The following is a 51,043-nucleotide window of genomic DNA, read 5'->3' as shown; positions in this document are numbered from 1 at the left end:
GGCTAGCAACATCTGTGTCTCAAAATGGAAGCAAATTGAGAAAATCCAAAAACGCTTGATCATTAGCAAGTTCAAAATAAAAATTTTGGTTCCTTATGAGATAATGCTGAGTAAAATAGGTGCATCTCCCATCGAAGCAACTGCTATTGTGCATATCATAAGGCACCTAAAAGGAATTGAGGAAATGGGAGTAAGTAGATAGCCTAAAGTTATCTTCAATGAAGGCATGAGTGAAACAAAGAAATCATGGATGAGACAAAACAACAAATGGACACAAAAGTGGAATATTTACCTCAATGCCTGTCTCACAAATAGCAAGGAGTTAAAGAAATTTTCTATCGAAAAGTTCCGTAAGCGGGTAGAAAGAAGAAGGAATATGTACAGGGATTCAATCCCACTTTTGATATCCACCAAAAAGAGTACATTGGAGCTAGCATTTGATGGAGAGAAAATATTCTTATTGCTCAATTAAGAACTAACCGCATCTACTTCGGTGTGAAACAAGTCGATGGGAAAGAACTAAATAAGCTTGGGAAGAACGAATATGTACTTTTTGCACTTCTGAGGTAGTGGAATCAGAAACACATTTCATTTTGGAATGTGATTCTTTTAGAGACATCATAGACAGTTACGATAGTATATTAACATTGGTTTTTGGACATTGTCTTTTCAGTGACAACACTGTTAGAAGGTTGGTGAAATCATCATTAATTTAAATAAGAAAATGATCAAATTGCAAAAAGAAAAATGGAAAGAGACTACAAATCACATAGACTATTTTTAATTACATAGATGTTAAAATTTATTTCATTCATTCATAAAGACACTTTCCTCTCTATTGAACTTTGATTTACCATAAATATTGAACTTTGATTTACCATAAATACCCTTTCTTCCGTATCTAACCTTTTGACTTTTCAATTTTGATGGATTGAAACTTGGACCAATACCATGAAAGCGTTTTATTCATTAAATGCCATTAAAAAGATTCTCTCATGCCATTATATTTAATATTGCAATCAATGCATAACGATTGATAATAACTCACAAGTATACAATTTGACCTTTTAAAGCGAGGTGAAACATTTAATAGCAATATCATTCCATGTTTAGAACGAATATTGAATGAAGAGGTCCTAATGGATGGTATTGGAATTCAGAGATCTCAACATTATTTCAATCCATACATTTTTATTGTTCAAATAGTAATTTAGATCATCTAAATGGATCAAGAATCTTATTTTGTTTTAGAATTTATCATAAAAATATTTATGATAGTATTTAATAAAAAAATGATAACATCCCTGAATCATATTTTTATATTGACTAAATCATAGTTTGAACGGATCTACATATCCTAGTTCATATTACATTACTATTTATAATAAAAAACTTATATTTTGTTGTTATTATGATTTTCACGGACTAATTCGAGAAGGAAGTGTAAATGTGTTAGAAAACCTGCATAGATGAATCTAGCTAGTAAAGGTTGAACACACAGCTTTGCAGAGCAAAAACACTAAAAGAAAATCGAAAGAACAAAAGAATGATTCATTAGAAAATAGGTTACAATGCTCATGATATAGAATTACTGGGTGAAGATCCCAAGGTAATGCACTACAATGGTGATCAATGAGAAGAATCAAAACCTACAAGTAGTTCTGGAGAGAACTAGCCAATTGCGGAGTGAAAGGAGCAAATCAGGGAGTAAATCATGCAGAAGAAGTAACCAGTTGCGGAGTTAAAGAAGGAGTAAATCAGGGAGTAAATCATGCACAAGAAATAACCAGTTGCGGAGTTAAAGAAGGAGCAAATCAAGGAGTAAATCATACAGAAGGAATCTTTCATGTAGTCCCATGCTCTAACTAAGAGTCCGCATGTAGGTGTGTAGTACTTCCAACACCCCCCCTAAACACCACTATGGGGAAAAGTAAAGAATAGGCCCTGGAAACTAAGGCCAAAGGTCACCCAAAATATAGTGCAATTTGTATTAAAATTGAGGAAAGAGGGAAAACCTCGTGGGAAAACCCGCCCCTCAAAATACAATGTAATCAAAAGACAAGAGGAAGAAAAGACAGTTGCTAAGCAACTATGTCCTTCACTACAAGACGATCGCGCAGAGAGCGAAACCTCTGCTTAGTGAATGTCTTGGTGAAGATGTATGCAGTTTGTTCTGCTAAAGGATAGAACTACAAATCAATGACCCAATCATGTACTAAGTCTCTGATGTAGTGCATATGGATCTCTATTTGCTTCGTCCGCTGCCTCTGTACTGGATCCCTACAAAATTTGAGAGTGCTCTGGTTGTCACAGCAGATGACAATGGGCTGGTGGAACTGGACGCCCAACTCAGTGAGGAAGTACTATAGCCATAGAGCTTGAATGGTGATGTTGACTACTCCTCTGTACCCAGCCTCAGCTGAAGAGAGAAAAATAGTAGCTTGCTTCTTGCTCGACCAATAGATAGGGCCAGATCCTAGACTGAGTGAATATCCGGAGGTGGACTTGCGATCAATGCTGTCTCCCGCCCAATCAGAATCTGTGAAGCCAAGGAGATTCAATGCAGTGCCTGTTGCATAGTGAATCCCGAAGGTGATGGTGCCCTGCACATATCGAACGATGCGCTTGGCAGCATTCCAGTGTAGATCATGCGGCTCCTGCATGTATCTGGAAACTACCCCTACTGTATATGAGAGATCTGGTCTAGAGTGGGTCGGGTACAATAAAATCCCCACTAGCTGTCGATAGAGAGTGTTGTCAACTAATGGAGTGGCACCTCCATCCTCAAGGCGGACCCCAGATAGAAAAGGAGTCGGTGCTGGCTTGCAGTCAATCATGCGAAATCTCTCAAGGAGATCCCGTGCATACTTAGCCTGAGAGAGTTTGATGCATGTGGCATCCTGGATGATCTCAAGACCAAGAAGGAACTGTAATGGACCCATGTCCATCATCAAGAACCTATAATGCAAGGCCATCTTGACTGTAGCAATGGCTAAAGCCGAGCTGCCGGTGATTAGGAGATCATCCACATACAAAGCTAAGATAAGAAGAGAATCATGTGTCTTGAGCATGTAAACATTTGGATCAGACTTGCATCTTTCAAAGTTTTCTGATAAGAGAAAAGAATCCATCTTCACATACCAAGCTCTCGAGGCCTGCTTAAGGCTGTAGAGAGATTTCTTCAGTCTACAAACCAAAGATGAATCTTGAATGAAACCATGTGGCTGCTCCATGTAGATCTCCTCAGATAGGTCTCCATGAATAAAGGCATTCTTCACATCCATCTGATGTACTTCCCACCCTTGGGTAGCCGCAATGGCAAGTGTAAGGCATATGGAATCCATATTTGCTACTGGAGCAAAGTTCTCGTCATAATCAATGCCATGCACTTGTTGGAAGCCTTTAGCTACTAGCCTTGCTTTCCGTCTCGTGATTTGCCCATCTGCAGCACTCTTGGTCCTGTAGACCCATTTGCATCAGACAAGTTTCCTTCCTGAAGGAAGGGGGACGAGATCCCAGGTTTGTTTCTCGAGGAGGGAGTTATACTCCTCCTCCATCGCAGACTCCCAAGATGGATGCCCAGCAGCCTCAGCATAAGACTGTGGTTCAGAACACTGAACCAAATGACAATGCTAGGATGGCGATGGTTCAATGGCATTGAGGACAAGAGGAGGCTCAATAAACTCTGAGCTAGTCCTCTACAGATCAGAATTATCCCCCACAAGACCATTTCTAGCAGCTGGGTGTTCTTGTGCATATGTCTCACGTAAGCTCCTTGTTTTCTGATTTATGACAGGAGAATTTGATTCACTGCTGGAAGCCCGATCTGGGCTTAAATGTGGATCATCATATGCATGTACTGGATTTGTATCTGAAGAATGTCTCGTCATCTACATGCTCTACCGTGGAATCTGCATGCTCTGTATCTGCATCTGAGTGTACTGAGTCATCATCTCGAACATGAGGTAGATAAAAGGTGTTTGCATGCGGCAATTGAGGTGCATGCGAGAGACTTTCCTCAAATTTGACACTTCGCTCAATGATGAGCTTGTCCGTAGAGGAAATCAGGAGTCAGTATCCCTTCACGCCATCACGGCATCCAACAAAGATGCACTCAATGCTCTGTGGATCAAGAGTTTTCCTCTTTTCGGAGGGGATCCTGGCCCATGCTTGGGAGCCGAAAACACGGAAGTGGGTGACCTCTGGTTTAGTGCCACTCCAAGCCTCAAAGGGGGTCTGATCCTTGACAGACCTATGAGGATATGTTTGCCTGGATGTAGTTAGCACAATTAAGTGCTTCAACCCATAGCCTATGAGGCAGTGACTTGAAGCCATTTATTTGAGAGATCGATTCTTTCTCTCGGCAACTTCGTTCTGCTGCGGAGTGTATGGAACTGTGTACTCCAACTGTATCCTGGACTGAAGACAAAGGTTCTTAAGTGCTGCGTTAACATATTCCCCCCCATTGTTTGTACGGGGGCTTTGATCTTTCTCTCTGACTGTGTCTCAACTAATGCTTTGAAATCTTCAAAGTGCGCAAAATGTTTAGATTTGTTCTGGAGAAGATACACCCAAGTATACGTGAGAAATCATCAATAAATGTAAGCACATACCTTGCTTTGTTGATGGAAGGATGAGGAAAAGGCCCCATGAGATCACTATGGATCAGATCTAGAGGAGAGGATGCTTTGTGAGTCTTGCCAGTGTCAAACTTTTCTCTAGGATGTTTGCTAAGGACACACCCTTCACAAACTCCTTTGGAGAAACTTATATTTGGCAAGCCTTCCACCAACTCATGCTTGCTTAGCTGCTACATATACCTATAATTTAAGTGACCAAACCTCTTGTGCCAAAGCATACTACTATCATCAGCATGTGTAAGAAATAAGGAGGATTCGGATTCAATAAATTCAGAAAATGTAGACAGTCTAGGTCCATTGTTTACCTCACCGGTTGCAATTTTGGAGCTGCTATGTAGGTCATATATGTTCACTGCATCTAGAGTGAATTCCACTCTCTTTCCGGTGCCGGAATGAGTGATCTGATAAACTGAAAGCAGGTTTACCAAAAGTTTTATAACATGAAGCACATCTTCAAAGCTTCCATGTAAAAGTTCCACTCTACCTTTTCCGGTGACCTCAATAGGTGAGTCATCTCCCATGAGGATGGGAGGTCCTTTGCATGCATCCAAAGAGGAATAGAATTCCTTTGCAACAGCCATATGATGTGATGCACCAGCATCTATAATCCATGCATCAGGGAAAGAAATAATTGCAACTAAAGCATGAAAATTGTTACCTTTCCTATGTGGCAGATCCTCAATTTTCTTCTTGGCGCCCTGAGGGATGTGGTCCCCAAGGTTGTGCTTCTGAAGGATTTCTACCATTTGGTCAATTTATTTCTTCATGCAAGAGGATTCTAGATGGAATCCTCTTTGACAGTAGGTGCATCTGTTTCCTTTCTTCACTTTCTCATTTCTCGAGCCGGAGGAGTCATTGAAAGGCTTGGTCTACCCTTCCTTCTTTGGATGGGAATGCACTTTTCCCTTGTCTTTTTGCTGCTGATTTTTCTAATTTGAATCAAATCTGTGATTTTTATTGTGGCTGCCATCATGCACAGCAAGTGCATGCGCTTTTGGAGGTTTGATTTTCCCCATGCCAATGAGTTTATCTTGCTCAAAAGTAAGGGACTCCATGAACTCCTTGAGAGAAGGCATAGTGTAGGATTTACCTGTTGTGAGCCTTATTGAATGAAATGTAGATACAAAGACGAAGTATTTGGTCCAAGCTTTGACATAATAGAGAGAATTTGGCGACTCTCCTTCTTGGATTTGTCAATTCCACAACCCTTGAGTTGTAGCAATAGATCATTATATTTGGTGAAGAAGTCTTGAATTCTGTCATAGTTTCGTGGATCCAATGATAGCAGCTCCACTTCAAGTAGATGTCCTTTTATTTCATCCTGTTTCCCGTAGAGTTCTTGAACTTTTTTCCAAATCTCATTGGGAGTATTGCAGGCAGATAGATGAAACTGCAACTCTAGAGAGATGCACATGCATATGGATCTGTGGGCCTCATCCATACAAATGAGGTACTTGGATTTCTCTATGGCTGAAGTGGGTTCCACTTCTACAGCCATGGTAATCTTGTACAACCCTTTTTGACGAAGGTATCGAGCCATTTGGCCCTTCCATTCATGATATTTGTACGGTGTTAGGATCGATGCTTGGGAAACTCCATTTTTATGTCGATCTTCGATCTCCAAGCTATAATACCTACAATATGAAGTACTGGTGCACTTTTTATCTAGCAACATGTGGGCTTTGATACCATGTAAATGTGTTAGAAAACGTGCACAGATGAATCTGGCTAGTAAATGTTGAACACACAACATTGCAGAACAAAAACACTAAAAGAAAATCGAAATTACAAAAGAACGATTCATTAGAAAATAGGTTACAATGCTCATGATATAGCATTACTGGGTGAAGATCCCAAGGTAATGCAGCATAGTGGTGATCAATGAGAAGACTCAACACCTACAACAAGTTCTGGAGAGAACTAGCCATTTGCGGAGTGAAAGAAGGAGCAAAGCATGGAGTAAATGATGCAGAAGAACTAACCAGTTGCGGAGTTAAAGAAGGAGCAAATCAGCGAGTAAATCATGCAGAAGAACTAACTAGTTGCGGGGTTAAAGGAGTAAATCATGTAGAAGTAATCTTGCATGTAGTCCCATGCTCTAACTAAAAGTCCACATGTAGGTGTGTTGTACTTCCAACAGGAAGGCCGAGTGAATGACTATTATCTTACGCAGTGAATATCTACGCGGGGAATATCTGCAAACGAAGAATGTTCTTAGCCCACTAGAGTGGTTGAACGTTAATGGTTAGGCTTTCGCGGGCTCTGCAACCCTGGCTCAATCCCAACTCAAAAAGTGGAAATATTTTTGTTAATATGCGAAGACTTTGAGACCTGGAGGAAGAAACGAACAAAGAAATTGTTTTGGATTGCAGGTTTCTGTGGAGAGGTTTTTGAGAGATTGTATTCGGATAATCCACAGTATTCATCATTTTCTTTTTGTCGACGTTTCGAGCCTAGAGCAAGACTCATCATCAGGACTTTGATATACAGAGAAGAGAAAAAGATCTGACATAAATAAGGATAGGGTTGACCGTTTAGGGTTTTTTTAGGCCGACCTAGAGATTATATTAATAAACTAATATTTTATTTATTATTTTTAATAATTCAATTAACCCTAAAAACCTAGCCTAAAATTTTTACAGAGAGCAAAGGATTTAGTTTTTAAAGATTCTTTTAATTTTAATAGCTATTGTTTCTTTTTAATATTAAGGTTTTATTTTTAATGCATTAATTTTAAATGTATTATTTTTAAATGTATTATTTTTTATTCTTTTTAAAATAATGTATTAGTTTTATTTAGATTTAAATGGTTAAATTCTTTTTAGATTTAAATGTATTAGTTTTATTGAGATTTAGATTTAAATTCTTTTTAATAATAATGTATTATTTTTAATGTATTAATATTAAATGTATTATTTTTAAATGTATTATTTTTTATTCTTTTTAAATTAATGTATTAGTTTTATTTAGATCTAAATGGTTAAATACTTTTTAGATTTAAATGTATTAGTTTTATTGAGATTTAGATTTAAATTCATTTTTAATAATAATGTATTATTTTTTATTCTTTTTAAATTAATGTATTAGTTTTATGTGGATTTCAATTGTTAAATTGATTAGTTATATTTCTCTTTAAATTTTTATTGAAATTAATGTATTATTATTAAAAATAATAATGTATTATTTTTAAATGTATTATTTTTTATTCTTTTTAATATAATGTATTAGTTTTATTTAGATTTAATGGTTAAATTCTTTTTAGATTTAAATGTATTAGTTTTATTGAGATTTAGATTTAAATTCTTTTTAATAATAATGTATTATTTTTAATGTATTAATATTAAATGTATTATTTTTGATTCTTTTTAAATCAATGTATTAGTTTTATGTGGATTTCAATTGTTAAGTTGATTAGTTATATTTCTCTTTAAATTTTTATTGATAAGAATTAGGTTTATTTATGAGCTCAATATTTTTTATTTTATATATACTCAGATTCATGTATTGTTAATTTTTAACTTAGATTTATATGCTTTATTAATTAATAAGATTTCTTTTAAAGTTTTATTGTTGAGATAAACTGGTTAGTTTTGACGTAGTCCAACTATTCACCAAAATCCCCCTAGATGAAGCAATTCAAGTGGTTAAGGAAGTGGCTGACCCCCAAACTTCAAAATTAGCTGAAATTCGTCTCCGCTCAACATTCTTCTCTTTCCAAGGGGAAATCTTTGAACAAACTTCGGGTGTGGCTATGGGATCGCCTCTTTCACCCATTGTGGCCAATCTCTTCATGGAAAAATTTGAAACCAAGGCTCTTGATTCTTACCCATTAAAACCTAAGTTTTGGGTCAAGTTTGTAGACGACACTAGTGTAAATTGGCCTCATGGTGATATAGAACTTAAAAAATTTTTGAACCACCTCAACAGCATATCTAAAGACATAAAGTTTACAATGGAAACCGAAGAAAATAACTGCATCCCTTTCCTTGACATTCTCCTCATTAGAAACAATGATGGCTCCATAGGCCATAAAGTTTTCAGAAAGAAAGCTCACACGGACAACTACCTCCATGCTGATTCACATCACCACCCAGCGCAAAAGACCGGGGTACTGCAAACACTCTTCACTAGAGCTTGTAGAATCTCAGATGACAACCACGCTGATGAAGAAATTGCTTACCTGAAAAGAACTTTTGCCAGCTTAGGATACAATAGTAAGAGCATCCTCAAAGCCATTAAAAAGGCAAAATCTGGAAACAATATAAACAAAACAAAAGACCCCTCAACTTCTAATGCATACCTTCCATACATTCAAGGTATCACTGACAAAATTGCCAAAATTCTCAGGAAAAAAGACATCAAAACTTCATTCAAACCCTTGTCAACTATCAAGCAAGGTATGAAGTCTGTTAAAGACAGTCAGGATCAACTTCAGCAGAAAGGAGTTTATATCATAAACTGCTCTTGTGGAAAACAATATATAGGGGAAACTGGCAGGTCTGTAAGGATAAGACTCAAAGAGCATAGCGCTGATATCCGTAAAGAAAGAACTCGCTCTTCAGCTCTTGCTGAGCATGTAGGTAAAACAAACCATCACATATGCCTTGAAGAAACCAGAATCATTGCCAGAGAAGAACACCATTTCAAGCGTAAAATTCGTGAAGCAATTGAAATCATAAAACATCCTGGTAACCTTAATAGGGATGGGGGATGGGACATTAGTAAAAACTGGAACTGCCTGCTTAAAAATAAAAATAAATCTAATTCTCAACAATAAAACTTTAAAAGGAAATCTTATTAATTAATAAAGCATATAAATCTAAGTTAAAAATTAACAATACATGAATCTGAGTATATATAAAATAAAAAATATTGAGCTCATAAATAAACCTAATTCTTATCAATAAAAATTTAAAGAGAAATATAACTAATCAGTTTAACAATTGAAATCCACATAAAACTAATACATTAATTTAAAAAGAATAAAAAATAAAACATTTAAAAATAATACATTTAATATTAATACATTAAAAATAATACATTATTATTAAAAATAATTTAAATCTAAATCTCAATAAAACTAATACATTTAAATCTAAAAAGAATTTAACCATTTAAATCTAAATAAAACTAATAGATTATATTAAAAAGAATAAAAAATAATACATTTAAAAATAATACAGTTAAAATTAATACATTAAAAATAATACATTATTATTTTTAATAATAATATATTATTTTCAATAAAAATTTAAAGAGAAATATAACTAATCAATTTAACAATTGAAATCCACATAAAACTAATACATTAATTTAAAACGAATAAAAAAAAATACATTTAAAATAATACATTATTATTAAAAATGAATTTAAATCTAAATCTCAATAAAACTAATACATTTAAATCTAAAAAGAATTTAACCATTTAGATCTAAATAAAACTAGTACATTAATTTAAAAAGAATAAAAAATAATACATTTAATATTAATACATTAAAAATAATACATTATTATTAAAAAGAATTTAAATCTAAATCTCAATAAAACTAATACATTTAAATCTAAAAAGAATTTAACCATTTAAATCTAAATAAAACTAATACATTATTTTAAAAAGAATAAAAAATAATACATTTAAAAATAATACATTTAAAATTAATACATTAAAAATAATACATTATTATTAAAAAGAAACAATAGCTATTAAAATTAAAAGAATCTTTAAAAACTAAATCCTTTGCTCTCTGTAAAAATTTTAGGCTAGGTTTTTAGGGTTAATTGAATTATTAAAAATAATAAATAAAATATTAGTTTATTAATATAATCTCTAGGTCGGCCTAAAAAAACCCTAAACGGTCAACCCTATCCTTATTTATGTCAGATCTTTTTCTCTTCTTTGTATATCAAAGTCCTGATGATGAGTCTTGCTCTAGGCTCGAAACGTCGACAAAAAGAAAATGATGAATATTGTGGATTATCCGAATACAATCTCTCAAAGAAATTGTTGACAGTGCGCATTTACGTGGAATAAGAGTGCCCGTGCCTGTACGTCTTCTAGACATGTGATGAAAGCTGAAACAGACATTGCAAGTAAAGTGCCTTCATCCATTCATTTTGATAACCAAAGACTTTGACTGGGGACGGACGGCTAGAAAGTTGAGGACAAAACCAGAAATTGTTGAAAGTCTGCATTGAGAAGGAATGGAAAAAAAAGACAAATTACGAGGAAAGCGCCTTAATCAATTCAGCCAACCCATTCTTGCACGGTGCAGCCAGTCGCATGCGGCGGCGCATTCACTTGACCCATCACAATAGAACTTCTTATAAATTGGACTTCTGCCTGTAGATTTTTCATGTCTCTCAATTCCTCTGAGAAAAATGGCAGCCATGAAGATCGCGCTGATTGGGTGTATTGCAATCTTGTGTTCAATTCTCGCGGGTAAGTTGAGCATTACCCAACATTTTTCCAATTCTTTTCTTTTTCGTAGTTAGAATGTAAAATTGGATACATTCTCATTGTTATGTTTATAGGTTTCCTTAAGAAAAAATTAAAATAAATGGTAAAATGTATATACTTGCAACAAAGGGATCCTTTGTCCCATGAACAATACGCTTCGGACAATTCATAACATCAATTTGATTCATTGTGCAGACGCTACTCAAATAGGAGTCAACAACGGCATGGTCGGAAACAATTTGCCACATGCAGACGAGGTAGTAACCTTGCTGAAGGAGCACAACATTGGAAAATATAGGATTTTCCAAGGGAGCCCATGTGTACTGAAAGCTTTTGAGAATTCTGGGATCGAGGTAATCGTCAGAATCGAAACCAACAGATTGCAGCAAATATCGTCTAGCCAAGACGCAACAAACGGTTAGGTTAAGGACAACATTGTGCCCTTCTATCCTGTTGAAATTATAATTTCAACTGCAGTGAACAGAACAGCAGCAGACTACTTTATTCATTTGTCGTGATCCGGCACCCCACATTTTCTCCTGATCTTTTATGTCACCGCCATTACCATCTTTTCACTCTTTAATTATTTTTGAGTTTCCAGGAGGAAGAAGATCAGATCCAGCGCCACACCGTTACTTTTCAGCAACCATATTAATGAGCAGAACGACTGAAAGAGAAAAGAACCGGCCTCGAGCCGACGTAGCATTTATCAGCTATAGATTTCATCACCACCGACTCAAGAAATACAGCAAAAGATCAAATCTGTTAATCATGAGCAGCATAAACTTTATGAGCAAGTTAAAGCGGTGAAGACCCTTTTCTGCACTATAAATAGAAACAGAAACAGAAGTAGAAAATAGAGGGGAAATAGATTGAAAGTCCTTTTGTAACGCACAACAGTGTAGAACAAGAGAGTTTTTTTTTGTATTGTACAGCAGTGCTGAAATTTTCTGAGATAGTTGTTTTGTGGAACTGAAGCATTCCTGTTGTAATCCCTCTGTCAAGAGGAAGATGCTCTTTAGCATAATATTTTGTGAAGATCCCTCTACGTGAAGAAGACTTAGTTTTATCTATTGGTTTATTTTCATAAATAGAAATTTCTTTCTGTGCGTTGCTGTTACACCAAAAGTTATCTTGTCAAAAATTTCCTGTTGCTGTTACACCGTAAGTCGAAAAATACTTGACGTCAAAAGTTACGTTGTTGCAACACCACGAACAGCAACTGAAAACATTTGCGTTGCTGCAACACAAGTTACAGCAACTGAAAAAAAAACTGTGTTGCTGCAACACCGTTTCAAGAGAACGAATTTTTCTGTTTTTCTGAGTTAAAAACAGAGTATTTTTCTGTGTCAAAGACAAAGTATAATTTTGATCAGTTTTTGATCCTGAGGCAAAGTAGAGTATTATTTTATGCTCTGTTCTTGTGTTTTTGAATTATTAGAAAACAGAGTATTACTCTTTGTTCATATTTTTGTTGTTTCAGAATTTATCAGAAAATTCTCAACAGTGGAAACAAAGGATTTTTCCACTGTATTTTGTTTGGAATAACCAGAAATTCCCGACATGGTATCAGAGCGTGTCCAGGCTCTTTGAAGACATCAAAGAAGCTGAAAGAAGATTTGTTGCTGCAGCAAATTGCGAAAACGCTGTCAGGGTATTTTTCAGATTAGTTTTTTGTGTAGCTGCTAAAGACAATTAAGTGATTTTTTTTTACAGTCAAGTATTGCAAGAATGGCCAGCACCAGCGTGGGTATGTTTAATACCCAGCTCCCACAGTTCAATGGGAAAAATTATGACTACTGGGAAATAACCATGAAAGTCGTGTTTGCCTCACATGATTTATGGGAACTTGTTGAATATGGATTTGAAGAGCCAGCAAATGAAGAAGAGTTTATTGGATTAACTCAGGCAGAGAAAGAGCTGTTGAAAAGCAATAAGAAGAAGGACTCAAAAGCCCTTGTATTCTTATATCAAGAAGTGCATGAGAGTGTGTTTCCGAGGATAGCAGCAGCCAATACATCCAGAGAAGCGTGGCAAACTCTCAAGACAGCCTATCAAGGCATGGAGAAAGTGAAGACAGCAAAACTACAGTTGCTGAGGAAAGATTTTGAGAACCTGCGTATGAAGGAGTCAGACAATATTGACTCATTCTTCACAGAAGAAATTGGTTTGGTCACACAGATAAGGTCTCATGGAGAAACTCTTGAAGAAAGAAGGATTGTGGAGAAACTATTGAGGCGCCTACCCTCAAAGTTTGATGTGATTGTCACCACCATAGAAGAGACAAAGGATCTCTCAAATTTTTCAGTTGATGAACTTCATGCATCACTGATAACACATGAGCAGAGGTTGAGTAAAAATGAAAACTCATCTCTAGAGCAAGCATTCAAGACCCATATGTCATTTGGAAGAGGAAGAGGTCAAGGCAGAGGAAACAAGAGAGGAAGAGGCAGAACCCAATACAGAGGTGGAAGAAACAGTCCAGCAAATGTTCAAGGAAGAGGCAGCAAACCAAATCAGAACCAAGGCCATGGCAGCAGCCAGCAAAGTGGACAACATCATGCTCAAGGACAAAGGTATGAAAAATCCAATGTCCAATGTTATTATTGTAAAAAATATGGGCACTATGCAAATGAATGTAGGAAGAAGCAACATGATATGAGTAATAGATCTAGTGCAAATATCACTAGAGAAAATATCAGTCAAGATAATGTGTTTGTAATATGGCTGAAACAAACAATGAGGATATATGGTTTCTAGATTCTAGTTGCAGCAACCATATGACAGGAAACATAGCCCTGTTTTTTGCTTTAGATCAGAGTGTGCAGTCATAAGTCACACTTGGGACTGATAGTAAAATTTCTGTTATGGGAAAAGGAGAAGTTAAAATATTTACAAAGAAATGTGAAAAGAAAAACATAGCAGATGTCTATTATGTTCCTGGAATGAAGTGTAATCTCTTGAGTATTGGACAACTTGTTCAGAAGGGTTACAATGTTTTCTCTGAGAATGATGTATGCACCATCATGGACAGATTACGGAGCAAACGTTGTATTGCTGAAGTGAAGATGACAAGGAACAGGATGTTCCCTCTCAGAATAAGGGCAGATCTGAAAAATAAAGAAGTAATTGCAGCAGTGACACAAGAGGCTCTCCAAAGCGTACCAAAGGATGAAAATTGGTTGTGGCATTTGAGATTTGGACATCTCAACTTTGGAGGTCTTAATTTGTTGAGTAGAAAATGAATGGTAAGAGGATTACCATTGATAGAAAAGCCAGACAGCCTTTGTGAAGGTTGTATATTAGGAAAACAACACAGAGAGTTTTCCAACTGAGAAAAGCATAAGGGCAAAAGCACCTTTAGAAATTGTCCACTCAGATTTATGTGGAGCGATGCAAGCTCCATCACTTGCAGGCAGCCAATATTTTCTAACATTTATTGATGACTTTACCAGAAAGACTTGGGTTTATTTTCTGAAGAATAAGAGTGAAGTGTTTGAAAATTTCCAAAATTTCAAAGAACTTGTAGAAAATCAAAGTGGGCTACGTATCAAGGTTTTGAGAACTGACAGAGGAGGTGAGTATATCTCCAAAGAATTTTTACGATTTTGCAGAGAAAATGGAATTCATAAGCAATTTACAGCAAGGTACACCCCGCAGTAAAATGGAGTTGCTGAAAGGAAAAACAGAACAATCATGGATATGGCGAGGAGCATGTTGAAGGCAAAGCATTTGCCAAATGATTATTGGGCTGAAGCTGTACACTGTGCAGTATATATTTTGAATAGATGTCCTACAAAAGCAGTGATGAAGAAAGTGCCAGAAGAAGCATGGAGTACAAGGAGTCACCCACATGAAAGTTTTTGGTTGTGTGGCTTATGCACACATCCCAGATCAGCTAAGGAAGAAATTGGACAACAAAGGGGAGAAATGTATTTTCATTGGATACAATGAAGAATCCAAAGCTTACAGGTTATATATCTCATCCACCAAGAAGTTTTTTGTGAGCAGAGATGTTCAATTTATTGAAGAGGAAGCTTGGGATGGAAGCATAGAGAAAACAGTTAATATTGAAAATTGTTTGTCTCATGATGATGATGAGGAGGAGTTGGCTGAAACACATCCCCAAACAGCAGCACCAACAACAGAACAGCAAAAGACACCCTTGAGGAGAAATGAGAGTGCTTCTCCAAGCACACCACAAGGAGGAAATTCAAGTGCATCTACAAGCACTTGCACACCGAATGAAAGAGGTAAGAAATTCAGAAATCTAAGTGATATTTATGATGAAGGAATGAATTCCCTGTTTGCTTTGTATTGTCATGTTGATGACCTTGTTCATTTCGAAGATGCAATTAAAGATAAGAAATGGATAGAAGCTATGGATGAGGAGATGAATGCCATAAAAAGAAATAAGACATGGGATTTAGTTGATTTACCAAAAGGTAAAGAAGTCATTGGAGTTAAATGGGTCAACAAGACCAAGAGTAATGCTGAAGTCAAGATAGAAAGGCATAAGGCAAGACTTGTTGTCAAGGGATACAAGCAGCAATATGAGAGAGATTATGAGGAGACTTTCGCACCAGTTGCAAGAATGGAAACAGTAAGAGCAGTGCTGTCCATAGTAGCACAAAACAAATGGAAAGTTTACCAAATGGACATGAAGTCAACATTCTTGAATGGAGTATTAATGGAAGAGGTTTACATCGAGCAACCTCTAGGCTATGAGAAGAAAGGTCAAGAGCACAAAGTCTGCAGATTGAAGAAAGCTCTTTATGGGCTGAAGCAAGCACCAAGAGCGTGGTACAGTAGGATAGATTCCTATCTACTGGAGAACGGATTTGAGAAGTGTGAGGGAGAACCCACTGTTTACATCAAAGAAAAAGACTGTAAAATTTTAATTGTTGTGTTATATGTTGATGATGTGACCTTTACAGGACAGCAAGGCAGCAATCACTCCCACAGTGATGGGATTAAAACTCATCAAAGAGGACAGCAACAAAGATTTTGACCCTAGTGTGTACAAGAGCATAGTTGGCAGCCTCATGTATTTGACTGCAACTAGGCCAGACATAATGTATGCTGTTAGTTTAATTTCCAGATTCATGGAGAATTCTGAGGTATGTTAAAGGTACAAAAAGGTATGGCATATTTTATACTGTTTCAGAATGTTCAGATTTAGTTGGATACACAGATAGTGATTGGGCTGGAAGTGTAGATGACCGGAAAAGCACATCTGGTTACATTTTTCACATAGGTTCAGGAGCCATTTCATGGGCTTCCAAGAAGCCAATAATGGCATTGTCTACAGCAGAAGCAGAGTATGTGGCAGCTACAGCAGCAGCATGTCAAGCGGTTTGGATGAGGAGAATGTTGAGAAGTCTATGCCAGGAGCAGGCAACAGCAATAGTTATTTTTTGTGACAACAGCTCAGCTATTGCATTATCCAAGAACACTGTATTCCATAAGAGAACAAAACACATAGACACAAAGTTTCACTACATCAGAGAATTGGTGAACAATGGAGAAATCATTTTACAACATTGCAGGACTCAGGAACAGGTTGGAGATATTCTGACAAAGCCATTGGATCAGAAAAGCTTTGAGTTTTTAAGGAAACTTCTGGGTATGACTGATAACCCAGCAGTTGAAATTAAAGGGGAGTGTTGAAATTATAATTTCAACTGCAATGAACAGAACAGCAGCAGACTACTTTATTCATTTGTCGTGATCCGGCGCCCCACATTTTCTCCTGATCTTTTATGTCACCGCCATTACCATCTTTTCACTCTTTAATTATTTTTGAGTTTCCAGAAGGAAGAAGATCATATCCAGCGCCACACCGTTACTTTTCATCAACCATATTAATGAGCAGAACGATTGAAAGAGAAAAGAACCAGCCTCGAGCCGACGTAGCATTTATCAACTATAGATTTCATCACCACCGACTCAAGAAATACAGCAAAAGATCAAATCTGTTAATCATGAGCAGCATAAACTTTATCAGCAAGTTAAAGCGGTGAAGACCCTTTCCCGCACTATAAATAGAAACAGAAACAGAAGTAGAAAATAGAGGGGAAATAGATTGAAAGTCCTTTTGTAACACACAGCAGTGTAGAACAAGAGAGTTTTTTTTTGTATTGTACAACAGTGCTGAAATTTTCTAAGATAGTTGTTTTGTGGAACTGAAGCGTTCCTGTTGTAATCCCTCTGTCAAGAGGAAGATGCTCTTTAGCATAATATTTTGTGAAGATCCCTCTACGTGAGGAAGACTTAGTTTTATCTGTTGGTTTATCTGTTGGTTTATTTTCATAAATAGAAATTTCTTTCTGTGCGTTACTGTTACACCAAAAGTTATCTTGTCAAAAATTTCCTGTTGTTGTTACACCGTAAGTCAAAAAATACTTTACGTCAAAAGTTACGTTGCTGTAACACCACGAACAGAAACTGAAAATTTTACGTTGCTGCAACACCACGAACAGCGTTGCTGCAACACAAGTTACAACAACTGAAAAAAAACTGTGTTGCTGCAACACCGTTTCCAGAGAACGAATTTTTCTGTTTTTCTGAGTTAAAAACAGAGTATTTTTCTGTGTCAAAGACAAAGTATAATTTTGATCAGTTTTTGATCCTGAGGCAAAGTAGAGTATTATTTTATGCTCTGTTCTTGTGTTTTTGAATTATCAGAAAACAGAGTATTACTCTCTGTTCATATTTTTGTTGTTTCAGAATTTATCAGAAAATTCTCAACAGTGGAAACAGAGGATTTTTCCACTGTATTTTGTTTGGAATAACCAGAAATTCCCGACATATCCCGCCACCAATATAAAATACATTGCAGTGGGCAACGAGGTTTTTAAGAGCAAGGAGAACGTTCAGTATCTTGTTCCTGCCATGAAGAACATTCAAACTGCGCTTAACATGGCCAATCTGCAGAATAAGATCAAGGTATCCACCACCCACGCCTCAGAATATGTGATAGGCAACTCCTACCCACCTTCTAAGGGAGCATTCACAGACGAGGTGAAGGACACCATGATTTCTGTGCTGCAATTTCTGTTAGATAACGAGGCTCCTTTCATGGCTAACGTCTATCCATTTTTCAGCTACGTCAACAACTAGAAAAACATTAAGCTGGAATACGCTCTTTTTGAGTCCACGTCTCCGGTGGTAGAGAGCTACACCAACTTGTTCCATGCCATTGTTGATACTATTATCTCCGCCATGGAAAATTTGGGATATCACAACATCCCACTCATCGTTACTGAAAGCGGATGGCCTTCGGGTGGCAACATTAATGTGGCCACCGTTGAGAATGCTCAGACTTATAACAACAATCTCATCCGCCATGTATTATCTAATGCAGGGACGCCCAAGAGGCCGGGAAGGAGCATCGAGACCTATATCTTCGCCCTTTTCAACTAGGACAAGCCAAGTCAAGATGACACAGAACGTCACTATGGGCTCTTCTACCCTAATATATCGCCTGTATATGCAGTCAACTTTTCTCCGTGATTGACTTGCAAGCAAAACCCTCGCACCACGTCAATAAAGTCGATGTCCACAAACCATAGTCATCTGCATGGAAAATGCAGTGAGTTATGTTATGTAGGATGCTACTTATATAATCGTCCTCCTAAATAAATTCTAATAAAGTTTGGAAGCTGTCATTTGAATAATCTACCTGGAAATGGAAGTTAAACTAAGGTGCAAACGATAATGGCCACGGAATAGAAAAGTGAAAAGCGCTATTTAAGCCATTGCAAGCCTTATTTGAATGACATATCATGATATAATTTTTTTGGCAGTGCAAACAATCTTAAAATTCCTCGAATTTAGAACATTCCTCAACAGTGCCCGTTAAATCTCACAGAGAAAAAAAGATTAATTAACAGTAATCATAAAAAAATTTAAGTTGAAATGCTTACATGCCATAATAGGATCCTCATATTGAAGTATCTCATGCGGAGGGGTTTCCAAGGACCGGGGAGACGCTCTATGTGGGGATCAGCAAATGAGGAGGTAGTTCTTACTTGGTTGCCCCTTTGATATAACCCTTTGGCAGGAAGTATTACATTTGACCTGCGGAATTTTATTAATAACAACAATTTTGTTTCTAAAAAGAGAGTAATTAATTTTTTTTATACCATTCGCCAATAATCATGTTCTGTTATCATTTTTCCACCCATCATCTATCTTTTAAGCAGCATCAAATTCTAAATAAAAGATGTAGCAGTATAACATTATCAAAATTCGAGGACAATTATTACTTCTATTGTCACCGAGGCATCTCCACGTTAATTGTTTGTCGGTTTCATGCAAAAATATTTGATCAAAGTTTCATAGTTCAGTTGGTTTCTTTGTTTATTCATGTCCTTCTAATCTTCTTAGTAGGTCACCTACGCCAAAAGCACAAGGCCATATGGAAAGAAACCAATGTGACAATCCAAAGAAACAAACCGGTATTGGTATGGGCATGGTTAAATTCACCAAAAAAAACACGAAAACTGTCACCAGATCTTACAACCATTCTTTTTTAACACGCCTCACCTGCCAGTTTCTCATAATTCTGTTCTTGGGGTTGCATCCCCTTTATTCTACGAATTATTGACTAAGAAGTATAGGGTTACATGTGCCTCTCTGTTTTTTCATTTAGGTGCACTAGCTAAAGGGTTCTTCTCTCTTGCATTTTCAAACCTAATATTCTACGAATTATTGACTAAGAAGTGTAGGGTTACATGTGCCCCTCTTCTCTCTTGGATTTTCAAAACTAATATTCTACGCATTATTGACTAAGAAGTGTAGAGTTACATGTGCCCCTCTTTTTTTCATATAGGTGCACTCGCTAAAGGGTTCTTCCCTATTGCATTTTCATACCTAATAGCCTAATAGTCTTATTAGTGATTTTGTAAACCAATGCTAATTATAAACAATAGTTTAATAAAAATTCATTTATGTCTATAAAAGTCATATTCACCATCAGTCCTTCAATTCAAATTAGGACAACAGCCTCTTTAAAATATTTAATAAATACATCTCTGGTGATGTGTATCTTAGCATAAGTAAATGTACATATTTTCCTATGTTGTCCTTATCCAAAATATACTATTTTCTCAAAACTCTAAAAAAGAGCTTCGGAGCAACAACGATCAAATTGCAAATCTTTTCTTGTAGTTTATAATTGTATCATTTGGTGCATGGGCGCGTGTATATATATATATATATATATATATATATATATACTCATGGGTGCATCTTTTCTTGCTTATCCTATGAGATCTTACAATTAACCCTCTTATCAATCAATCAAAATTCTCTTATCCTCTTGATCTGAGAAAAGCTTAACCCGTTCAATCGCAAGGAATTTATAAGTATATTAGTAAACCATTCTATTATCTCGTGTTATGAGTTTGCAACTCACAATAATTTTGATCTCTCTTCTTTCATGAGTACAAGGAATCCAAGAATTCGTTTAGATTCCTTTTCTATATTTTAGGAGCCAATGCATTTTTTTTATTAATAAATTTCCATGTTTTTAAAATTGACTCTAATCTTGCTCATTTATGCTTACTACATTTAATGTAGAGTTGATACCTCTAAGTATGAGCAACACTATTTCCTTAGTGATTTGAAGTAACCTAGATACCACTATCATGTTACCTTAAAACTTAAAACTTTCAACTGCCACTATTCCCGAGACTTTCCTTCCATCACAAATTGTTATAGATATCCATCACAACTTTCCTCAACTTTGTTGATTCTTAATCATAGATGTTATCCAACAATTTAGCTCCAGGTCTAAATTGCTTTATACCATCCTTGACAATTTATTTACTTAGGTTTTGATTGTCTTAGAAAAGATAACTTATGGATCATGTTCCGTGCTTCATTTCTTGAAGCTTGTGTAACTTATGGGGAAGGAAATTCCTTTTCTTTTGGTTACCCACACTAAAGTTTTAATTATCAAAATATTGATTTTTACCGATCAAAAAAATTTCTTCTCGAAAATATGATAATTATCCAATGCTATAATATCTTACTGTACAGAAACCCTTACAATTTTAAAGAATTATGAAATGTCATTAATTTATATGCGATTATCCATACTGATGTCCTAACTCGCCATTAAAGAAAATGCATTAATTCCTTAAATATACACACATATATAAAATATAATATAATATGAAATCCAAACTTACTCATTCTAGCCGATTATTACTGTAGTAAACTTATTTATGCTTGAGTTATGTTATTGATATGTAGGTCGTATTATTGTTATCATCACTATAGATATTTATTTACCATGTCACTTACTGGAGCTTATTTTGGTGAAAAGGATGTTGCCATTTTCCCATGATAAAGCTAATGGCCTAAGATTATGTTTTATATTCTCCATTCGGATTTGACAAACTTATAATTAAATATGTCCAAAATGCTATTTTTTTATGTTTTTATTTGTCTTTTTGTTTTTCTATGTACACTTAGTCTGTGTATATTCCTTTCTGTAAATGTATAATGAATTTATTATTTTAAATGTTTCACCATGTTGCTATAATCCTTTTTTGCTTTCAACCCACTGTATTTAAAGCAATAATTGGCACCAATAATACGTTTCATTCATTTTATGTAAATTAACAAAGGGGGTCACAACTATTAGCAGAGAGTTATCAAGTTGGCAATCCTTTATTTTCACGGTGACATAAGATCCAACACCTTGCATTCTTTTTTTAAACATATCTATTTGCTGTTTCATAATTGTTTAACAATGTAAGAATTGTTTCCTTATTAGTCCATGCCCTCAGGCATGGACTATAGTAATCGTTCGTGACCCAGAGAGCATTAGTTGACCTACTTTTAGTCCCCGGTCATCAACTATATACCAAGTTTTTTAAAGACATATTGATAAATCATGTTATTTGGCCTCTTCCCGAGGACCTAAGGTAATCCGAAGCTAATCCGAAGCTGACCTAAGGTAATCCGAAGCTAATCCGAAGCTAAAGCATATGTTATATATTTTGTGTTCGCTTCATATTTTCAAACTGGTAAAAATACTAATCTAATGCTGGCATTAGTGTTGTAGGGAAAAGTATCCGACTCGGATGACCCTAACCCACTCTAAGGGTGACAGTTTCTTAGCAACAACTGTAAGACAAACTACTGAAAGTTTACTTCTTTATGAAAGCAAAAGAGAGTGGAGAAAGTACTAACCATTGCCTTGCGCTTAGTATCGAATCCAAACTCTTCTCTTTGGCCACCTGCTCCTAGCTCTTTGTCCTTCTGCTCACCCAGCTACAGAGAGATCCTGCAAAACAACAAAGACGGAGACTACAAGAGGCATGCAATCATAACTGGTTCATGGATTAGTGTAAACCAAATATGCAATCATCACAATACATAAATGAAACAAGAGCACATAGAAGAACCTTAATAGCTTTTATTAATGTAGAAGAAAAGGTTCTGAGAGGATTACAACCATAGCAGGCTCCAACCCAGCAACACCTCCCAGCAGAAAGAGTTGCTCTTCTTCACCTCTCTCAAACAATCACCCAATAACTCAAGAATGAAACCAACAGCATATCATTACTTTGCACAAAATTCCAGCCTCCTGAGCTCATAGGAGAGAGCTCAATATATAGATGAATTGAGAAAGGATGAGTCAGCTTGCAACTGATGTGTAGCTGCCTTGTGTCCTCTCTCTCTTCAGTTAATCTTTAGTTGATCTTCAGTTCATGAGTCCACTTGGTGAACCTTGCTTCCACTTGGAGAAACAAAGCCTTTGACTCATCACAAGGCGAAATACCTGATCCAAGTGTCATTTTTGGAAGTTTCCAAGGCAATGACTCACTGTTCCACATGTCCAAACTCGCCCAACGCAGGTGGGCTTTGTTATGCCTGCTTTGCAATGCAGGTACACCATGGAGCACTTGTGTTTCAGCGCAGAAGCCTAGTGGAGCACCTGCTTTGATTTCAGGATTGCTTGTTTTTGAGTGTTTTCAAGTGGAGAACTGATCTGAGAGCTGTTGGCTTGCTGACCTTGTTCCTCTAGGGGTAGGAACATCATGTTTAGGGAACTTTGGATCCCTTGGGTTATTGACAATTCATGCTTGTTGCTGTAAGGCACAAAATTGTCTATAACAGATGCCCCCTAAAGTATGAGGTCGTTTATCGGGTGAAATTCTTTATTGAGAGGATCCGAAGTTCGCTCAATCTGCTGAGAAGTGTCCTGTAATAAGATACAATACAATACATTATTTTTCATACATTTTTCATGATCTGGCTAAGGCGGGCATTCCCATGCTCAGCTTTATAAATACATTTTGGTACATAGAACAGACGATCGTCTGATATAGATTGATAATTCTCTGCCGAATTTATCATCTTTTTCTAGACTGATAATCCTCTACCGAATTTATAATCCTTCCAAAAGGGCGATCATCTGCTGCAATGATGTACATATCAAATGTCTTTATGTCCTGAATATATATCGCAGCTCGGATGGATGAAACTAGATCCGGGGTCTTCAATCTCTTCCGATCTTCACTCGATGTACAAGTCGATCCATGTGAGAATTTCTTGAAGTCGAACATGGAAAGACATCGCTTGATTACCGGTCAATTTTGTAAACCGTTAACAAGCGCGAGAGGAATCACCGATAAGGATGATGACCCTCAAGGTACGGCAGTACAATCTACATGGTGGGAATAAAGGACTTGGCGTCGACCACCATGCAAAATCTTCTGGTCGAAGGTCATTGATGTATACCTGTCGCCGGAAGTGAGAAACTTGCCATTGAGGCATGCAAGCTTCAAAGTACTGAGGGGGGTGTTCCTAGATCAACTCCTTGGATAATGAGCTGATGTCGACAAGGAGCGATCCGTCAAAGGAGGGCCTTAATGAATCCCACATCAGTGACACGGAACGGAGCTAGTGATTGTGATGAGGTGAAAACAAATTGTGATGTATGATTCAGGGTCGCGGTCATGAAGTGGATGAAGGATAATGTATGGTAGTGGGTGGAACACGGTTGACTCTATACAGAACCACATCTCTTGAACACATAACGACACTGATGTGATGGATTGGTAGCATTACCCCAACTGTGGATGGTGTGGCGAGGACCATGATTCTGTGATCGGTGAATGAAACAACCCAACCCGAAGTGATACGGAGGACAAAGTGTCATGTTCAAGAGCGACTTGCTACCATTAATGCTGTGAGGTTCTCCCAATTTTTCCCCAGTCATTGCTGACCAGTACCTCTTTATTTTTGTCAAGCTTGAGGAGGATAACATATGCTTGTTCTATAACCTGCCCTTCGGGCAAGCCCATCGCTATGTTTTAACGAGCCTAGCGATAGGGAAACTCGTTCTCGTCTAAAGACAAGTTTGTCGCTACTTAATCATTTTAACGAGTCTAACGACAAAGAAAACTCGGTTCTTTTCACTTTTAGAGAGTCTGAAAAGGTACGAAAAGTAAACTCCATAATTCCTTTTTCGTCTTCTAATCCCTTAAGTCCGAAAAAGTATAAAACAATACAGAAGGGATGAGTTTTCGATTTACTTTAACGAGCCGAACAAAACAAGCGCTCGATCTTTTTGTGCAATAATCCCTCAGGTCCAAAAAGATTAAAATCTAGAGGAGGGATAGCTCTTTCGGTCCTTTTAATGAGCTGGAAGGCCAAAACTCGGCAATCTTTTCATATTTTACGAGTCAGTGAAAAGAGCTTAAAGAAGACTCGTCTTTTGAGGAACGAGTGATGAACAGGGCTAGCAGCAGATTCCAGGTACAGGTTGGAATTCTCCAATCACGGCAGTGTCACAAGGATGGCTAAATGAAATCACTCTTCGCAGCTGTTCCTCAAAATGGGTAAACACACATATGGAGGTGAACGATTGGCCAAATGAACGGATGGAGGTGATGGCATATAAACACGACCGAGGGTTTTTAATATGGCTTTCAAAGGTCACATTTCTGGAGGTGGTTTACCGGTTCATTTTTTCTGAATGAGCTTGAACTGCTAAGGGAAGATTGCTCACAATCTACGTTTATTTTTTAACGAGCATGAACTTCTGCACAAAAACTCCTCGAAAACCACGTTTATTTTTTAACGAGCATGAACTTCTGCACAAAAACTGCTCGATAAATGCCCCCAGCATAATAATAATGTGGATGAGGCGCATGTCTCCTAAATCATAAAGGGGACATTTCATTTTTTAATGAGGTTGACATTGTAAAGAACTATCCTCTCTCCTCTTTATTTCATTTTTTAAACGAGGTTGACTTGAGATAAGAACTATCCTCGAAGCTTTTAGATCCATTAGAAATAGAAGGCTTCATATCCTATTGCACCCATCTCCGCGAGATTACTCGGTGGTGGTGGGGCACAAGTGCCCATTAAAGAAGGGCCTTTTAGGAAAATTACTCCGATATCTCGGAGAGAATGATTGCTTCCATGGATCGATGGAACACTTCTTGTGTTGGATGGCGGTTCAACTTCCGTTGAAGTTGTTGTCGAATTGCCTAATCGACCCTTTTTCTCGCCATTCGACAACTGCGGGTTCCCATGATTTTTGTTCATTGTCCAAGTTGAAGCATTGTTTGGTTGCTTACCACTTGACACCATTAGAACTTGGCACCCGGAAGTGTTTCCACTATCAACCAGATTTTGACTCGGGTCAGGAAAAGGATCAGTCAACACAGCTGGAGTATGTGGATTTTTTATGAATCTCTTAAACTCAGCTTTGTACGGGCATTCTACCGTCCGATGATCGTTGTCATCGCATATTTGACACGGAAACCGTTTCCTATTCCTAGGAGGGTTTGAAGAATTTTTCTTAGGGGATGACCCACCTTGTTTATTCTTCTTCCCTTTGTTTTGATTTTTCTTGCTTCCTGGTTGATCGGTTTCTTTGCTCTTATATGTCGATACGACATTTACTTCCGAAGCAAGAACTTCTTCATGCGCATTTTGATTCGAATCCTTACGGGCCTTCTTTTGATTGGTCTTTTTCGGATTCGTGTTTGCCGTGCCAATCACGCCATCACCGGCATGAGAGTCACTGTTCGATTTAGGAGGCGGAGGGATTGAAAACTCTGGTCTATGGGCGTCTGGTATTTTGTCATAGAGCGTGCCGGACTGAGTATATACTAAATCCAAATATTGTGCACGAGCAATAACTTGCTCTTCTGTTACGACTCCTCCCTTTGCTACATCTTCCGTTATAGCCGGAAGTAATGACTTTATAAACCACTCAGCTAAAAGCTGATCAGGAACGTATGTTTTAACCATTCTTCGTCGACGTCGCCACTCATGTATATGATCTGATATATGAGTTGCGGTTGTCTGTTTGAAGTTAGTCAATATCTCTGTTCCCGTTTCGTACCTTATTGGTAATTGAAAGTGGGTCAAGAATGTTGTGGCAAGGGAGCCAAAATTGTCGAATGAAGCTCTAGGAAATTCTATATACCATTTTTCCGCTGGACCTGTCAATATCCTCTGAAAGAGGTGAAGCCTTATCGAATCGTCATTCATAGTGTTCGATGAACACCATAGATGAAATGCCATCACATGATTCGACGGGTCTTCGCCTGGATTTCCATTGAATCTAGGAATGTCGGATGGAAGTTTGTGTGGAATCACTGGCCACCAAGGGGCGTAAGCAATCAGATCGTTTGTTAACCGATGTAAATCAGGCAACTCTAAAGTTGCCACGAATGGTAACTGCTGGTTCAAGTTAGGTGAAGCGTAACCAGGATACGATGGAATCGCCTGAACAGTCGGTCTTTGCATACCAGCATAATGGAGTTGATGTTGGTATGATGAATACGGTTGATGGACTTGACCACTATAAAGTGGTTGATTTTGACCATTTTGAATATATGGTTGTCCAGTATTCGCAAATATTTGTTGTTCAGAACCTTGGTACAATTGTTGGAATTGTGGCTATTGGTATTGCATTATCCACGGTTGCGACACCATGGGTTGTTGCGCTACACTAACCATTGGACCAAGATGTGGGGTAGTTGTACCCAATTGTACCTGTGTCGTCCCACCAGTAGGTGATTGTGGTTGGGTTGCAGGGTCAAGGGGCTGTTGCATGAGAACTTGAACAGGAGGTTGACATACAACAGGCATTGTTTGAACTTGCGACATGGTCACAATAGCCGGTGTAGTTGGGATGTTCGTCACAGGTACACACTGTTTCATAGAATATACAACTCTCAGTGGCTGGGATAGCATAGGTACCCAACTACTCGTTGCAATTCCGCCATAACTTGAATAAGGTTGAGAGCTCCCATATGGGTACTGCCCCCCATACGGTAGCAACCCAGAACTCAAGGCAACTGCCTGTCTTGGAGGACTGGATGGCCTAATTAGATTCCCAAAAGGGTCAATTTGATGAGTCTCACCATAAGAGTTACCAGACATTACTCCGGAACAAACAGGAACAGACCATAATGTCGAGGTAGTCTCTTGGTGGACTCCTTCTAGCGACTGCGAGCTAGTTGGGATAGATGGTATGCCGGCGAACATTGTTGGATTTACAGCAGGTAATTCTGCCGTCGCCGTGTCATTCGACACAGTCCTAGATGTCGACGGTTGTTCAGTCATTTTTAATCTATCCAATTGATCACCTAGTAATTCTACAGGAACTTCCACTGGTGATGGACAAACTTCAGTTGTAGCAGGAAATAGAGTGACCCATACTCCGAATTGAATTGGAGTGGATACTTGCAGTTCCTCTATAATTTCCTCTATCGCAATCAGACCAGGTGGAAGAGTAAGACCGTCAGGTCCGTAAAAGATTTCCGGTGCCGAAGAAGGGGTTGTATCGACCGCGACGGATGTTTGAGGAACAAAACTCTCTGGACCGGTTACAGATGGAACTGGTTCAGTCATACAAGTATTTGCCCCTAGACTAGGATCAATATTACTGTCCCTCTGTGGCGATTGAACTTCTTCTATTGAGGCAGGGTTTCCGGAAATGTTTGGAGTGACCAGAATCTCAGATGTTGTTGGAACGCTTGTTCTAACTTTTAAAGGAGATTTTGAACTGGTTCGACGAGCTCGCTTCGTCCGGGTTGTTTTCGATTTCGGAGACAAAGACGGTTGACTCGCAAGCCTCCGAGAACGACGGATATTCAACTGACTTTCTTCCACGATTGCGGATTACTCGATCAACTAAAATATAAAGGGGAAAATTTGTGTTTCCGATTTGAATGAATTTTATTAGACGCTTTTAAACATAACTTTTCTTTTTCATGTTTTAAGAGTCGAGAAAAAGCTAAAGATGACTCTAGTCGCCTTCGATGTATTAACGAGCCCGAAGTGACAAATGCTCGGTTGGACCTTTTCAGTTATAGAGTTTGAAAAAGGCCAAAAGAAACTGCTCTGGAGATCTAGGCAGAGGGTGTGCCAAACCTTTCGCGAAACCACAGAATACGTTTTACGGTACGGGTGGTCGATCTTCGTGAATGCTGTGTTCACTGCATCGCGATCAGTAGGGCGGCCGACACGGCTTCCTATGGATAAAGGATAATTGCCTATAGGGGTCTCCCAATATATACGCGATGGTACGTGGGAGCACAAGTCCGTATTAGTGCCACCGACTCTCAGGAGGAATCACCCACCTTCGTAGAGATCGATAGTCACTATGTTTAACGACGCCGGAACACGTCTCTACCTAGACCTCTAGATGTTTGCTTTATGTTTCAAATGCGTTGTTAGGTTCATTCAGTATATTTTAAGTTGATCTTTTTAAAGTTTTCCTTTCAAGGTTCACCACGAGATGTATATGACAAATTCCTAAATGCAGCCTAAGATGAGAATCAAGCTTTTTCAAATCTTTTCGACTGATGAAAATCTTAACTACTGAGGGAGAAGAAAGGCAAATTCTTTTCACACAGTTCATACAGCACAAACTAATGCACTTTCTCCTAAATGATCATGCAAACTTTTTCAAATGCAAAATACACAATGCATGTATTTTCTTTTCCTTTCTTAATGTGGATGGATACAAAAAGAAAGTGGTTATATAACTTTGATTTCGATTTAAAGCGAAAGTAAACAAGTTCGTCCAACAATCAAAAGACACCTTATGATTCACTTGCTTAATCACTGGAAATACATGAAATCAAACCATGCTAACGAAAGTAAAATGACTAATCAGCTATGGACAGCAAGCAAGCTAACTCTTTGGACCAGCAAAATGCCTAACACAGGTTCAGATCTAAGAGGCCAAAAGCATGACTAGTTTACTTCTCGTTATGGGAAATTGTAAATGAATAATAAATACAAAGAACAAGTACAATTTCGTTATATAACAGAGGCGGAATGATGGCAAGTAATGCTGGTTTCAAAACAAGTACAAGACTGACACTTAGCAGCAAATCTAAGTGAAAACAGGCAAGATAAAGGAGGAAACCCCAAATGCACTAGGCAAATTTGGGCCAACGCAGGTGCTGCACAGCCAGTCTGGCTCTCAGCGCAGGTAGCCCCTTCGGGACCTGCGTTGCAAAGTAGGTAGCCTGTGTACTACCTGCTCTGGAAAACGAGAGTTGCGTTTTCACAGTTTCCGGGTCATAATTTTCTCAAAAATGCACGGTTTTTGCTCAAATTAGAGACATTCAGTCAAGTATACTTAAAGGGATGATTTAGAAGGTGCAAAGCTATCACTAAGATCTTTAAAAGGATCTTTGTAGATCAGCTCTTCAAATCATGAACTTGCTCAGAAATGAGCCAGAGTAGCTGTCCCTCTACTTCGCTTTTGATATAGTCAAAAGCTTTTCGATTCGGTACTCTTTGGTTCAGGAAATGAATAGCAAAGATACTACAAACACAATCAAACGGATACGCTCCCCAGCAGAGTCGCCAGTTTGTTGTAGGGAAAAGTATCCGACTCGGATGACCCTAACCCACTCTAAGGGTGACAGTTCCTTAGCAACAACTGTAAGACAAACTACTGAAAGTTTACTTCTTTATGAAAGCAAAAGAGAGTGGAGAAAGTACTAACCGTTGCCTTGCGCTTAGTATCGAATCCAAACTCTTCTCTTTGGCCACCTGCTCCTAGCTCTTTGTCCTTCTGCTCGCCCAGCTACAGAGAGATCCTGCAAAACAACAAAGAAGGAGACTACAAGAGGCATGCAATCATAACTGGTTCATGGATTATAGTAAACCAAATATGCAATCATCACAATACATGAATGAAACAAGAGCACATAGAAGAACCTCAATAGCTTTTATTAATGTAGAAGAAAAGGTTCTGAGAGGATTACAAGCATAGCAGGCTCCAACCCAGCAACACCTCCCAGCATAAAGAGTTTCTCTTCTTCACCTCTCTCAAACAATCACCCAATAACTCAAGAATGAAACAAACAGCATATCATTACTTTGCACAAAATTCCAGCCTCCTGAGCTCATAGGAGAGAGCTCAATATATAGATGAATTGAGAAAGGATGAGTCAGCTTGCAACTGATGTGTAGCTGCCTTGTGTCCTCTCTCTCTTCAGTTAATCTTTAGTTGATCTTCAGTTCATGAGTCCACTTGGTGAACCTTGCTTCCACTTGGAGAAACAAAGCCTTTGACTCATCCCAAGGTGAAATACCTGATCCAAGTGTCATTTTTGGAAGTTTCCAAGGCAATGACTCACTGTGCCACATGTCCAAACTCGCCCAACGCAGGTGGGCTTTGTTCTGCCTGCTTTGCAACGCAGGTACACCATGGAGCACTTGTGTTTCAGCGCAGAAGCCTAGTGGAGCACCTGCTTTGATTTCAGGATTGCTTGTTTTTGAGTGTTTTCAAGTGGAGAACTGATCTGAGAGTTGTTGGCTTGCTGACCTTGTTCCTCTAGGGGTAGGAACATCATGTTTAGGGAACTTTGGATCCCTTGGATTATTGAGAATTCATGCTTGTTGCTGTAAGGCACAAAATTGTCTATAACAATTAGTCCACCGCACTAAATGCTAGCACCGATATTTTGGATTTCCATGGTTGTATTTCCATGGTATATCACCGCCTATACCCCTATACGCCTGCCTACCTGCCACAACTTCCAGGTGCCATTTCTTATGTTCCAGGTGCCATCTCCTATGTTCTGCATGTAACCAGGTGTAATGTTATTCCAAATCTTATTAGAGGACTAGCAGCACTGGAAACTCGCCATACAAGAGGAATGATTCATGAAGAAAGGAAAATGAATCATGAAAAAAATAGAGAAGTTACCTCCTGCTTCGGGCAGAGTTGCTAGTCGCGACCCTCCAAATTCCACAGGTTCTATGTAATACGACAGCAAAATTTTATTCAGTTTCCAGTGCAGGTCGAACGCAAGAAGAAGCCTTTGGTCCTAGAGGATCCTCCAAGTCGGTGCTATCTATATCGCAGTAGCTGTCTTCTTCCCACTGTGTTGGTTGTGCTTCTGAAGCCGTCGCTGGAAATTCTCTGAAGCCTTCGCTGAATTCAAGCCACATATATTGTTAAAATGTTATGAATTTCTCTATTTTTTTATCCAAGTATTGAATTTGAATTTTTGCTTGAATTTGAATTTTTGAGCTCGAGTTAATTACTTACATGATTTAGCTGGACAGGTTCAATGGCCACTGTAGGTGCTCTGCGAAGAAAAGAAAGAAGCCAAACTACTGGGCAGTTGCTTTTTCTCGCACCTTCCAAGCTTTTGTTCTCCGGCATGGCGTCCCCAGGAATCCGATTCAATGCCACTGCAAACACATAGGTAAAGCCATGGTTTAGAATTCTGTACGTCTTTTTATTTTTTATTTTTTGGAATGCTAAGTTTGAGCACTGTAATCTGAGGAATTTGAGTGCTTACGAGTGTAGGAGTTTTAAGAGTACTAAAATTCATTTATAAAAACACATTTTAAAGTATGAAAATTCCTGATATCCCTAAAATTTTCACTCTGATCATTAGACTTCTCCTTAAAAAAGCGATTAATTTGCCATGGCAAAGGGCATTGATTAAAAGAAGCGGTAATACCAGTTGAGTCAGCTTGACTGCTCCTAAAAAAGAGTGATTGATTTGCCCTGGCAAAGGGTTATTGATTGGGAAAGGGCAATGATTAAAATAAAGGAGTAATACCAGTTAATTCAGCTTAAAAATCAAAAGGGGCGAATGTTCTAAAGATTTCACATACTGAATTTTTTGTGAGTGCTTTGATAATGTCAGTGGGACGCCAAAGGTGACTTCGACGCCCAGGAAAATGCTTGGACTCTTGATCAATTATGTCCTTCCCAATGTCGCGCAGATGATCGTGCATTCTTATCCGATTCTTGACATCCACCTGAATCAAGCATTTTTGTTAGAGAGTCTCAAACCCTAACCAGCCACTCCACCCGGACGCATCCCATATACGTATAGATATATCTTTGCCTTCCCCCGCCAAATAGCAAGCAGCCTGATCCTCGTTGAGTCCTGTAGCTTCATATATCATAGAAATTTGCGCGAGCTCCAGTATTCTCTTATCTCGAGTCGTGACTGACACTCTGCAACTGCTCCAAGAACTTTGGTAACCATTAAAGCATCTAATTGATCAAAATTATCGACATTGTCCAGAACAATAAGAATGTTCTTCGCTTTATTCAGACGCCTCTTCATCAAGACTTTGCCTTCGTCTATGCTCTGAATTTTACAGTTGAAACGCAGTAGATCCGTCGGTTAAACCATCCTCTGCATGGGTCAGTCTGCAGAGGGCTCAACATATGGCAAACTGCACTTCCATAAATAATCCTAAAGCATCTAATTGATCAAAATTATCGACATTGTCCAGAACAATAATATTCAGACGCCTCCTCATGAAGACTTTGCCTTCGTCTATGCTTTGAATTTTACAGTCGAAACGCAGTAGATCCGTCGGTTAAACCATCCTCTGCATGGGTCAGGCTGCAGAGGGCTCAGCATATGGAAACCTGCACTTCCATAAATAATCTTATGCCAGACTGCACCTCCATAAATGGCCATATGGACGTAGCTCTAGCTATATGGAATGCTAGCTATATTACATGTCCTAAGATTATTACACGTAGCTCCATAGCGTTACAGGTCCTAGCATGATTACACGTAGACCCATAGCATGGCACGCAGCTCCTTGTGGGGCATGATGTCCCATGTCTATTTTCTATTTCCCTATTTCAAATCTAACATATTATATTTATATCCAGCAAAAAATTAAAAATTTAATAACATACGTGTTTATTAATTGACATCTTTTCATAACAGGCATGGGCATAATTTTACAAATATGAGTGGCTGAATTCAGGAATTTATTGTCGCTGCCAAGAAACATTGTACGCACTGCACAGGAGTCAGACCAATTGTTAACAGATTTAAAATCTGGGTGTAGGAGGCATTCAGGAATAATTTAATTGCTTTCATATATCCATGGTACTCACTGATTATGAATTAACGGTGTTTATGTTTGTGAACTGCAATCATGATGGTCTAATGGTCACCATAAAGATCAGGTTCTCCAGTCTATCCACTGCCGAGACAAATAGCATTGTGCATTTTTTGGAAGCTGCCAGTTCTCACGGAAAATGAAAATGCTGCTTGTTTGGCTGAGAAAATTGCAGAACAGTTCAAAGGTCAATCTTGTAATAATGCTAATAATGCTACTGGTGAAGATACTGTTCCTGGCAATGAACCTCAATTTTCAAACTATTCGCAGTTACTACTGATTTTAGAGTTCAGTTTTGTGTTGCATAGTGGCTATTGGCTATCTCACCGTTCCAATTTCAGCGCTTTAGCTTTTCAGTAACAAAGCTGTATTGTTAATTTGTTTCGCATTCAAGCTAAGAGCTTGCCAGCGTAGCTATGACACATCACTTATTATGCAAGCTCAACTTAGTGCAGGGACTCGCTGCATCGGAGCCTGCCTTGTTTAAATTTGTTTGTACATATACGTTCACATAAAATTTTTTCTCTACTCATTCTCCAACAATTATTTTTCCTTCGAGGTGCCCAATATTAAGGCAATTAGTATTTTTTAACTTTAAACGAAATTTATTCTGATTTCTTTTACTTCATTACTTAGGTCTTAGTGAAATTTCATCTCTTCTTAATCTAATATGGAACTTTAATATATTATTTTAGTTGTATTCAGAATCATAGATCACAGTATAGAAACTTGTTGGTGTGATACTACTTGTAACGTCTTCAGTAACTTCAACTTACCAACATAAAAAATATTTGTTTTACTTTAATCTAGAATAATTTAACAATCAGATTTCAACATCAATGTGAGTTAAATTTCGGTACGTCCAAGCACAATATAATTGATATTTATAGTCCTTTTTCCCTCACGGTATTAATTTTAAAATTAGTTGTATTTATAAATTTAGCATTTCATGCGGTACAAGATACTCTTGGGTTTATTTGCGATTTACTGTTGAATGTATGGTCCTCCCCACTATATGTATATATTAGTGAAGTTAATCTATTTACATTGATGAAGGATACACTTTCAGAACTGAACAATTATTCATATGAATAGTTGAGTGCCTTTCCCCATAATATAGTTTTGAAACGTCGTTTTAACATTGGATTTATATGTTATGGTTTCTATGTGAGTTTGTTGCAAAGTTCTTGAGCTCCAACTATAAACTATGGCACGTGATTAATTAGGCTGATAGGCGTCTCTCCTATTGGAGTTGGCAATTTTAATCATTTTTTTAATTAATTTTTTTTGATCGGATGGTCTCAATTGAAAGATGCCAATATATTCTCGTATTTGTCACTAAGTCAATGAATAAAATTCACAACAGTAACTTTCTTGCATGTCTAAATCATATGTTTAAAGCATACTTAAATTAATTTTTTACGAAGCGTGATTAAAAATTAACATACCATTTGTTAATCGCGACCTATTATGGTTAAGATGAAGTGGAAAGATTAAAAATCGTTGTGAAATGTATGAATCGCCATCACCATCCGTTTCAATTACCTTACGAACACCAACAGTTTCAATTCCACCTACACATCATTCACTGTTTCAATTTTTCTATATGAAACGTGGCCAGAGGGATGTGAGACATTTATTTAGCATGGCAATCACTAATAGTTTCCATTTCATATAGCCATCACTTACCGTTTCAATTGGCTTCCTCCATGTAGGCGGCATTGATGTGGCGTTGCCCAACAACACCGTGGATTCCAAGGCGATTAACCTCAGGAATGGCTATGTGAAGATCAAGCAAATGCGGGATGATAGTGAGGAGTTGGAGAATGATCGAGTTTGGTCAAGGGTGCTCAGTGATGTAGAAGAGGAGGGCTACTCCAGGAAGAAGCTTATACTGTCCAGAGAACAATGTGTTGTTTTGGAAGAAAGCTTCAGAAAGAACAGGGTGCCCGAACCTTTAACTTTCTATACACAATATTCACTTACAGGTTGTTGCTCTATTGTTTGTGTTTCATCATGCTTTTGGCTGATGTAGCTTCTTGTTCTTCTATAGAAGGAAAAGCATGCGTTGGCCTTACAGTTGAATCACTGTCATTGACAAGTTGAGGTGTGGTTCCAAAATAGACAAGCAAGGTTAGCTCCAGTCCTTTATTAACTCATTGTATTTTGCATGTTGAAATTCATATGGAAAGTTCCATTTTGGAATCAAAGGCTACATAATTTGGCCTATAACTATGAAGAATGACTTGGAAAACAATTGTTGTGCAAATTTATAGTTCGGAAAACTTTTGATCTGATGGAGATCCTATTGTGTTGACAATTTTATTGATTCATTTATGTTATAGGTTAATTAAATGTTATGAATTTGTTTCAGGGTGAAGCTTAAGAAAAGGGAAATGGACTGTGAGCTTTTGAAGAGATATAATGAGGCACTTACAGACGAGAACAAAAAACTTCACATAGAGCTGGAAAAACTGAAAGCTTTAAAAATGTCGCCACCTCTCAGGCCTGCGTCAACTGTTACCATGTGCCCCTCCTACGAAAGAGTTTGAGCGGTTGACAATAGTAGCCACTTGACTTTGGCAAAATTTGGGTCTATGTTTTTACGCAACTCTTTCTGGCAATGAATTGTTAGGTATTGATAAGAGTTTCTTTAGCCATAGTCATTGTTTATCAATGGTGGACACCATCTCTTTGTTAAAAATTTTAGGTTTTCTCTAAAGGTTCACTTTATGAAACATTTAGGGTTTCAGTATATTTTTTATTAGTTGACTTTGGTTTAGAAAGCGCTCAAGTCTGTGTTAATTTATTGAACGAGATGAGGCATCTTGATAAACAAAGGAACGTATAGTTGTACAGAGTGGGAGTCTATGAAATAAACATTTTATGTAAAATTCAAATGTTTATGTGAGATCATCTCTTTCTCCAAACCTTCTTGTGTTTATGAATTTTCTCCTTTTTTTATTATCACTCTAAACATGTATAATAATCTTTTTCAATAATTATTATTTTTAATAAAATATGATGACAATTTCTCTATTCATGGTCATAGTAAAAGTAAAATTCATCGTTATCACTAAAAGCAGTACTTATTGACTAGTCAATGCATGCATATTAATGCCTACTTAATAACTATCATTAACACGATTTTTTCTTTCAAGGTTTAATGTTTGAGTTATACAACATAGGGAACACACATGAAAGTATTGTTATTGGAAAATGATTTAATAAATAAAAGACCTTTGTAGGTTATTTTATCGTTATTTTAAAAATGTTATAAAATTATAATTTTATTAATCATTGTTAATTTTTTTAAATTTATTAATTTTATTAATCATTGTTTAGTTTGAATAATACAACATATTTATGTTGATGATCTTAAACCTGTTAAAAAAACTTAAAGTTTTTGTAAGCCTGGACCACTCATCTCGAGACACTTATAATGTGAGTTTTACCCTTTAGTGCCCCTGGTTCCAACCCTCAAGTCCGAGCACTTACACATGGAGATTTGTGCTTTTAAAAAAGTTTACAGTGTGAGCTTTACCCTTTAGTGCCCCTAGTTCCAGTGCTAAAGTCCTAGTAGAGGAGAGAATGATTAAGAGGAGTCCTTAGGGATCTTGGAATCCAGCTAAAGAATCAGACGAAGCTCTAGAGAGGAAGCGAAGTGGGAATTCACATAGGATTGAGGCTCAGAGAGAATTGAGCAGCAGAATAGTTGAAGAAAGAAACCCTGAAGAAAAACCAAAAACACAGAGAAAACACTGAAGAATGAATTAAAGTCAATTTAAAGGGACGAACAAAGAAGTGTGGTTTCAGTATACGGGAACCATTGGATCTTATAGATCAACGACGTGATGAAAAAGAGCAAGAACCATCGATCTCATAGATCAACTGCCATCGTATGGTGAAGGAGCACAAGAATTAACACCGAGAAAAGGTGGGTTTATAACCTTAGGCGGTATTTCAGGCGAGGACTAGATGGTAAGTGGTTGGAGCATTAATCAACTGATTCCATACATATCATGACGCATGGTAGAGAGTTGGAGTGGGGAAACCACTTTATCGGGGCGTTAACCCCAGTGTGTGTGGTCAACTCGAAACCAATGTGAATCGTTGGATCTTCTAGGAGAAGATCAACGACAGAGAAGTAATGCGATATACAAAGGAGCAGACGCGATGGTGTTATATGGTGCAGTTAATAAGTTTTGAGATCCAAAATTGTATTGTTGCATATCAGATGCGATAGAGGGTTTTGTTAACAGAGAATTGCAATTGCGATAAGTGAAAAAGTAAATCTTAAAAAGCGTACCAAGGCCATACCAAGGTGGAAAAGGTGTGGTAAGTGTATATTTCCTTGCAGTACTAATCAAACATGAATGCCAAGAAAACACTATAATTCTGTAGTGATAAAAATATTTGTCTCCACATTTAAAAATATAGTTTGATTAGTAGAATCATTTCCAAAATTGTGAAAAACACAAATAACCAATATATACATGTATAAATACATTTACATAGAAACCCTAAGATAAATATTAAAAATACTAAAGCTTAAGAATAATAATAATAATAATAAGAGTTTATATTGTTAAAATAATTTTATTTTTATTTTTTTATTTTTCTAGTTAAGACTAACCTATGTACCCATGGGGATTTGAATCGGTGACCTATCGCAAGGAGTGACTTAATAGCGCACCCATTCACCGTCAATCCAAAGCCTCGTGGGCTATATTATTATAATAATATTAATATAATAATCATAAATATATAATTATATAAGAATATAATTGCTATTATTTATATAGTTATTAATTATCATAAATAATAAATAATTGGTCTTTATTGTTCTTATTATAATAATATTGATTATTATTATTATTATTATTATTATTATTATTATTATTATTATAATATTATTGTATTATAATATTATAATCAAATATTATTAATAAGTATATAAATATTAACCAAGAGATTATTTCTATATATTATTATATAAATATTATATTAATATTATAATAATAATATATAAACTCCTAATAATATTATAATAATATTCATTATATTATTATGATATTTTGGTAATTATATTTGTATATTATTATAATATTGTAATCAATTATTATTATAAAATTTCATTGTTATTTTTTTTATAATTTTATATTATTAAATTATTTAAATAATATAATGATAATTTATTATTATTATTATGAGCTATTATTATTAGTAACTATAATATATATTAAGAGTTTATATAATTATTATAATATTAAAATAATATTTAAACAATAATAAATGTAAATCATTTTATATAATTTGGTTGTTAATATTTATATAGTAATTAATAGTTCTATATAGTTATTAATAATCGTAAATAGTGTCTACGGTTTGGTTCATCCAACCACATAGGATCTAGGGTTTTGATCCAACTGTGATTGCGAGAGGAGTAATTATGAAGGTAACTGCTTCCCTCCCTTCCACACCATCCTTGCTCATTTGCAACTCTTCTTCCACACCATCCTTGGTCATTTGCAACTCTTCTCTTGAGAGTAAAATCGAAGTGCAATTACGAGAATGCCCTACCACGTAATTTCGTCGTTACAATACCTCTAATGCTTCTAACGTTTTGAACGACTAGGAATTTACCTTGCACTTATGAATTCAATTACTTGTTGCAAAGCAAATCCTTACTCGGTTCCTAGCTCAGGGTATTCCTTAATCCTCGAAAGAAACTATGGTTAGGGAAATAAGACAACTCTAATGTCTCAGCACCAAGTATGGCATCTCGGCTTCACTGGCGATGAGTTATTTCTTTTTGAACCCCTTGTATGATGAATATTAGCAATTGTTGTGTCGCCCCTCGTTTCTCAGTTTAATGTCAAAGCTTGGTTTATTGACAGGATTTTCTAATGGTTTCACTCTTTTACAGATTTTCCCTTAGGGTTTGATGAACATCTTCCAGATCATTTGTGGTCTACTCTTGGCGAGTTGGCGAGGGAATTCCAAGCAATCCACATCAATTACCATGTTTAAACCCTAAAAAGAACGGGACAAATTTATTTTGCGGCTTGCTTGTATGTTTTTTTTTCAGGGTTTGTTTCGCAGATATTTTAGTGGTCTCGACTTTCTTCCAAGTCATATTAGGTAAGAAGTTTCATTGATTTCTTCTGGCTGAATGTTATTAATTAAATGAGTGTTTCCCTAAAACAACGTTTAGGCTGGTCTATATCTCGTCGACATTGCAGGTTCGCTGTGAGTGGGTTCCACCGAGTGTAAATATTTTGACCCAGGTTCTCTTGTTAACTTTATTTCCCTTCTGTCATAGATTCCTAACGGCATCAACCCTGTCAGGGTTCTCAACCTAGCTTGCTTCGTTAGCAACGTTTTATATATCATTCACGGGGTTATTAGTTCCTATGGTTCGACAATCGAGTTGTGACCCTCATGTATTTATATTCATTCTTTGCTTACGACCTTGTGACTTTTATACAATTTTATTTAATATTTCCCTCCGCATCTCTTGCACAATATATATTAACAGAAGGATCAGCTACTGGGTCAAACCTTCTTTTGACTGAACAGTTCAACAAATATTCCGGTTCTTGGATTCATAACACATATTTATTATTCATTAAGCACTTATTATAGCACTCTCGAATTATGCACAATTTCCAATTTGTTTAGTTTCAATTTCTTTTGTTGCATGTGGTAGAGAGGCTAATCTCGTTTCTCTCCAACTGATCATGACATCACTTATTTATTCTAGTTTATTTTACTATTTTCTTTGTATATTTTAAACCTATTGATAATGCTAAGTGTTTTGCTTTCACATTTACTGTTAGAATTTCTATTTAAATGTTGGTAAGTTTCCACAAAGAATTTTGCCAGTTTTTTCCTTTTCCTTTCTTTGTAATTTTTCTAAGGGTTCTGAAGGAAATTAATGTAATTCCATTTCATAATTCTTGTATACAACTTTCATCTGGCTTCCATAGAATGGTTATGCTCTTATATTTATAACTCTTCCCCTACCGAAGGAATTAGTCCTCGTATGGAGATTATAAAATGTCTTAATGAACTAGTATTAGACCTTGTCTTCTTTACCCCTCATTTGTATCTTCAATCACAATTAGATGACAATATTTATTTACTGAGTTTGAAGAAGGAATTATTCTCTGTCTCGGCCTCTTTTAATTAAAGAAATAGGGATTTCTCCAGGCTAGCTCGCCCAAGTCGGCTCTGGCCTCGAACTAACCTTGCTACACAGACATAGTTTTTCACACACAATATAGCAGAAAATGATTTTTCCTTAGTCTTCCATAGCATTTTAAGTATTGTAGCATGCCTAACATTACTTCACATTCGACCACTGCACAATCATACAAATCCATATATAAATAATACAGAAAGTAAATAACACTACAAGATAGTAAATTGAACTTATCTGTTTTCTTTTGTTCTCTTCGATTAAATAAGACGACCACAAAACTACAGGGCTTAGAATGCTTCTCCCAGCCCTGAGAATCAATACCTATACTGAAATTCCCCTTGAGTAAGCTTCATAACCAAAACAATTTTAGATCAGGAATCTTTACAAGTTCTCCAAGACCATCTGGTCCCAACCAACTTCAGTCTGAGCTACCAATAGAGTTCCACTAGTCAACTAACTCAAAAACTCTGAGACTGTAGTGTCTAGCCTCCCTCTACAACATCTTGTGGGAGGTTTTGTTTTTCAGTCTCACTCCCCAAGGTTGCCTCAGGTAATGTTTTTCTCGTCTTGGCTTCCTTTTTCCATCTCAGATATTTTTATCTCTAGAAAAAGGAGTTTGGACAGAGAATCGTATGTGCACTTAACTATCTCCACTATTCTAGAATATGAAACTCACTTTATCATTTACTTTCCTGTAATTTTATGTTTAACTATTTAAATTATTTTTATTTTATTAACAAAAATGAACATTCAGATTCATAGCTTATTAACATTATAAAATTAACATGGTCCAGAGTCTGCCAAGTAACTCAACAAGGTAATTAAAATATTTACGTGTTTACAAATGGGTATTACATATGTAATCGTGGGAATCGTGTTGGTGTACATGCACTTAGACTAGCTGTGTTGGTGTACATGCACCTAGATTAGCTCCAGTTAACTTATTTCTTGCATGTGGCACATGTACACATCAACATAAGATAAAGCACACTTAGCTTTAGTTAGCTTTAGTTATTGCATGTACAACTAAGCTTAACTTAGTTGTTTTTATGTATTTATTCTAAAACTAATATTGTAGAATCAATTTTCATTCTTTTCTCAACTCTTGCTCGCTTCCTTCCTTCTCTTGCAAGCTTGTTTATTGTTTTGCAGATCTAGATCTATGTATCTCAAAATCTTACATGGTATCAGAGCACAAGGATTTGTAATCAGTGCACAAGCAATTTTATTTGCAGGTTCAGAAGATTGAAGCAACAACAAAGAATGGAGTCTAAATTGGAGTTTCCACAATCGGCAATTCTCACTCCATATAATTATTTCGAATGGAAGCCAAAGATTCAACTTCATCTCAGAAGTAGAGGCTTATTTCGAATAACCATGGAAACGGAAGTTGAACCAACATCGGCAATGGAGAAAACAAGATATTTCAATCGCATGGACGAGGCCTTCGGCATCCTATGTTTATCTATTTCTCAAGAACTGCTATTTCATGTTGAATCATGTTCAACTCCAAATGAAGTATGGAAAAAATTGGAAGGATTGTTTGGAAAATAGGATGAAATGCAAGGTCACATTCTCGAAAATGAGTTAAACTCATTAGATCCGAGAAACTTTGAGAACATTCAAGATTTTTTCAGAAGGTATAAAGCCTTGGTGGTTCAGCTGAAAGGATGCGGGATCGACAAATCCAAGAAAGAAAATCAGTTGATTCTTTCCATTTTATCAAAATTTGGTCCAGAGTATGCAGTATTCGTCTCTACATTTCACACAGTCAGATCTACAATTGGTGCAGATTGGAAGATGCCCTCACTGGATTCTTTTATTCAGTCTTTGATGCATGAGCAAGATAAGCTCATCAAAATGGGCACACTTAAAAATTCCAAAGCGCATGCACTCACTGTGCATGCAAAAGGAAAGGAAAATTCCAAAGACCATCAGAAAGGAAAAGGGAAGAAGGATCCTGATCCAAGAAAGGGAGGACATCCCAAACCCCCTGATGGATCATCTGGCTCAAAGGAAAGGAAAGGAACGAAAGGGAAATCAATGTGCAATTATTGCCACCATGGTTTTCATCCTGAATCTGCATCCATGAAGAAGACTATAGATCTTATGGTGCAGACACTCTAGCAACACAATCTTGGAGACCACATTCCTGAGAATGTTAAGAAGAAGTCTGGAGAAAAAGCACCAGATCCAAGAGGTAACGGGCATGCTTTGATTGCTCTTCATTCTGCACCACAAGAATGGATCATCGATTCAGGAGCTTCAGATCATATGGCTTCTTCAAAGGAATCCTTTTCTTCACTACATGCATACTCAGGTCCTCCCATTCTCATGGGGGATAATTCTGCAGTTGCAGCAACTGGATAAGGAAGAGTGCAATTCGAAGATGGAAGTTTTGAAAATGTCTTGCATATTCCAAGGCTTTCTGTGAATCTTCTCTTAGTGTATCAGATGACACACATAGGCAGCGGAAGGAAAGTGGAATTACCCCAGATTCCGTGAGCATTTATGACATGAAAACCAATTTGAAGATTGCATCCGGCAAGGTAAATGATCAATCTCGCCTGTATACATTTTCTGATTTTGTTCCTCAATCAGATTCTATTTTTCTACTTACGCATGCAAATGAAGAAAGTAGGATTTGGCAAGAGAGATTTGGGCACTTGAATTTCAAATATATGCAACAGCTTAGTAAGCAAGGGATGGTCAAAGGATTCCCAACCATTGAATTTTCAAATGGTGTTTGTAATGGATGTGCTCTTGGAAAGCATCCACAAGAAAAATTCGAGAAGGGGCATTCATGGAGAGCCTCTTCACCTTTGGAACTTGTACACAGTGATCTCATGGGTCCATTTCCGGTGCTTTCAATGAGCAAAGCAAGATATGTGTTGTCATTTATAGATGATTACATGAGATTCACTTGGGTTTACTTCTTGAAACTCAAGTCTGAAGTTTTTCAACATCTAAAGATTTTCAAAGCGCATGCGGAAAATCAGTCTGGAAAACACATCAAAATACTCCGCACAAATAATGGGACGGAATATGTCAACAAAGATATCAAGAATCTTTGTGATGAAGCAGGCATACAGTTGCAGCATACAGTTCCTTGCACTCCACAGCAAAATGGCGTGGCTGAAAGGAAAAATCGATCTTTGAAAGAGATGGCTAATTGCATGTTGCATGCAAGATCTCTTCCGTCGAAATTGTGGGCCGAAGCTATTAATTGTGCCTCATACATCTAGAACAGATCTCCTCATAAATGTGTTACTGGAAAAACACCTTTTGAGGCTTGGACTGGCATGCAACCTGAAGTTAGTCATTTCCGCATTTTTGGATCTCGAGCATGGGCCCGCATTCCTCCAGAGAAGAGAAAGGCTTTGGAGCCTCAAAGCAAAGCATGCATGTTTGTTGGATATTCTGATGAAGTCAAAGGGTACAGATTGCTTGATATCCACACTGAAGAGCTCTTTATTGAAAGGAGTGTAAAGTTTGACGAAGATATTTCGCATGCACCAGTAGATGAACTTGTTACCAAATTTTCATCACCACTCATTGATGAGTATTCAGATGAAACTTCAGACCAACATTCTGATGAAGATGAGTCTTTTCCTGTGACCTCTGTTAGACCACCAGTTTTTGAACATCGAGATCATACTTCTGCATGTAGTTCGGAAGATTCTCGACCACCTTCAACACAAAAATGGCGCAGCATGAGTGATATCCTTGATGATCCTGCCTCTATCCCTCTGTTTGAGGAAGATCCACAAGCACTCTTAGCTATGGAGCCATCCATGCCCATGCATGCTTATATGATGCATGGATCTGATCCACAAACATATGCAGAAGCAAATGGCCATCCTGAATGGGAAGCCGCCATGGATGAGGAATATAACTCTCTCATTGAGAACCAGACTTGGGATTTGGTTCCGCTACCTTCAAATCGCAAACTTGTGAGATGCAAGTGGGTTTACCAGACCAAGAAAGCATCAAATGGCCAAGTTAGTCGATATAAGGCACGATTGGTAGCAAAAGGTTTTCAGCAAGTACATGGTGTTGACTATGATGAGACTTTTGCTCCAGTGGCAAAAATGGATTCCATTCGGCTAGCTCTCTCCATTGCAGCAGCAAGAGGATGGGAGGTGCATCATATGGATGTGAAGAATGCCTTTCTTCATGGTGATCTCGAGGAGGAAATCTACATGGAGCAGCCACCGGGATACATGCAGAATTCATCTCTGGTATGCAAACTAAAGAAGTCTCTCTATGGCCTCAAGCAGGCACCTAGAGCATGGTATGCAAAGATGGATTCTTATTTTTTATCTCAAAATTTTGTACACTGCAAATCTGATTCCAATGTTTATTTTCTGAAGAAAATTGGCTCCTTGTTGATCATAGTACTCTACGTAGATGATCTTTTGATAACGGGTAGCTCAGCTTCTGTCATTACTAACATCAAAACTGCATTGCATAAGCGGTTTTCTATGACAGACATGGGCTTACTAAATTTCTTCCTTGGACTAGAGATCCATCAGCGTGATTCTGGCATTACCATTTCTCAACCAAAATATGCCAGAGATCTTTTGGCACGATTTCACATGAGTGATTGCAAGCCAGCAGCCACACCTTTCTTATCAGGGATAAAGCTTGAGAATGGCAAAGACACACCATTGGTTGATTGCACATTGTATCGCCAGCTTGTGGGAAGTCTTCTTTATCTCACTCACTCCCGTCCTGATCTCTCCTATGCTATCGGAGCAGTTTCCAGATACATGCAGGAGCCACATGAGTTACACTGGAATGCTACAAAGCGCATCCTTCGATATGTCCAGGGGACAATCACCTATGGGATTCATTATGCAGCCAATTGTTCTTTGAATCTCATCGGGTTCATAGATTCAGACTGGGCTGGTGACACCATTGATTGCAAGTCTACTTCCAGTTATGTACTTAGTTTGGGATCCGGCCCAATATTTTGGTTAAGTAAGAAGCAGGTTGCCATTGCTTTATCATCAGTAGAGGCCGAGTATAGAGGAGCAGTCAATGCCACTATTCAGGCAATTTGGCTACAACATTTCCTATCTGAGCTTGGGATTAGTGTCCATCATCCAACTATCATCTGGTGCGATAATCAAAGTCCGCTAAAGTTTTGCAAAGATCCAGTGCAACGGAAACGTACCAAACACATCGAGATCCACATGCACTTCATTAGAGAACTCATTCATGATGGGATCATCGATCTTCAGTACTGTCCTAGTTCTGAGCAGATTGCTGACATCTTCACCAAGATTTTCACTGAGCAGAAGTTTCGATTCCTGCGAGATCGTCTCGAGGTGAAGAACACGACTGCCTAGCAGTTGTCTTTTCTCTACTTTTGCATTATATTTTGAGGGGGGGGGTTTCTTCCCACTGGGTTTTCCCTCTTTCCTCCTTTTTATGCATTGTATACGGGTACCTAAAATGGTCGTGTTGCCGGGACTCATTCATTTTGCATCACACTCACCTAAGTTATGCTTAAGGGGGGGTGTTGGTGTACATGCACTTAGACTAGCTGTGTTGGTGTACATGCACCTAGATTAGCTCCAGTTAACTTATTGCTTGTATGTGGCACATGTACACATTAACATAAGATAAAGCACACTTAGCTTTAGTTAGCTTTAGTTATTGCATGTAGAACTAAGCTTAACTTAGTTGCTTTTATGTATTTATTCTAAAACTAATATTGTAGAATCAATTTTCATTCTTTTCTCAATTCTTGCTCGCTTCCGTCCTTCTCTTGCAAGCTTGTTTATTGTTTTGCAGATCTAGATCTGTGTATCTCAAAATCTTACAAATCGAAACCAACAGATTGCGGGAAAGATCCTCCAGTCCGGACTCAAAAGACAGTTTGGTTAAGGACAACATTGTGCCTTCTATCTTGCGACCAATATCAAATACATTGCAGTGGGCAACAAAGTTTTAAAGAGCAAAGAGAACGTCTAGTATCTTGTTTGTGCTACGGAGAACATTCATACCACACTTAAAATCGCTAATCTGCATAATAAGATTAAGGTATCCTGTTGGAAGAATCACCGCACCTCTATGGAATCCGTAATTTCCACCCCAAGTTCGATTCTCCCGAGTTGTGTTTGAGGCGGGTGTTGGAAAAATCACCCCACTTCTATGGAATCAGTAATTTCCACCTTAGGGATCCTAGTTACTGGTTTGTAACTTTTACCAACACCTATGAGTTTTGGTGTAAAGGCAAACCTCCACATATCCACCATCCACGCTTCAAAATCTGTTATAGGAAAATCCTACCTAAGGGAGTATTCATACACGACGTGAAGGACACCATGAGGTTTGTGCTTCAATCTCTGTCAGATAAGGTTTGGCTTCAATTTCTGTCAGATAACGAGGCTCCTATCATGGCTAACGTCTATCCAATTTTTAGCTACGTCAACAACTAGAAAAACAGTAAGCTGGATTACGCTCTGTTTAAGTCCATGTCCCTTGTCGTAGAAGGCTACACCAACTTGTTCGATGCCATTGTTGATACTATTATCTGCGCCATGGAACACTTGGGATATCCCAACATCCCGCTCATCGTTACTGAAAGTGGACGGCCTTCTGGTGGACAGATTAATGTGGCCACTATTGAGAATGCTAAGACTTATAACAACAATATCATCTTAGCATTATCGATACCTATATCTTCGCCATTGAGTATTATCAAATGGAGGGACGCCCCAGAGGGTGGGAAGGAGCATCGATACCCATAACTTCATCCTTTTCAACGAGGACAACCCAAGTCAAGATGGGACGAAAACTCACTATCGGCTCTTCAACCCTAATAAATCCCCTGCATACGCTGTCAATTTTTCTGAATGATTGAATTGCAACACAAACCCTCGCACCATGTCAACAAAGTCGATGTTGACAAGCCATAGTCATCTACATGCAAAAATGCAGTGATTTATCTTACGGAGGTTGGTACCTATTTAATGGCCCTCCTCCTAAATAAATTTTGATAAAGTTTGGAAGTTGTCACTTTAATAATCTAGGTGGAAGTGAAAGGCCTTCGCATTTAATTTTTAAAGCAAATATAATATTTAAGGCGCAACCGTTGATGTTGATGGTACCCAAAAATATTGGTGTATCCATTTATGTTGATGTTAATGGCACCCAAAGATATTGGTGTTTACATTTTGAAGCAAACATGAAAGAGTAGTTCGTTTTTTTCATAAATTACAAACCTTTAAACAAATGTACAAATGATAATGGCCACGGAATAGGAAAATTAAATCCGCTACCTAGTCTTATTTTAATAAACCTTGTTTCCTTCAGAGATCATGTAAGCCGATAATCAATCTTTAACAATTTTAACGAACTTCCGAATTTAGAACATTAATGAAAAGTGAAACTTAATTTTCCTACAGAGAGAAAGAGCAACCCATCTAAATTTATTTAATATTGGATTTATTATGTGTAGAGAGTGATCAAATTTTTGAAGTGTAAATTTTTCTTCAAGTTTTACATTTAGAAAAGAAGGATTACATTTTAAATGATTTGATCTATGTCAACATAAGATAGATCCAGAGTAATTATTATGTAAATTTTTAATTTATAGGATCGTCTGGATTTTTTTAAGTCAACATTATTTATATGGTTATTTAGATTTTTGTTTAGAAAACATTAATTATTTGGAGAAATTATTTTTATTTCTTGCACATATAACAAATAAATGTTGAACACAGAAATAATTACACATTGTTAAAATAAAAATTCAAAATTTATTTATCCTTTAGAACTCGGAACCTTTAGAACTCGGAAATTTCGAGATTGCTTAAAAAAAAATTATTTACTCCAAAAATTCAAGATTTCTATATCCTTTAGAATTCTGGAATTTCAAAATTGCGAAAATTCTATATTTATTCCAATCATCAAAATCATTCTAAAATTAAAATTCTATATTTATTCCAATCATCAAAATCTATATAAAAATTATATTTTATTCTAAAATTATAAATTGTGACGGGCTAGATTACACTTTACGGATATTTTTACAAATGAATTCCTACCCAATTCCTTCATGCTACCATTGTTGTGAAAAATCAACCAAATGACATTTGATATTTATAAAAGAAATTGTTACATTTATCCATGCATCATGTTGGTATGCTTTTGTAGGGCAAAAAGGGCAAATCAGTCTGGTTGGTTCAAGGTTTGGAACCGCAAATAGTCAGTTTGGTAATAAACTGATACTTTTTTTATTGAATTGGATTGTTTTGTATGGAACCAGTTGTCTTGTATAATTGGATCAAAATCGTTTTAAATGCAAGCTTAAAAAAACAACAATAAATATTTTTGAGGGGCAGTGTAATATTCAAATTTAAGGCCCTATCAATGCTATGTAATTTATGGTAAATGTTCCAAATGCAATTCTCTTTTATCTTTTATTTTTATCATTTTACTTAAATTATTAACATTACTATGAAATGACTATAGATGTTTGAGAGTGGTTCCAACTTCATTGGATTTTATATGGAGAAATTAGAATATTATATCTCACTTAAAATCCACTAGACATCACACAAATTTTCAGGATTGGAGGGATTGCAACGTTTTCACTCGATTTTTATGTTTAGGTGTGTATGGAACTAGTATTTAATCAAGAGCACCAAAACCCTATATGTGCCTTAATATTAGTGCATTGGTTGCCGAACTCCTATAACATGACCCTACCAAAAGTGTATCCATCCCTCAAACAAAATCTTAACTTGACATACTACTTTTCTATCTTATTTTAATGCTTATAGAATTTTCCTTATTTATGTATAAATTCTTTGGATTCATGTGGATGCGGATAAATACTTTGGAGATTAATTTAAAATTTTGGTTTGTGTATACTACTATGAATATTCTAGAATATTCCTTCGAGGTTAAATAATCAAATTAAAATTATAGAACCTCTCTTCCAGAATAATCACATCTATCCCTTTAATTATTTAATTTATTTCTTTTTTATGACTTTTTTTTATCTTGGCAATGTTAAATGTATCATGAAACAAGCGTTTTAGCAACTTGAGAATATTTATGAATGTTTATTAGTCATTAAATTTATATGACTTACATGTATCTTTATAAGATATTTAATTTATATAATTGTGATATATATCCTTACATATATTCTTAAGAAAACCTTAATGATATGTAATAATGTTTATTAGTCATTAAACTTATATGACTTACATGTATCTTTATAAGATATTTAATTTATATAATTGTGAGATATATACTTACATATATTCTTAAGAAAACCTTAATGATATGTAATTTCAAACTACGTTGTTATGAAACCAGCTCAAAAAAAGATAGAAAAGAGAGATCAACGCCTTAGAATTCAGCCTCTTCGAGGGGGCAACCTCCTTTACATTACATAAATGAACAATTCTTGGATGCTACAAATGAAAATACCTCCTTTCTATATATAGGAGTCTAAGTGGTCCCAATACAATCAAAGCCTACATAACAATAATATTGTAGGGCACAACAATAACAATAGTGGGCTTCTATGTGGCACAATAGTAACAATATGGGCACTACATGGGTACATCAATATAAATAAGGGGTATAACTACAATAGTAATGGGGTAATCATTGGTATTATAGGGACCCAACATGCCCCTCTCCTTCAAAAAAGTGTTGTCCTCAACGCTTGAGTAGTTCAGGATACTTCTGCATAAAATTCTCGTCCTCCCATGTGGAATCTTCAGCGGATAAGTTCTTCCACTTGATAAGGTACTCTGAAATTGATCGATTTCGTAGCTGTCGAGTTCTTGTTTCTATAACTGCTTCTGGTTCCAATATAATTTTTCCTTCTTCGTCAAGTTCTGGCAATATTGTTTGAACTGGGAGCTTGTCACCTATAACCTTCTTTAAGCATGAAACATGGAAAACTGGTGTAATCGAGAAGCTGCAGGAAGCTCCAATTTGTATGCCATAGTACCAATCTTTTGCAACACCTTGTACGGACCATAATACTTTGGTGATAATTTATTATCCTTCTTAGCTTGCTTGAGGGACATTTGCTTATATGGTTGTAGCCGTAGGAATACCCAATCACCTACATCAAAACTTCTTTCACTGCAATGTTGATCTGCCTGTTGTTTCATTCTATTCTGTGCCAACACAAGGTTATCCTTTAAGAGTTGGAGGACTTGTTGTTGATGTTCGATGTGATGTTCCACTGCCTAAACCTTAGAATTTTCTCTTAAATATGATGTGATGGATGGTGGTTGATACCCATAAAGTGCCATAAATGGGGTCATTTTTGTTGCTGTATGAAAGGAAGTG

General features: G+C 37.0%; 1 protein-coding gene and 1 pseudogene across 2 annotated transcripts; both read left to right on the top strand.

The window, feature by feature from the left end:
* Positions 1-10,996: 10,996 nt before the first annotated feature.
* Positions 10,997-18,776, top strand: LOC149184286 (glucan endo-1,3-beta-glucosidase-like; annotated as a pseudogene). Its single transcript, XR_016257767.1, has 3 exons — positions 10,997-11,079; positions 11,293-11,534; positions 17,896-18,776. The product of XR_016257767.1 is annotated as a glucan endo-1,3-beta-glucosidase-like (transcript).
* Positions 18,777-33,065: 14,289 nt separating this feature from the next.
* Positions 33,066-36,053, top strand: LOC149184285 (homeobox-leucine zipper protein HAT2-like). The gene is made up of 3 exons (XM_089415296.1): positions 33,066-33,146; positions 35,180-35,397; positions 35,876-36,053. Exons 1-3 carry the CDS (start codon positions 33,066-33,068, stop codon positions 36,051-36,053), a joined length of 477 nt encoding a protein of 158 aa, XP_089271422.1.
* Positions 36,054-51,043: the final 14,990 nt, after the last annotated feature.

This window comes from Pinus tabuliformis, chromosome 3_2, assembly GCF_031772625.1.
Source record: "Pinus tabuliformis cultivar Carrire ecotype Pingquan chromosome 3_2, CPIR1, whole genome shotgun sequence".
NCBI classification, from domain to species: Eukaryota; Viridiplantae; Streptophyta; class Pinopsida; order Pinales; family Pinaceae; genus Pinus; species Pinus tabuliformis.
This window is presented reverse-complemented; position numbering and strand designations above follow the sequence as displayed.

What these genes read in the sequence shown, in the direction of transcription:
- LOC149184285 (XM_089415296.1), top strand. Translation starts at nt 33,066, where the DNA reads ATGGACGTAGCTCTAGCTATATGGAATGCTAGCTATATTACATGTCCT. An exon ending in GTAGCTCCATAGCGTTACAG is followed by an intron (nt 33,147 to 35,179) that starts GTCCTAGCATGA and finishes CATTTCATATAG; the next exon opens with CCATCACTTACCGTTTCAAT. An exon ending in TCCAGGAAGAAGCTTATACT is followed by an intron (nt 35,398 to 35,875) that starts GTCCAGAGAACA and finishes AATTTGTTTCAG; the next exon opens with GGTGAAGCTTAAGAAAAGGG.